General features: G+C 45.2%; 3 pseudogenes across 1 annotated transcript; all 3 read left to right on the top strand.

Moving 5' to 3' along the window:
• Window positions 1-5,550: 5,550 nt before the first annotated feature.
• LOC125518099 (aspartic proteinase nepenthesin-1-like) lies at window positions 5,551-6,961 on the top strand (annotated as a pseudogene).
• A 23,873-nt stretch (window positions 6,962-30,834) lies between these two features.
• On the top strand, window positions 30,835-35,300 carry LOC147957013 (disease resistance protein RGA5-like; annotated as a pseudogene).
• Window positions 35,301-38,514: 3,214 nt separating this feature from the next.
• Window positions 38,515-45,318, top strand: LOC147957012 (disease resistance protein RGA5-like; annotated as a pseudogene). The gene is made up of 9 exons (XR_015610821.1): window positions 38,515-38,747; window positions 39,034-39,228; window positions 39,352-39,609; window positions 40,181-40,403; window positions 40,513-40,636; window positions 41,020-41,232; window positions 41,320-41,476; window positions 41,727-42,488; window positions 43,242-45,318. The product of XR_015610821.1 is annotated as a disease resistance protein RGA5-like (transcript).
• Window positions 45,319-72,089: the final 26,771 nt, after the last annotated feature.

The following is a 72,089-nucleotide window of genomic DNA, read 5'->3' as shown; positions in this document are numbered from 1 at the left end:
GGCTGTGACCAAAGCCCTGTTTTCTACCAGTGTCCTTTAGTACCAGAAATCCATATGTATGCAAGAGTGAGTACAAAAATACTCAGCAAGCACAATATAGAACATCAGTAAATGAGGAACTCCATGATTTCAGATGGGAACACAAAAATATATCTGAAAGCACAATCTTAGAAAGGCTATAACCATCCCAACAAGAAACCATGCATTTGTAAGAACTTTCTCTTGTAGTGAGCATTCTAGAATGTCCACACAATGCTTTATACCATCGACACTTTCAGATTCAACACGTGTGGCGTCCTCGCCGACCTAGCTCAAGCCCACCAGATTATTCACACCATGCCTTATGCCACCGACACTTTGGCTTTGACATGTGTGACGTCCTCACCGTCCTGGCTTTCAGAAATAAATATGCAGTGGAACATCCGAGCATCCATACAAAAATCACATTGATCAACAGTAACTCCGCGTGAACCCGAATGGACGCAAGGATACGAAATCAGACAATAAAAAGTAACAATGAATGCACACACAATGGTCAACCATACAAAACGGGTGTTCGTCATGCACTTTTCTCAAATTAACTATTAGACCGTAGAATTGTCCTCGACTCCTGGAGCTCTCGAACTTATTCGTTAAAAATAATTAAGAAGGCTACTTCAAATACTAATCACTTACAACAGTGTTCATGCCTAACCGTATATTGGCATCTTTCATATACTTGTAAACATGGATCCATCAGTCTCTATCTCTTTATGTACATAAGAGGCCGAAATAATTTCCAACCTATAGATGCTTAATTATATTCTTATAGGCAGTTGGGCAGATTGATGCTTATCTAACAAGGACAATTATTCGGACCATTCGGGTAGATGTTTGTGCCATGGATATTGCGGATGTCCTTGTTGGACAAGCATCAATCTTCCAAACTGCCTATAAGAATAGAATTAGGCAGCTGTAGATTGGAAATTCTTTTGGCATGTTATGTACATAAACTAGACTCTGAGAAAAGGACTGATGGATCCATATTTACAAGTATATGAAAGATGCCAGTACATGGTTAGGCATACACACTATGTTAAGTGATTAGTATTTGAATTAGCCTTCTAAATCATTTTTTACAAATGGGTTTGAGAGTTTCAAGAGTCGAGACAATTCTACGGTCTAATAGTTGAGTCGAGGCAAGTGCGTGACGAACCCCTGTTTTGTAGGGTCGACCATTGTGTGTGCATTCATTGTTATTTGTTATTGTATGATTTTGTATCCTTGTGCCCATTCGGGTTCACTCGGAGTTACAGATGATCAATGTGATTTTTATTTCGATGCTCGGATGTTCCACGGGATATTTATTTCTGAAAGCCAGGACAGTGAGGACATCACACATGTCTAATACAAAGTGTCTGTGGTTTAAGGCATGGTGTGAATAGTCCGGTGGGCTTGAGCTAGGTCGTTGTGGACGCGACACTTGTTCAATCCAGAAGTGTAGGTGGTATAAAGCATTGTGTGGATATTCTGGAATGCTCAATACAAGAGAAAGTTCTTACAAATGCATGGTTTCTGTGCGTTGCAAACGTGAGCAACTATTTTCATTTCAATTCAATTTTGATTCTGACTCGTCATATTGATACCGTGCACCTACGACCACAAACATGCAACATCTGGGTGGTGCCATTCAACACCGAGGAGGCCAGATCTATAAATTATGTGTCACCGTCACATGCAGCAGATGGAACACAAATTAATATCATAGTTATTGGTTCCAATATTAACGTTTATGACTATCACAAGAGTTGTTTGGATATTTTCAAAATAAACATTCATTCAGTTCTGATGTTCATGAATATTGTAAGTGTATGCACATCCTGTTAAAAAATTGTTTGTGTATTCACTAAAAAACAAATGTTAAGTCCATTGGTAAGTACGCGCGTGGATTACACCAAGAAAAATTACATACATTGTGAGAATCCGGTGCGAATACAACAAGCCGATGGATTATACTAGACTCACTATACTCATTTACCTAGCTCACTCCTTGCCAAACATCACATAACATTGCGTGCCGTGTGTTAACTTGTAATACGGATCCGCGTCCAAAATGAAGACGAATTGTGCTGTATTGATTAAGGTTCCACCATAAATAGCATTTAAAAATAGTAAACATGCAAAATAACATCATATTCAGACTCTACACATTTTTCTAATCAAATTCCACATATAACATGTTAAAATTTGAGTTACGGTTTAAAAGATATGGACATTTACATTTGTGCCCCTAACTCGAATCTACTACTCAGATATGCCCCTAATTTCGATGCATACTCAAATTTCCCCTTCTGTCGTTAGTTCCCCTTATAGAAATGCCCATTTGTTTCGTTTCCGTCTGACCAAAGCTCGTTGAGCGTTGGCCCGAAAGTGCACCCCCTCTTTTGCATTCAAGGTGACCAACAAAACAGTTGAAGACCCAGTGGGTTGTACATCATATTTTCTGATTGGGGCAGCAGGCAGCTGAAGATGTCAAATACACCAGACATCTTAATATGGACAGAGATAACGAGTGTTGTGGAGATCATGGCATCTGCCGTTGATAGGTTGCTTGGAGGACTGAAACTGCATCCTTAACCCGGTTGAATGGGGGTCGTTTTCACAGACTGAAACTTCCCTTTTATAGTCCGCGTTGGATCACAGCAGTTTGTAACAAGTGACCAACATCTGCAACAGTTTTATATCCATAAAGAGCTGGCCATTCATTGTCTGTCTGAACATTTGCCACAGCGAGCAGAGGATTGAATTCCAGGTAGTACCATGTATTTCCGAATAGAGGGAGAGGGATCCATACTAAACATGCTTGATGGTAAAGGTATGGCTTATTTTTAATATATGTGCATCGGTTGATATAACCGACGAAAACAAAAGTATGCATTTCCATATCAACTATGCCCACTGAGATAGTATTATCTGATTCATAATTTCAACTTTTTTATGCCTCTCTTTAGTTTGGCCCGTCCAGTCTTTTGTTTCCAGCTCCGTCACTGAGGGAGAGAGAAAGTAACTAATTTTGTTGCCTTCCTCTCGGAGACGAAGAGGCCAAACATTGAACGTCATGCATGCATGCATGTGCATAGAGACACTTTCGTTGGTGCATGGACAGAGTAATGTCTTTCTCGAGAAAAGAAATGGATAGAGTAAAGTCAGAATAAAACCTCGTTCAGTACTCCTACGCACGTACAAGGCCATGGTACTCGTATGTACAGTCCTACGTACGCACGGAAGTTGCCTCGGTCGCTTTCCTCAGCGAACTTTTGTTTTCAAGCATGGTTAATAATGGGATCCTAAAAAAAAGCATGGTTAATAATGCGAACCAATCCAGCCCATCAGGGTTCAAATATCGCATTTATTTCTGGATTTATTTCAGAATTTCTGGTGATGTGCATTCAGTGGGAGGAGACGTTTCCGTTGATGACGAGGCGCCTACGGTGACCTCGTAAATCTCAAGATAATATGCCGGCTCAGTTTTTCGGAGGTGCTCATAGGGATAGGATGTGCATGTGTGCATTCATAGGGATGAGTATATGCGCGTGTATATGACCGCTTGTGTTTGCATTGATGTTCAAAAAAACCATGGTTAGTAATACAACCAGCATCTATATCTATACTAATATAAAAAGACGCGAAGGGGCAGATCCAATTAATCTCAGCCATCAAATCGTGTCAATCCAACGACGTAGACTGTTTCAATGTCGAGCGCTCAACACGTTTAACATGCCATTAATTTCATGCCAAATATAGTGCTAATCACATGATAACACATAAATAATATCCTACTTAATATCCGTATGCACTTAATATACTTTCAAATTAACGTGCAATACATTGACTAGTGACTATAAAGAGTTGTCATGTCATCTCTACTGCCTCTATACTACAATACTTGTCGTTGGTGGAAACTTGTAAAGCCTAATAATTGACACATACAATGGAAATTTTTAAAGGGACGTGCTATGCGTCAACCGGTGGATCTTTCTAAAGATCCGCCGGATTGGCGTAACCTTGTGGTTGAGCGTTGTCCTCACTTTTTGTAACAGAGATCGTGTTGCAAGTATCTTTTTCCAACATAAGTCTTGTTGCAAAAATATTTGCAACGAAGGCTGTCCTGTAGATATTTTTTTTTCAATATATGTCTTGTTGCATAATTTTGTTTGCAACAGAGATCTTGTTGTAGAATTTTTTTTTTGGTTCTCCCTTTTTTCTGCAATATAGGCGTTGTTGCGGAAAGAACTTTTGCAACACAGATGATATTGCAGAAAAATTATAACAAAGATGTAGATCAAATAGTGTGGTGCGTGAGCCACACATAGGATATGCATCACACGTTAGAGGCCACGGACACCCCGTGCCGGATGAGCCGGCTGTTCCCAAACTTTTCCCATTTCAAATATGTACTACTTTATTAACAATTTGTCCACCATACAATCTGACAAAGTGTCTTAAGACACGTACTGTAGCTAGCTACCTGTTTCTCTTCTTCCTCATCTTCTTTCTCCTCCACCTAAATAAAGATATAGGAGTACTATTTTAATCCTTATAGCCTGTTTGTGTTGCCTTATTGTATTTGCTCTTATATATTCTCGGTGTGCACATTTCAATCTCCACCAGGCGCATAGTTAATTTGGATACAGATGGATTATTTTATTATGTTGGCTGGCTGTCAAGCATGCTTCACCAGTGGCGGATCTAGCCCACTGGGCCAGGGTGGGCCATCAGTGGTATTGTACACGTACATTTATTAATTTCCTTTTTATTTTAGCCTTTCTTCTATGTTATTAGCTATTTTCAAATCTCAGGGTGGGCAATGGCCCACCCTGGCCACCCTCTACCTCCGCCACTGTGCGTCACCAATGTTGTCATTGCCCAATGACCTCGCTTCATTATCTGGTGTACACTCCCATGATAGAGAGTGTAGTCAAGATCAGGCCGGGTCGCAGAGTTTAAAATCAAATCACTGGTGTATCTCGTGGTTTGTACAAAATGCCCGCTTCCATTGAGAGGAGGACACCCAAAGCTAAACCTCGGACCTGATATCTGATATTGGGGTACAGTGTCGCTGCACCAGAGATTAAAATCTAAAATTTGCCATGTACGTGTTTTGTCAAGACAAATTATTATCCTTCATAGGAAATGTGTTTGTGTTTACTGATAGCTAGCATAGCAAGGAGTCAATTTTGAAGCTCCAAAGATCCGGTCTTGAGTGAGAGTAACACTTGTGTCTCACACAAAACACTTGCCATTGCCCTCCCAGCCTGCAATTCTTCAGAGGATACGTCAATATATAGTATATACGAAGAAAATATCAATTACACCCAACATCTTGATATACCAGTCATTCATAACAACGATATGAACAAGATGGTTTTTAAAACGGCCGGCATGAGCTAGCTAGCCCAGGCGACGTCCACTAGCTAGTTAGCCAGTATATTACATACTATAAATAGGTGTATCTAGTCAGTGTACACATACATACATACAGTGCAGAGATATACAGGTATGGTCGTCGGAGTGAGGGCAGCAATGGCTCCGACTCCACTTATTCTTCTTCTTCTCCTTCTTCCTCTGGCTCCCGCGCCTGTCTTGTCGGCCGCCATCGGACCGGCTACCAAGACCGGCAAAGTCATCACCAAAGAGCTCCGTAGGAGTACGACAATCAACAAATCCGTCAAGGATTACATGGGACTGAGGGCGCAGCAGGGCCAGCGCAAGGACGGCCAGCAGACGGGCAGCGCGGCGGCGGACAGCTACGTCCCCTTCATCCTCGACCTCTCCATCGGGACCTCGCCGCAGACCCTCCCTCTCATCATGGACATCACCAGCGACCTCGTCTGGGCGCACTGCGATCCCTGCCCCTTGTGCCACACCCTCTCGCCGCCACCGCCGACGCCCACGTTCCTGCCCGAACGCTCCAAATCCTTCGCCGACCACCCAGACTTGCCAGCGCATGAGAGACCACGACTGCGCCAGACACGACCTCTGCAGGTACAAAATGAGCCATATGTCCGGCTTTCTCGCCACCGATACGTTCAGCTTCGGGAACATCACGGGACCGGGGCGTACAGACGTCCCGGGCGTGGTGTTTGGCTGCAACGTCAACATCACGTTGCCGGAGATCGAGGGCGTCTCCGGCTCCGCCGGCTTCAGCAGGGGGCCTCTCTCCCTCGTGTCGCAGCTCAACATCTCCAGCTTCGCCTACTTCATCGCGCCCCACGAGCACGGCGCCGGCAAGAGCTTCGTCAGGTGGAGCTGGGGAGGCGCCACCGACGACAATGCCACGGCAGTGCAGACCACGACTACGGGAAGCAGCAGCAGCACGCCGCTGCTGGCGGCCACAAAAGCCCAAAACCCCTACTGGTACTACGTTAATCTCACCGGCGTGCAGGTGGACGGCAAGCTCCTGGCCGCCATCTCGGCTGAGACCTTTGACGTCCAGCGTTCCGGTGGGGTGTATCTCAGCACCAGGTTTGCCGTCACCTTCCTCGTCGAGGACGCGTACAGGGTGCTGAGGCAGGAGCTGGTGAGCAGGATCCAGTCCGAGGGCGTGGCTACGGCGAACGTCTCCTCAGGCGACTGGGACCTGTGCTTCCTGACGGAGCACTTTGCGAACGCCAAGGTTCCAACGCTCGCACTTGTGTTCGACGGCGCTGACGCGGCGATGGAGCTCAACGTGGACAACTACTTCCAAAATTTCGGCGACGGGAGCACGTGCCTCACCATATTGCCGTCGCCGCACGGCTGGCCGGGCTCGGTCCTGGGCAGCCTGCTGCAGGCAGGCAGGACCATGGCCTACGAGATAACCTGTGGTGGCGGCGGCGCGCTGACTTTCGAGACGTTCGAGACGGCAGCGGGTGCCCCGGCGCCGGCGAAGCTGCCGCTCATGATAATGGCCACTCTTCTTCTCTGGGCGCTCCTTTATTAGCTATATTATTACTGCTTTAGATAAATAAATTCTCTCTGTTGGGCTTCTGCATGTGTTCTACACTAGCCACAGCGGGAGAAAGCGGTCAATTATATGTGGCTAAAATATGTACTCTGTCTCTTGTTTGCTTAAGATATGGGTGTGTCTAGGAATCAGTCGACTTTGAAGTCTCAGTCGAATGATGTCACCTAGAGATGATTTGGCCCGTTTTGCCTCCCTGGCTAGTGGGTTCTAATTCCCCCATTATGGGCTTCAGTTCTAGGCTTTTCTTTGTCTTTTTATTGGTTTGGGCTGTTTGTTTGTTTGTCTGTTCTGTTAAAATGAAAAAAAAAACCTACAGCCGAGAAAGAGACAGCTAAAAACGCTATTCAGTACCTAAACGACGAGAATTCCTTCGGTTCCCTATTTGTTTGTTTGTCTTTTGCATGCACAAGTCAGCTTGGTCTGTGTTTGTGCGCACTTTGGTTAGAGTTGGGTTCAATTAGTGAAAACAATCAGCTCCATTCATCAGTTATAACAAAAACAGAGGTGCTCGGAACCTGACGGCGGCTACTTCAAAGAACGATCAGAAGCTACTTTGAAATTTTTCAGCCACTTCATTTCTTATTAGACACATTGAAAACTTCCCAAGAAAAAAGGGGAACCCTCCATTTCGGAGCATCCAAAATTTGGGCTCCGCTAGAGCAAAAACACAACACAAGCAGAACAAAAAAAAACGTTGGCACCTTAGTCGCTACTTTGACATTTGGGCTACTCTCTTGCGCTGGGGCATCTCTATGAATGGTAATTTTGGCACACATAGGTGAACCCTAGAGAGAAAATTGAGGTAGGGGTGCTGAATTTTGGCACGCAGACACAACGACGGGGATTGATTTACTTGGGCAGGTAGGTAGATTACATGCTCTGCAGGGCGCGAGTAGGCTGGAGTTGCACCGGTGTGCCCGTGGATCTCAACGCCGATGGCCTGCGTCGCAGACACCTGAGGTATGGGCCCCCATGTACGACATTCTCTCGTCCTCCCTCCCCACCCCCACCCCCCTTGTCTAAATTTAAACAGTGATGACTGGATATTTCTGGGAGAACGTTAGAAGATGAGGACTTGAGAGATCCAAGGCCACACCGGTGCGACTTCCCGCCGTCCCTTCCAACAAAAACAAAGTCTAGATACAGCGATGTTGAAAAGACATGCAGTTGTTGTTGGGGGTGACACTTGCAGTTGCATGCCTAGTGTACACATGCAACTGCCCCCTGAGCAAAACAAAGTACAGTTCATCGTATTGGAAAACATACAATTGCAGTAGGGGACGCCGCTTGTCCACCCCCTCTCCTGATGCCCTCCGACAAAACAGAAGTCCAGTTACAACCATGTTGGAAGAGCGTCACATGGCATCACATGTCCAGGAGGTGGACATGCAACTGTGGGACTAAACGAGTTAGAAAACCCACCCTCTAGTGATTTGTGAGATGGCTTGATCAGGGATCTACATGAATTGTAGTCAGGTACCGACACTCGCCGTTGCGGGTCTAGTGGCAGACATGCAATTGCATTCTACATGGCCCGCATGCAGTTGCAACTCAGGGAATGGGCATGCAATTGGCACCCAACAAAAATAAAAAATAAAAATACATCCTTATCGTCACTCCGGCAGCGGTGACACACAAGACAAGCTACAACCCATATGAAAATGCAACGTGGACATGAATTGCAATCAGGTGCCGACGCTCACAATTGCGAGTCTTATGGCAGACATGCAATTGCAGTCGACAAGGCCCGCATGCAGTTGCAACTCAGGGAATGGGCATGCAATTGACACCCAAAAAATTTAACAATAAAAATGCATCCTTGTCGTCACTCCGGCGGCGGCACACAAGACAAGCTATAACACATATGAAAATACAGCTCAGGGGTGGACATGAATTGCAAGTGGTTGCCAACACTTGTAGTTGCGAGTCTAGTGGCAGACATGCAATTGCAGTCGACATGGCCTGCATGCAGTTGCAACTCAGGGAATGGGCATGCACCTGGCACCCAAAAAAAATGCATCCTCACCATCACCCCGACGGCGGCGGCACACAAGACAAGCTATAACACATATGAAATGCAGCTCAGGGGCGGACATGAATTGCAGGTGGTTGCCAACACTTGCAGTTACGAGTCTAGTGGCAGACATGCAATTGCAGTCGACATGGCCCGCATGCAGTTGCAACTCGGGGAATGGGCATGCACCTAGCACCCCAAAAAATGCATCCTTATCATCACCCCGGCAGCGGCACACGAGATAAGCTATAACCCATATAAAAAATTAAGCTCAGGGGTGGACATGAATTACAGTCGGGTGTTGACAATTGCAGTTGCGAGTCTAGTGGCACATATGCAATTGCAATCCACAAGGCCCGCACGCCGTTGCAACTCATGGAATGGGCATACAACTGGCTCCCAAAAAAATAAAAAATAATCCTAGTCGTCACTCCGCCGGTGGCGGCACACAAGATAAGCTATAACCCATATGAAAATGCAGCCAGGGATGGACATGAATTGCAGTCAGGTGCCGACACTTGCAGTTGCGAGTCTAGTGACAAACATGCAATTGCAGTCGACATGGCCCGCATGCAGTTGCAACCAGGGAATGGGCATGCAATTGGCACCCAAGAAAATGCATCCTTATCATCACCCCGGTGGTGGCACACAAGATAAGCTATAACCCATATGAAAAATTAAGCTCGGGAGTGGAAATGAATTGCAGTCGGGTGTACACTTGTAGTTGCGAGTAGTGGCAGACATGCAATTGCAATCAACAAGGCCCGCATGCAGTTGCTACTTAGGGAATGAGCATACAACTGGCTCCCAAAAATATAGAAAATAAAAAGGAATCCTAGTCGTCACTCTGCCGGCGGCGACACACAAGACAAGCTATAACCCATATGAAAATGCAGCCAGGGGTGGACATGAATTGTAGTCGGGTGCCGACACTTGCAGTTGCGAGTCTAGTGACAAACATGCAATTACAGTCAGTGGCGAAACCACGTCTAGGCTGTGTAGTCACTTGAGTACACAGCTCTTTGGCAAAAACGTAATACATCAAGTATAAATCATGCAAAAAAAACATAAAATTATTATATTTGACTACACAACTTTAAAGTGACTACATATGATTTTATTCCTGGCACCTTCAGTGCAGTCGACATGGCCCTCATGCAATTGCAACTTAGGGAAAGGGCTTGCAACCGACACCCAAAAAATAAAAAAAATAAAAAGCATCCTTGTTGTCACTCCGGCGGCGGCACACAAGACGACTATAACCACAAATGAAAAATGCAGCTCAGGGGTGGACATTAATTGCAGTCAGGTGCCGACCCTTGCAGTTGCGAGTCTAGTGGTAGATATGCAATTGTAGTCGACATGGCCCGCATGCAGTTGCAACTCAGGGAATGGGAATGCAAACTGGCACCCAAAAAATAAAAAATAAACATGAATCCTTGTCATTACTCCGACGTCGGCGGCACACACAAGACAAGCTATAGCCCATATGAAAATGCAGCTCAAGGTGGACATGCAATTGGCGTTCTCTCTCTCTAGTTTTTAGACGTGTTACGACCCATTCAATTGCAGTCGCCATGATTACGTGCAAATGTTGTGCAACAAAAAAATCAATAAAAATGGTGAAAAATTAATATGCTCGTTTATAGACTACTACAACAACAAAAACACAGACTTTGTCTTCCACGTCTAGTTAAAAAAACTTGCATGTGTCCATGTGAGAGAGATGAACGAACTTGCATGTGACTATGTGAGAGAGATGAACGGCCAGCACGAGAAAATGGGATCATATTGCTCGCTCCTGTCCCCAGGCAAATACTAGCACCGGAAAAAAGCCCAGCCTAGAAGAAAGCCTAAAAAGAAGAAAAAGGCAAAAAAGAAGAAAAAAAAGGACGTCGATAACTACCACACGTGTGGCACAACGGACACCCGCCCACACGTCCCTGTGTGGCATATCCAGCAGACAGCCCACACGGTCCTATGTGGGCGGATATTAGAACAGTCCACACGTGTGGCAGGAGGAGCACCCTACCACACGACTCATTCAGTACGAGGGGATCGATTCCCTGCACGAATTCGTTCGTCAAGGTGAACCCAAAGCCCCACACGCCTCGATCACACCAGGCCCTTCTCCATGTGAAAAATAAGAACAAAAAGTCCACTAACAACGAATTAAATGAAAAGGCCCAGATTTTGGTTTTCTTTGTGACAAAAAAAGCCTAGATTTTGCTCAGCTACTGAGAAAAGCAGAAAAAATTGCCATTCAAGTTTGACCAAACTATTTGCCATTGTATTGTTTTTAACAATGGCAAAAGGTATATAAACACATATTTAATCCCCTCAAATGAAATATGGCAAATCTGCCATGACAAAAAAAATCAAATATTGCCATGTGAAAAAAAACACAAATAGTTAAAAATTCATGTGAAAAAAACACAAAAAATTGACAGGACAACAAAAAGATAAAAATACAATGGCAATTAAAATTGCATTGTTTTCAAGGAGATCTTTTTGCCGTGCGTGAGAAAAAACACAAAAGGTTGAAAAATCAAGTATGAAGAAAAAGAGATTTGCCATGGCGGATTGGTATCAACGAATTGCCATGTTTTGTATGATGAATTTATCGTTGGTGAAAAACATAAAAATTGGAGATTCAAGTATGAAACAAGAAACTTGACATGGCAAATTTTCGTATCAAGAATTGCCGTGTGTTTGTATGATGAATTTGCCATGCGTGAAAAAAATAAAAAATTGAAAATCAAGTATGAACAAGAAAAATGCCATGACAGATTCATAAACTCGCCACGAGAAATTCACGTAAGCTAAATTGGCCATGAACAAGAAAATTGGCATGGAAGATTCGTATTGAAACTTGTCACGCCAGAAAAAATCATGTAAACTAAATTGCCATGATTTGAAAACTAAATTTGCCATGATCAATAAACTAAATTTTCCATGAACCAACGAACTAAAATTTGCCATGATCAATAAACCAAATTTGTATCAAAACTTGGCATGGCAGATTTGTATCAAGAAATTGTTGTGTTCCTGTATGATGAATTTGCCGTGTGTGTAAAAAACAAACAAAAGTTGAAAATCAAAAAAATGAACAAGAAAATTGCCACGGCAGATTCGTACAAAAACTTGCCATGGCAAAATTCATATCAAGAATTGTCATGTGTTTGAATGATGAATTTGCCGTGTGTGAAAAAAACACAAAAAAGTTGAAAATCAAGTATGAACAAGAAAAAATGTCATGGCAGATTCGTATAAAAACTTGCCATGGCGAAATTTATATAAAAACTCGGCATGGAGGAGTGCAGCCCAGTTACCTATTGCTTCACTAAAACAAGCCAAAAAACAGCACCAAGAACATGTGTTTATAAAAATTAAAAACAATACAGTTGCCGTATAGTACATACGTGCCAACAAAAACAATTTGACTTGTGTCGGATTTTTTTTTGCCATGGCAACAAGTTTGCAAAGTGTATATGGAGAAGTATTGTACAAAATGATATATATACATATATATGTAATGCCATGGCACAACAAGTTTGATAGAGTTGTTGTATGCGAATGATTTCTATTAAAGTTGCTATTATTGATCTGATTATGAAAATTATGGTCTAAAAGTACTGGAAATACCATGGTCTAAGCAGTAAACAATGCCAATGCAAAAACTGCATATTGAATATACCCAAGGTAAAAAATTGGTTGAAAATTTGCCATGACATCTCTACTGCTATATGATGGCAAATTGTATGAATTTGCCATGGAAATTTTGTTGTTTCCCAAGCTAAAAACATGGCAAGTTTTGCAACGGGGGTGCATATCAACTTGCCATCACATAAAAATTCAAACAAATGCCATGTTTTCAAAAAACAAAACAAAAAAATCATGGTCGTCATCATGGAGGACGACCTCCTGGTCGGCATCTTAGTCGACGTCTAGGCCGAGGGAGGAGTTACATTGCCATGGTCAAATGAAAAGTAGATTTTGCCGTGTTGCTAAAGGAAAAGAACATTGCCATGACCCTTAAACTACATTTGCCATGCTTGAACTTGATTTTCCATGGGGCAAATAAATTTGCGATGGTATCTATTTTTGAAACATGAGTAAATCTAATGTTGCCATGGTCCCATTAAATTTGCCATGGTCCCTTCAAAGAAGAAGATTTGCCATGTTGCAAAAAAGGAAAGAAAATTTACCATGGTCCTTAAAATTGGAAATTGCCATGCTCCAAAAATTGCATTTGCCATGATACACACACTAAGTTTGCCATGGTCCTGTTCAAAAACAAAATTTGCAAGCTTGTAAAAGAAGGAAGAAAATCTGCCATGCTCCATAAACTACCGTTGCCATGAAAGATGCACTGAGATTGCCATGGTCCCATTGAAAAAGGAAAATTTGCCATGTTGCAATAAAGAAAGAAAATTTGCCATGGTTCATATAATTAAAAATTTGCCATGCCCCGTAAACTACATTTGCCATGATACATACACTAAGTTTGCCATGGTCCACGAACTACCATGAAAGAAAATTTGCCATGTTGCAAAGAAGGACGAAAATTTGCCATGCTCCACGAACTGCCATGAAAGAAAATTTGCCATGGTCCCGTTCAAAAATAGAAAATTTGTATGAGGCATAGACTAAAAAATGTCATGATCCATAAACTATAATTCCCATGATGCATTCACTAAATTTTCCATGGTCCCGTTCAAAAATAAAAATGCCATGCTGCAAAAAAAAGAGAAGACATTTGCCATGCTCCATATAATAAAATTGCCATGTTCCATAAACTATATTTGCCACAATCTATTAAAATAAAATCCGTGGTCCAAACAAAAGTGATTTTTGGACATGTTGCAAACAAATGAAATTGCCATGCTCCGTAAACTACAGTTGCCCATGCTCCATGAAAGTAAATTGCCATGGTCAAAAAATATGAAGCAATTTTTCCATGTTAAAAAGAAAGAGAAAATTGCCATGGCAAAAGCATGTTCAAATTTTCCATGGTATTTACCAAAACTTGCCATATTTTATGTGATTAAAATTGCCATGTATGAGAAAACAACACAAAAAAGGATCAAATTTGCCATGGCAAAACTGCATATTCAGATTTGACATGGCAAAAACTGCATACTTCACATTTGCCATGGCAAAATGCATATTCAAATTTGCCATGGCAGAAAAAATGAATATTTCAAATTTGCCACGGCAAAAAATGCATATTTTAAATTTGCCATGGCAAATGTATGATCAAACTTGCCATGGCAAAAATGCATGTTCAAATTTGCCATGGTATTTTACCAATATTTGCCATCTTTTAGTGTGATTAAATTGTTGTGTAGGTGAAACAACACAAAAAATGATCAAATTTGCCATGGAAAAAATGCATAACCAAAAATTGTAGTTGGATTTTGTTTTTCAAATTTACCATGGTTTCATAGAATAATTTGCCACGAATATGAAATGATAAGAAAAATGATGAAAAATTGCCATGGCAAATGCATGTTCAAAATTTGCCATGGGATTTTTTTATCAAAGCCATGGCAACTACTCGTAACATATTATGCCCATGGCAACAAATTTTTCATGGCAACTCCACTGCATAACTTCGTGATCCCCTTGGCTTCCTCTCATATGATGAAGTTGCTACAAAAAATGCAAAGCTAGGAAGAAGCCAGGGGGATCTCTACTGACCAATGCAAATCGTTCCATTCCCCCTATCATCTAGGGACTTAACTACTACCACACATCAGTCAGCAAGAACGCTACAGAACAGGGACCAAAAATTAGCAGTTAGTAGTAACAGTTAGCAAAAGCAACAGCGACACTGATGAAGCAGAGCATCCAGTGGCTAGCCCCCCGAATGTATCTAGCAGGGGATGGACTCACCATGGAGGGCAGTGGCGCCAGCTGGAGGAGTGGGAGGAGGTTGCTCTGGGGTTGCGATGAGCAGTACTAAGAGCGCGGCGGTAGCACTGGCAGCTCGGGCTCACGGCGGGAGGCGATAGTCGTCGGGGACACCGGCCGCTGCAGGGGATGGAGCCGAGCCCAAATCGCCGGCGTAGCAGAAGCGTCGTCTGACCGTGCAGGCGTGCAGCCCCATGCGCGGCGTCCTTCTTGTCCTCGCCGGAATCTAACCCACCGCCAAACTGCTAGCCACACCATCCTTCTGCTCTGCGCACGCGCACCTCCGCCGCCGCCGCCGCGCACAGAAACAAAGGGAGAGCGCCGCCGCCGTGCACAGAGACGAAGGGAGAGCGCCGCCGCCACACGTGGGGGCAGTGGAGCTCCCTCGTCCCGTGGCCGCACTCCTCCATGTCAGGCCGTCATGGGAGGCCGCAGCCGTCGAAGCAGGGGCCTCCGTCGATGCGGGGTGCGGGGAGGGGAGCTCCTCAGCGCAAGGCTTCCGCGGGAGCAGCGGAGCTCCTCGTCGCGTAGCTGCACTCCTCCATGCCCGCCGCTGTTGACGCGGAGGCCGCCGTCGATGCAGGGGGAAGGCGCCACAGCCGCTCTAGCGAGTGGAGTGGGGGTGGGGGGCCTGAGGCGAGAGGATAAGGTGCGCTGGTCCTCGGCAGATGCATGAAGATTCGACATCTAACGCGTTCGGGCTGAATTGTCAAGTGCCAGACGCGTTCGGGCGAGGAGTGTTTCGCCCACACAACACCGTTTGCTTACGTGGCTTTTGACCCCGATTGCAATTGCTATAAAATTCGTGTAGATGGATCGAACGGCATCGAGTGCGTGTGGGCTGGTTCCTAAATGCCACACGTGTGGGCGTTAGTATTTCCGAAAAATAGACAAAGAAGAAGCACACAACACCCGTCACGGTCAGCCCATGGCGTATCCCTGTCCAACACAGACGAAAAGGCAAAAAGGAAGGGAAAAAAGATAACGGGCCGGTCGCACCACTAGAACAGGCTGATACTTCAATACAAGACATACATCAGCGATCGTTTAAATCTGGAAACGATCAACGAGAAGGGGGGTTTTAGCGGTCCCCTTAAGACATCTATTCAATTCTACTTATCTATCAATCTATCGATCTATCTATTTCTCATTTTGGGTCAGTCAAATTGTTGGCCCTTCATTTTTTTTCCAAGATGTATACGTGATATGTTTTGTGGGTTGGTGCTGTTGTGTTGAATTTGGCTTCTCACTATGTCTGGTCAGTCAACTTTTTCCTTGCTTCTAAGGGGTTGTTGCCCCATGCCTTGCGTCTTGAAGTAGCACGCGTAGAAAACATACCATTGGCCCGATTCCTATGCAACGTGCACGCTGGAATGGAATAGACCGAGGCGTGTAACATTTGTCCTTCTGTGTTGTGTGTGCTCGCTCGCTTGTGCGCCCGTGCTTGCTCACACATGTTTATGCCCATGTGTGTGTTCATTTATGTGTCTCTCATATTTCTTTTTTTTTTTGCAGGGGAAAAAGAGTTTTATTCCAAAAAGATAGGGTTACAGTCAAGAGGCAAGAGTTCCTCTATACATGGGGGTCCTCTGTGTAGCCATACAGCAGTGCTACACTCAGTACGACTATATGTCGCCAATCGATCTACTACCCTATTTTGTTCCCTACTAAGCTTCTGAGGAATAAACTCCCAGCTTCCCAATAATGCTTGGATTTCTGCAACCAGATGACCATACGCTGAGCGAGCTAGGCCATCACCCTGTAAGCATGCTAAGGCCTCGGAAGAATCAGACTGCACAATAATTGGCATGTTTGAGTGTTGCAAAGCAAGAGCCATGCCCTGCATGAGACCGTGGATCTCCGCCTCAAGAGCATCATTACAATTAAACAAAAATCTGTATACAGCAAAGATCACGCTCCCATCCTGCTTTCTGAGAATCATTCCCGTTGCAGCCATTCCATCATCAGAGAGAAAAGATCCATCAACTGAGAGGGCTACAAAACCAGCCGGGGGTAGCGGCCATGGCAGGGTCGGCTTGGGGAGCTTTACTGTCCTAGGCTTAGAAACATCCATCGGCATCTTGCCCTTTAAAATTTTCTCTGTGGTGTACCGCTTGGCCTGGTCAATTGAGTTCATATAGCTCTCAAGATAATCACATGAAATTTCAGGGGGTGGAACCTCCTTGCTATGCACCTGATCTGAACGTAGCTGCCAAATACGCCATATTAACATAATAACTCTGTCTCGCACATCCTTTGAGCATACTGCCAACACGTTCAGAAGCCATTCTTTACCCGAGTCAATCAATACATTCTTTTCTGGAAGAAGCCAACGTTCCCTCATCAAATCCCATAAAATAACAGCATGATTGCATGCAATGAGAGCGTGGAAACTGCCCTCCTCCTCAACGCCACACAGAGGACATGTACTTCTTGTGGACAAGTGTCTGTACACTTTATTTTGGTTTGTTGCCAATGCACTTTCCAAGCCATGATTTTCATTTTCTGAGGAACAGACGCATTCCAAATATATCGCCAAATACTACATGAGAGAGATGTAACAGGCAATGATATTAATATAGAATGCATTTCATTTTTATATTCAAGAGGTGAATTTATTTTTAACATTGGGTTTTCGTATTTGTAACATCTCGAGGGAGAAATTTCCAGTCAATTTTTTTACCATGGTCAAGTTTTGTTTTTGTTCAGTCTTTTTCACCGCTCTTATTACGTGTTTGTTAAGTTTTGTCTCTGTGTGTTTAGATGCATGTGTGTGCTACCGTGAATTCATTTTCAACATGTCGAGAGATGATAAGTATCTCATGTTGTTGTTTTTTGTCTGTTTTGCTATTAGACAGTCACCTGGTTTCTTTTAACATTAGCTTTTTTTAGAAATACATGTAATTTTATTCATACTCATAACAATTACATTTACACTGATTTGGATCTAAGATCCAACAAAATACAAACACTACAAAATTAGCTCTATTTTGTGAAATTTCACTTGTATCAGGTATAACCTTTTTCATCAGGGAAAATGTACTAGCAATGTTTTCCTGCCGTCACCCGTACCGTCACCGAAGCGCCATCATAAAAATTAAATTCTTGACGATACCTCTTCCTCTGCCACGCAAGATCGCATCTTAAGTCATGAACTAAAAATCGTAGCCCTAACTATCTTCTGTGACAGCCATAAAATGTCACTAGAACTTTCACTACATACTAACAACCGACCCACCATGTTTGACCCGTTAACGATTCTGACATACGGGGCCATAATATGCTGATGTGGCACCTTACCGCTGGGCCCCACTAGTGGAAAAAGGCCCATTTGTCCCGGTTCCTTAACTGGAACTAAAGGGTCGGTACTAAAGTCCAGTACCTTTAGTCCCGGTTCTTATATGAACCGGGACAGATGGGGCTCCACGTGGCCGCTGCGGCTTGCCCAGGCAGGAGGGCCTTTTGTCCCGGTTGATAGCACCAACCGGGACTAAAAGGCATCCACATGTCATCAATTCAGTGGCTGAGGTTTTTGTTTGTTTTTTTTAAAGGGGGGTTGGGGGTTTTGCGGTTTTTGTAGGGTTAATTTAGGGGTTTCATATATTGTGTTAGCTAGCTAATAGAGAGAAGTGTCCTCTCTTATCTCCGTGCTTGGTCGACGCTACGTATTATACGTATAGAGAGGACTCGACACGCTAGCTAGTAAGCAAATGAAGGAAACCATTAAGTACACAAGATCATCATGAACATATACAAAGAGAAGTGATCGACCTCTCTTTCTCCGAGAGATTGGTCGAACAACAAGTTTTCGTATATCTATCCGACGCTACTCGCTACATATATACAATATAAAATCTCTTACAATCCCTAACATCTGATGTCAAGTTCCACATGGTATTCTCCGTCTTTATCTATGACGTGGTCAAGAAAAATCCCGCTAATTCCTCTTGAATTGCTTTTATGCGATCTTGTGGTAGGAGTTCATCCCGCAGCTGCCAAAGCTAATTTGAAGAAGGGGGTCAATACATATATATGAATGAAACTCAACACAAATGATGGTAATAAAATAAAATTGTGAATATTATTGCTTACGCAATTCATAATCATCTTTAGAGTAGCCCTGCTTAGAGGTTGTCGCGTTGTAAATGTACTCGCAAACGTAGTATCCACAAAAAATATTCCCGCCGTTCTGCCACAACCACTTTAAGAGAAATAGAGGTCAACCAAACTGATAATCAAGCATTATAAATGGTATTGATGAAACTAGCTAGAATCAATGGGAGATGTGCGGAACTAGCTAGTAGTACTTACTTTCGAGTGTGTAAATCGTAGCTCCCCCGGCAGTCCCGGAACATCTGCAGTGAACACTTTCCAAACCCTGCGAGACAAAGAAAATAATTAGTTGATATCAGGAAATGAACAAAGTTGCCGATATGGTGCGATAATGATCGACTGAACTTACTTCTGGAGTATTTCAGTCATGGCCGCATACTCCTTGGGATCTTTTCGTCTTGAGTCTAAGACGGTTACTAGTCCCTGCTCAAGCTTAATCTCTAGGAGAATAAAGTGGAAGCTGCCCACGCATGCATAACTCATCAATTACATTAGTATAAACCTCGAGTAATAAGGGAAACCGAATATGCACAAGACAGTAACACTCACTTGAAGTTGTAAGGAAAGAGTATTTTATGTTTGTTTTGATTTTGAAGCAACAATTTTAGCAAGTTGGCCTCGGCTTCTTTGGCATCAAATTTAACCGTCCATTCATCTATGATATTTGTGTTAATTAACCCAATATCATAGATTTGTGCTTTTCTGCATTCGACAATCTTCAATCTGCATAATATAGTGAGGATAATTATATATACATGCAATGAAAGAGCTGAGCTATATATAGAGACTTAATTACAGAAGTAGTACTTACAGATAGTAGCAAGTGACGATTATTTTATCGAGGGCCTTTTGATTAAAAAACTGGAAGAACTCCTCAAATGAAACATAACACAGATCAATTCCAACGAGGTCATGCTCCTCTTTAACTCTCAGGGTCGAAATATCCTTCCCAGACTTGCAGGTGTCAATGTACCACTTATGGAATCTACGCATCATCGTTGTTAGAGGAGGATGACCAGGTTTGACAAGAGGCTTCCCGTACCGGTATTTGTGTTCATCCACCCCCATTGATTCAAAATATGCATCGTCGAGCAGGTAATCACCAGCATTGGTACTGGGCAGCATCCCCGGCAGATTTACGACGATATCGCTAGACACCTTCAGCGGGGGGCACGATTGGTTCGGCGCCAGTTCGCCGAGCTGGGGAACTTTTCCCCCACTTCTTCGTTCTTGTAACCTTTTGTCACTTGAAGTAGTTCCTGACCGGCATGCTTCTTCCACTGCCTTTTTAAAAGCGCGGACATGGTTTTCATCCGGCGGAGGTGGTGGTCGCTTCAGGGCATCCAAAGTGTGCTAAACTTTCACCTTATCTATCTTCTCCTCCGGAGGTGGAGGTTTCTTTGCAAAAAATCCTTCACTTGGGCTTGACAGATCTCCGAGTTTTCATGTTCGGTCATCTCATATGGTAACTTCTCTAGAGGCTTGAGAGATGGACCGAATCTGTATTGCCTCCCGCCTCTGGTTGTACTGCTAGATGCCGGAGCAGCCGGAGCGTCTCCGGCTATCTTCTTTCGTTGCTTACGAGGCGGAGAAGAGGGAGGCGGAGTGCTACGATGCGCCGGAGCGGCGACGGCTCTCTTCCGCCCTTGCCGACGAGGCGGAGGAGGAGGAGGCGGGCTGCTCGGACGCGTCGGCGCAGGCAGAAAAGGAGGCGGAGTGCCGCCACGCGCCTGAGCAGCCGGAGAAGGAGGCGGAGTGCCCTGATCACTCGTTGGAGGACGAGGAGGAGGAGGAGGTGGAGTGCCCTGACTCGTCGGAAGAGGAGGAGGAGGAGGCGGAGGCATCCAGTTTGGAAGCTTGATGAGCTCCTTCCGCCATAGACATGGAGTCTTCAGAGCAAGACCTAGCTGAGTCTCCCCTTCACCGGTAGGGTGGTCAAGCTCGAGCTCCTCAAATCCCTCCGTTATTTCATGGACCATCACAACAGCATAGCCTTGTGGAATCGGAAGGCAGTGAAAAGTTGTGCCGGGTTCAGGAGGTGCAACAGAGCCGACAGCCGCCTAGACTTTGAGGTGCCCCATTGCGCCATAAGGTGGCAATCTTGAGCCTCTGTGATAGCATCCACGGGGTAGGTGGGAGCCGTGAAGTCTGGCTGCTGAAGGAGCTCGGTGGAAGCCATGCTGCTTCTCCACTGAGATGGCGGGGTAGCTTCTGGGGTAGCTCCGGCAGGTCACTGGCTCTGAACTAGTGCTTGTTGTTCCTCTAGCGCTCGTACCCTTGCATTCAGGTTCTGTAGTTCGGTCAGCTCCACTTTCCTCTTCCTCTCCCGGGTTTTGTAACCACCTGCGCTGGGAAACCCAACCTTCCACACAATGGAGCCTGTAGTGCCTCGTGTTCGTCCTGGGTGCTCAGGATTGCCAAGGGCCTGTGTGAGTTCGTCGTTCTCTCTGTCGGGAATGAACGTCCCTTGCTGCGCTGCGTCGATATATTGTTGAAGCTTCTTGACGGGTATGTCAAGTTGGTCGTTCGTCCAAACGCACTTCCCTGTTTCAGGGTCCAACGTTCCCCCAACCCCGAAGAACCAAGTCCTTGAACGGTCTGGCCAGTGCAATGTCTCTGGTTCGACCCCTTTATCAAGCAGGTCATTATCAGCCTAGTCCCACAACGGCCGGGCTTTGAGGTAGCCACCTGACCACGTGTGATGGTGATGCTCCTTCTTTGCATCATTTTTCTTGTTGGTCGCTGACATCTTCTTACTCTTCTCCGATGTCTTGTGGGCCACAAATGCGTCCTAGTGATCTCTTATCTTCTCAAATCGGCCGGTGAATTCTGGAGTCTTGTCTTTGTCAACAAGCGTTGTTTTCAACTCATTCTTCCACCTCCTGAATAGATCTGCCATCTTCTTAAGAGCATGAGCCTTGACCAATGGCTCTATAACTGGCTTCTCCGGATCCTCCTCTGGCGGTAGGGTGAAATTTGCCTTCAGCTCGGTCCAAAGATCATCTTTCTGCCTATCGTTGACATAAGACACCTAAGGGTCTTCGTTCTTAGGCTTATACCATTGGTGGATGCTGATCGGGATCATGTCCCTAACAAAAACCCCGCACTGAGCAGAAAATGCTTTCTTGGTCCGGATGGGTTCAATCGGCTGGCACTGGATGCACTTCGTGTACCCAAGATTTGTGTGTTGTGGCAAAAACTGGATGCACTTCATGTACAAAATGGACAATCTCTTTCGAAGTATCAGGGTTTTGGATGAAAACTCATCTGTTACAAAGGGATTTCATTTTTTTGAACTGATTTGAACTCCAGACTTTTTTTGTGTTCAAAATGCACCATTCCAAGTCTCCAGACTTTTTTGAACTGAGCAGAATATGAACTCCAGACGCCTCCCTGCCTCCTGGTCTCCTCGATTGTTTCTTGACGTCCACTCCAAGTCCTCTGGATCACGTTTGTTCCAAAAATCACGCTCCCGAAGGTTTCATTCCATTTGGATTCCGTTTGATATTCCTTTTCTGCGAAACACTGAAATAGGCAAAGAAACATCAATTTGCACTGGGCCTTGGGTTAGTTGGTTAGTCCCAATAATAATAATAAAGTGTATAATAAAGCCTATCCAAAACAGAATATATAATAGCATGGAACAATCAAAAATTATAGATACGTTGAAGACGTATCAATTAACAATGACCCGGTAGAGATCATCATTGGGCACATCGTCTGGTTCATCTTGATCTTCAGCAGCTTCCATATTCAGGGGGCACATAGTTGTCATCGTCCTCTTCTTCTTCGTTGTCTTCCATCATAACCCCTATTTCTCCGTGCTTGGTCCAAACATTATAGTGGGGCATGAAACCTTTATAAAACAGGTGGGTGTGAAGGGTTTTCGAGTCAGAGTAAGACTTCGTATTCCCACATATAGGGCATGGACAACACATAAAACACAGAAGGATTAATCCGTTTGTGATTTTGTTCCATCATGTAGCCATTACATCATCCGTTATATAAGGATAAATATTTTTTCACATGGCAAATGTGTTGAGGACTTCGATATTACATTATTCAGATGTCATATAAAGTGTCTTGAACTAAAATTTCGAAGCCTAACATACTTAAGATAGAAGTTCTTCTTCTTCTCCTTCTTCTCCTTCTTCTCCTTCTCCTTCTTTAGAGAAATTGAGTATGCACTAGAGAAATACACCGGCGGACTTGGCGGGAGGCCGCCGAGGTGGGCACAAGCCACCAGGGCCCAGGCGCGCCCTGGTGTCTTGTGCTCACCTCGGGCTCTCTCTTCGGTACTTCTTTGGCCCACTAGATGTCTTCTGGTCCAAAAAAATCCACAAAAAGTTTCGTTGCGTTTGGACTCCGTTTGGTATTGATTTCCTGAGATGTAATTGCAGAAAACAACAACTGGCACTGGGCACTATGTCAAATAGGTTAGTACAAAAAAATAATATAAAATGATTGTAAACATTCCAAAAATGATAATATAGCAGCATGTAACAATAAAAAATTATAGATACGTTGAAAACATATCAGTCCATTGCAGCGCCGGTGGCGAGCTGCTCCTTTGCTGCAAGGCCAGTGGCGAGCTGCGCGGCACCGAGTCGTCAACTGGTACTTCTGCGAAGTGATTGAAAAGCTCCTCCATGCACGGCTGCAAACGCGGCCGTCTGCACCATGGTGCCGGCAGCAAAACGCGTGGGTGCAGCAGCAGTGTGGGGCGCCGGTACAACATCGCAGTGCGGTGGTTAGAGGAGCTGGGCAGAGAGGTGATATACGGATAGAGGTAGGATAGTACGACGCCGAGAGAAAAGATAACGAACGAGTGGCTAGGAAAGAAAGATCAGTACGTCGTGCGTTATCCCACCACGACGCGTGGCGTCCAGCCGAAGGGGATGATTACTTGCAGAAATTATCCGGTTGTTTTTAAATGATTTCCTTTATTAGTACGTATAGATTGTTTTTGTACATTTCACTTATCAAAAAAATCTCAAGTGCGCTCCATGATCAAATATTTATACTAAATATTTTTATTTCTTTAGAACCAATTATCACAAATTCTAACTAATATTTAACTATAATAGACAATTTTTACCAGATGTTGCATTAATAAAACTAACATTACAAATGACACAATTTAATTAAAATATAACATTTTATCATAGAAATTATGTCATGTTTTCAAATTTTAAGTTTAGGGTATTTTATTGAATAAATTCCAGTAATTTTAAATCTAAACAAAGCACAAAAATACAAAATCACATGCTTCCATCTATGGAGTAATTTACTAAGTTTATTTGGGGATAAAAAAGCAAGCCATACATTGGATCTAGTTCCGATGGTCAAAACCCGCCTAGTTTGCCTATATACTAGTGGCTGGGGCGCCACCTGGTGGCGCCTCTTGAGGCGGAATTATACGCACTTATCTAGCTACCATATTAGTTAACGTGTTAGTATGACATTTGTTAACGTATGTATGATTGTAGGCTTAGTTACCAATTATGACATGCGCTTACAACGAACACCAACTTCAACAGCTCCATAAGTCATAGCTAAGAAATCATGACACCCAATTTATTGCTATTACCAAATTCCTTCTTTTTTTCTTGTGATGAAATTCACGCAATTCAAGAGATGGTGAACTAAACTCACATATCCCACGACTCCTACATACAAATTTTAGCAAGATGATAAGCAAGGGGGCAACAACAACAACTACCTTGTCGTCCACTTTAAACCTAGTGGATCAACATACAAGCCATTATTAGGAAAGTTGTGGAAAGTTGCACGACCTGATGAGATAGCTGCGAAGCAAGCAGCGGTTAGTGTACTGCTCTCCAAGTTTAGATGAGTTAAACTTGGATAGGCCTACATAAAACAGACAATAAATATCAACCATAAGCATTGGATCAGATCCACATCCCATTTGAATACAGATCGTAGACCCATAGAACAACAACAATGATCCTTGGATCATTCCAACACTCAAAATTAAAACACCAAATTCTAACCAGCAAAGAAGCAGGTTATGGTCATGTTTAGCTCTAAGATAAGAATAACCCAGATATGTAACTCTACAAGAAGACAATTACAGTTCCTTCAAATTTGTGAGATCTGCAAAAGAAAAATGCTTGTCAAATGTTCAGGATGGGATATGTGGTATAGATTCCTTAAATTTTAGCAGTCCAAAATTATAATAACTTCATTGCTTTTCAAAGAACGAGTCTAAGTCTGACAAACATCGTATGATATTCCAAAGCAGAGAATATCAAAGGAAACAAACAGATTGTTCCTATGGGAATCAGCAAGATTCTTAGCTTCTTCCGGTGCTTGTCCATTCGTTTATGCCAATGCAAGTGGACCTGAAATTAGATTGGCTGCATGTAGTGTTCGTTTATGCTAATGCGTGCAGCCAACTAAATTTTCAAATTACATTTGCTGCACTACTTGCATTAGCTGAGTAATCTGTGTTCGTTTGCACCGAATTAGCTAACTAAGTTTCAGAGTTTTGAGTTGTTCTTAGTTTGCAAACTGCTCTCTCTTTCCTTCAATCTCTGCTGAAAGGAAACTCGTTCAACTGGAAATAGTGTGTAGTTTCTATAAAACCATAAGATGGGTGAATTTTCAGCACATAAATTTCGTTATGAGTCAATGTACCTAAAACGAAGAGCAAGAGAACTGGGGATAATTATATGGATAATCTGCAACAGCAAACTGTAAACGGAATGGCTAGTTACTGATAGGTTTTTGAGAAATCTGACTATGCTCTCTTTACCTAGAAAAGAGCATAAGCAGCAAGACAGAGACACATGGGCGGAGGTCTCCGTGGCTGCCGCAGACGCAGCGAGGTCGGAGGCGGTGATGACGCCCTCATGCGCATCCATCCAGAGCTTCTTGGGCACGTTGACGACGGACTCCGCAGGGATGGCACTGTCCCTTAGCCAACATAGGATGTGCCTGAAATGCTTCCCATCACTGTCCACGAACACCGCCCCCTGCATGCACCACTTATCCTCTTAGCTTGCAGGCTACAGCTGCCGTAAAATGGCAATGAGAGGGATAGGGTGCGCCGTCAAGGGACCATACCGTAGTGGGGTGATGCGGGAGCGTGTGCCTAGGCGCGTCTCTTGAAATAGAATATGAACTTGCTATTATGAGGATATGTCCAGAATACTAACCCTCTGGTTAAAAGAACATACACTTCAAATAAAATCTAGCTTACGACCCTGCACCAAATCAATCAATACGCAATACGAGTAACCTGAAAAATAAGATAGATACAAACACTTGTTCTGAAATAATGCAACTGAATCGGCTATGCAACTATACGAGTAATCTGTAAAATAGAATATGACCTCATATATTTCAGACCAACTTTCTTATATAGCATAGACACTTCATAGGAAAACATTTTAACCAAACATATTTAGGGTTAGTAGGCATCCCTACATTAATAAACATAGCAAGAAAACATCTATGTAGGTGAGGTCATCTTGACCTTCCATGTAATTCAGCACAAAAGCATATACTACGTTAAATGACAAGAATAAAAAACAAACGGGAAGGAAAGACAATCTGCATCGAGTCTCCATCATTAATCTCATGGTCACCCAAAGATTGCTCTTTCTTTATTTTAGACCAGTTTGTATTCCCCACACCATACTTCATTTCCAAATTGGAGAAAACTGTACATTGCTCTTGGGCTCCTGAATCTGAAGAAAATGTACCAAGATATCTACCCATCCAATAGAATTTCCCAAGAAAAATATGCATTCTTATGCAAATTCATCATCATGGTAGGGATCACCCAAGCAAAAAAGCATAAACATGGCTAAATTATTTTGACGCTGAAAGCATGTACAAACTGAGATAGTCTGCAGCTCCTTAATCAATCAATTTTTTTTTGAAATAAAATGTGTGCGATATATCCGAAGGTATAAGTACATAATACTCAATAGAAGATCTCTCTGATTTTGAACTGACTTAGCTAGTCAGTTAAAGCTAAGGCACCGTGCACTATTACAGGCAGGCTGCAGGGGAGCATAAGCAGAGGCTGCCAAAAAAACAATACCATAGCAGAAATATTAATAACACCATACAAGAAATATTGTACAAGGACAGGCACAGAGGATGAACCACCATATCTAGACAGAATCTAAGGACCGGATCACCGGAAATAGAGACAAAGGCAATAGCGATGGAGAAACCAGCAACCACTGATCAGCGCTAGCGCATGCGTGAACCCAAAGCAACTTGTTTTTATATACAAGCAAGCAATCAAACCATTCACTCTGAACAACTTTTTCTTTCTTTTCTTTTAGCTTTAGCAGACTAATCAATCATCAAGAATTTCTCATTAACATGTCTGTGGAGATTTCCCGCAAAAAAATGTCTTTGCAGATGATTCTATTGATTATTGACTCACTTTGTCCCATTATTCATGGCTGCAAAAAGGCCCATCCACTTGAGCTATGCTTCTTAATAGAGGTAGGTACCACAAGCCCCGACTAAACATATGGCTGAGTGGAATCAACAACCTTGTACGATTTGTGACAATAGTGATATCAACATATGTTTCTTGCACAACCTATCCACTCAAACACTGTTGTGCTGCCACCACGGCTCTCTCGGTGTACAACAGAGAGACGGGTCACGGAAGAGAGAGAGGGGAAGGGAGAGGGCGTCGAGGGGAGCGGGGGAGTACCTGCGTGTGGAGGGAAGGCTGGCCTCACCAGCGTCTACCTATGGTGGCGAGGAGGAACTTTAGAGGAGCACGTGGACGATGAATACCTTGAGTGGAAGAACGGCGATGAGGACGGATCTGACGTCCTCTCGCTGCTGTGCAAGAGTATGGCTTGCGGAGAGGATCTTCACGTTGTCGCAGCCGACATCCGCTCGAGCCACATCTCGTCGGAATAGCCCACGCCGTATTCTTCCACCGCACCATCTCATCCCCCACCCCATCTTCTTCCTCCTCCGGCGTCTCGGCTGACCATCGGTAACATACCCACTGTCCCGCGTGGAGGTCGTCCGCCCCCGAGTGCTCCTCCTCATATAGCCGGCCACTGATCCCCTCCACCCGACGTCCTTGTGGCGGCTCACACGCAGCGACGTGCTCCTTCTCCAAAGGAGGAGAGAGGCGGTCAATGAGGGGATGGTGCAGGGCTAGAGATTGGCTAGGAGAAAGGAACGGGGAGAAGCAGGAGCGGGAGAAGTGGCGGAGGCGGCGACGGCGCCGAGACACGGGAGAGCGATGCGGATGCGGAGGCGGTGGAGGTTGCGTGCGAGAGAAGCGGATGAGGCGATGTGGGGTTTGCTTCATGACGAAGGAAAACCAGAGGGAGGTGTTATCTGGAGACGGTCGCGTACGTGTACGTTTTTGTCTACGTGAAACAGTACATCCATCCTCCGACAGTAAAATAATGGACGTGGCATAGGCCAGCGTGCGCCCTTCGCGCGACTCTTGTTGTGTATAAATATCTTGATAGATGATTCTAAAAGGCACGAGTATAAGAAATATATTGTAATGATTTCATCTCCAATTTAATTTGGCTATTAATTAGGTCGTCTTCTCTTATACTATTGATCCGAGATGTTTAGTGATGTCTGATGGCACTAGTAGAAAAATGAGCATTACTAGCATCTTTGTGCAAAACAGATCTTTTTAATAGCAAATGGTATTTATGGATCAAGAACTGGATCTTTTTTAGGAATTGCTGAATCTCAGTCCATGCTTGAGATATTACATGCATGGAGATCCGTATAAAAAAATAAAAAAAATTCTTTCTTCTTTTTTATATGTTTTGTGATTTGACAGAGACTTCGACTGAGATCTAGCCACACTTTTTTTAATTAAGTGTTGGTTAATGAATGGATGCTCCTGATCTCGTCGGGAAAAAGTAATCCTGTTATGTCGGTTTCAACTCCCCGCCAGTATCCCGCAGAAAAAAAGAACAACTTCCCGCCAGTACAGTGCCAGCTCTATGTCATGCCATTTGCAGCTCACCCGGCTCAAACTGCACCTACACCACCCTCGTCGCCTCATCACGCCATGACCTTGGGCATCGCCTCCTCTACCGCCACTGACACGTCGGAGCAGTGGTGGTCACCCGGTCATGGCATCGGCATCGCATGCACGTAGCACCGCCCCACGTTTGGCCAGCCCACTGTCATGACCATGCGCATAGACTCTGTACGATCGACATACCAATGGTCGGTCGTAGCAGCAGGAGCGCCCCTGTTCGCGGACGCTCATATCGTTGGTTGGAGGCGAGGCTGCGGTTTGCGTTGGGTGCGGGTGCCCGGCGGCCGATGATGTGCGAAGAGAGAGTAGATGAGAGACGGGCTAGGATGGGCATCATGGTGGTCCGCGGCAGACACAAGGTGAAAATTTGAGATGGAACGAAAGGATGCCATTTGTCGGGGAGGTTAACAAAAAGGAAAGGGAAGCGGTGGGCATGGGATCGTTTTCCTGGAAGTATCGGGTTTGCACCGTCTTAGGGAGATTTTTTTTTTTCTGCGTGGAGTCCTTAGGGATTTTTTTTTTGGATTAGAGTCCTTCGGGAGATTTGAGGAAGAAAAAGAGATATGTCCGGAGTTTGTTTTTTTGGGGTAACTCAACTATGCCAGAATCCTTTTATAAGAGCATCTCCAACAGCCACGCAAAGCGTCGCGCGCAAAAAACATGTTTGCCTCGCGCGCTTCGGCATGTTTAGCACGGCCGCCAGCGCTGGCTCCAGTAGCCACGCTATAATGCAGCGCGCGCGTCGCTCCAGCAGCGCGCAAAAATACAGCGCGCGCGACTCGCCGGGCATTTAATATATATGATATTTTAGACACAAAATGAGTTTGAAACATTCATCAAAATGCAATGAACATGTGAAATTTGACACAAACAAGTTGATGAATAAAAGTTCATGCCCACAAGTTCAAAATCAGGCCCACAAGTTCATCCAACCAAGTTCAAATGTAAACTAAAGTTCAAGACATGAAAGACACATCAATCATCTTCCTCGTCTTCGTCCTCATCTTCCGAAGACGATTCTTCCGCCTCCGAAGATGAATCTTCCTCCCTCTCCTCATCACGCACCGCATCACGTGAAGCTCCGACGGTGTTGGCAAGATCTTCAACGGCATCTTCATGGGAATGTGTGTGAGAAGGCACATCGAAAGACATTCCACCCATGGCGGCCGCAGGTGCACCCATGCCTCCCATGAGAGAAGCAAAATTCATGCCTCCCATGGCGGCCATAGCGTCGGAGGATGCTCCAAAGCCATCCATGCCTCCCATGGCGGCCGGAGATGCACCCATGCCTCCCATGGCGGCCGGAGGTGCACCCATGCCTCCCATGGCTCCGAAGCTACCCATGCCTCCCATGGCGCGAAGGCCACCGCCACCCATGGCGCCAAGGCGACCGCCACCCATGCCGCCGAAGCCACCGCCACCCATGCCGCCTCGCGCCTGCCTCCTCCGCTTGGCGCAGCTGCCCCGCGCAGCCCACCTCGCGAGCGGGAGTGGAAGAGCCCGCCGCCGCCGACACCACACGGGCTTAGCCCGGGCAGCGCTCGCCGGCGGCGGCGGGGGAGGAGGGGGGATGGGTGGCGGCGGTTCCCGGCGGCTAGGGTTAGCGCCCGGGCCGCTCGCGGGAAGCGACACGGGGCTCGGGGAGCCTCTCGTCACATGTTGTCCCACACCAATAGTCGAGCATGTAGTTGCGACTAGTCGATGACTAGTCGCTCAACTCAAAAAACAGGGGTCTCTAGTCCTAAATCAATACTGCTGCGTGTTTTTTCTATTCTAAATGCATGTCGTCCTTCTTCATAACTAACCATGGTTATCAAATTGCAGGTAGTTGAAAGCTGGACGGACATGTTTGGGACATCAAATAGTCACACATCACTAGAACAAGTAAAGGCATGTGCCGAGATAGGGATATAATGTACAAACTGTTACCCAGCGAACAGGCCGGCTACATGGTTTATCATCCGTGGAATACTGGTTGACGTGGAAATTTCGAACTGGCCTGTTACAAGTGACGTAGGTACATCAACAGAAGTGCAGGTACAATCACTCGATAGTAAATGTATATGATCTACCAGTAATTATTTAGTGACGTGTCATGCCATTTTTTTTTTCATTTTTGTTGCAGACAAGCATTCGCTCCAAGCTGGCGGATGAGTTGAAATTAATGGATGATTCTGCTGTTGTACCATCCAAACTGTCACCATCTACGTTGGATGTGGAGCAGAACGATGGCAAATTGAGCCAGGAGAGGAAGAGGAAGGCAACAAACGTGAGTGTGGCGACTAGGGTGATGAGCATCCTCCATGGCAAGCTTACCACGTTCATGGGCAACGAGTACAATACGCATTATTTAGTGATTTCTCCTAAACATGTTTTCATTTTTATTGCAGATAAGCTTCTCCAAGCTAGCGGATGAGCTGAAGTTGATAGGTAATTCAGTCGCTAGTGGCAAGCTGATGGATAATTCTAACACACCATCCCAACTGCAATCATCAGCATTGGAGGTGGAGAAGCAAGATGGCAAGGTGAGACAAGAGAACAAGAGAAATGCATCAACCATGAGTTTGCCTACTGTGGTGATGATCACCCTCAATGGCAAGCTTACCACATTCATGGGTGGCTAGTACAATAGGTGCTATTTTGTGATTTCTCCTAACCTTGTTTTCATTTTTTTTGTAGATAAGCTTCTCCAAGCTGGCAGACGAACTAAAGTTGATGGATGATTATGTTGCACCATTCCAACTTCAACCATCATCGCTGGAGGTGGAGCAGGAGGATGGCAAAGTGAGCCACCAGAAGAAGAGGAGGGCATCAACTGTGAGTGTGGCGACTGGGGTGATGAGCACCCTCAGTGGCAAGCTTACCACTTTCATCAATGATGAGTACAATAAGCGCAAAGTGGTGAGGAAGCAGGCGTCATTCCTCGAGAAGGAGTTGAGCGCCATAAATGCTGCTCTTGGGCTGCCGGAGCTCATGAATGAGCTTGCTCCAGGGGTAAAAAATTGGAGGGATAATCTCAGGGAGATTTCATATGACATGGAGAATTGCATTGATGACTTCATCCGCCAATTCGGAGGTGAGGATGTTGAGGTAGGCTTTTTTTGGGAGGCTGCTGAACTTCACGAGAGGTTATGCGAGCTTCGTCGAATTTCCAACCAGATGGAAGAGCTTAGGACTCTTGCGGTAGAAGCAAATGCTCGATGTGAGAGTTACAAGATTTATGATTACAAGCCTAGCTATGGTTTTGTAGTTGTCGACCCTCGCTTCCTGCGATCTACCAGGAGGCAATCGGCCTTGTGGGCATTGAAGGCCCAATGGAGGAGGTTTCCAATCGGTTGATGGATACTCAGAAAAAACTCAAGGTTGTTTCCGTTGTGGGTTTCGGTGGTCCGGGTAAAACTACACTTGCCAAACAGGTGTATGACAAGATCAGGGAAAATTTTGATTGTGTAGCATTTATTTCAGTTTCCCTGAGGCCGGATATGAGAGTACTTCTCAATCGCCTAAAACTGAAACTTGGGATAAATGAGTCTTCTAACGATCACGGATTTGACGATATCATTGAAGAGCTAAGGAAGTATCTTGCAAATAAAAGGTAATTACTATTTTTTGATAGTCACCTGCATTGGCTACTCATCTTAAATTTTAAGTAACAAGTAATTGGTCAGTGATATTCCAGATATGATTGTTTCCCGATATATGTTGGAAGTTTGATTATTTTCCTGTTTGTAAATTTGTGAGATTCAAAACTATAAAGAAAATATTAGAGCAGAAATATATCTTTGGAAATTTTGGTTTTAGTTTTGTACATTTTTTCATTCATTGTAATAAATTGCTAAGGAGGTGGGGAGGCGGGACTAAATACAACAGTGGCGGAGCTAGGCAGGTTCTTAGGGGGGGCCAAGCAGAAATACTAGATGTTTTTTTTGGGCGGGGGGGGGGGGGGGGGGGGGGGGGCAAAGGGTATATTTTTTGTACTCCAAACACCCCTTAAAAAATTTCTTCCTATTTTTTATTATGGCTAGGGGGGGCCATGGCCCCTGTAGGCTACAACGTAGCTCCACCGTTGGAATACAAGTCTTGTAGGAAAAGAAATGCTAGCTAGGTGGCTAGAAATTACATGCATAAAGTGACCAAAAGGCAATGCTGAATGTTCTTTTGCTTGAATATTATGTGATCATGCTAATTTAGCCATATGAGCAACAAATTTGCTTGCATCTAGTTCGTCTTAATTTTTGATGTTTCCGTCTTCAACTTACAGTCATATTCTGCAATAATATAACATGTGCACACATTTTAACAGGTACCTTATTGTAGTTGATGACTTGTGGGATCAATCAGCATGGAATACTATTAGTTGTTCTTTTCCAGATAATGGTAATGGGAGCAGAGTATTAGTAACCACACGAGTGGAAGATGTGGCTAGTGTGGCATGTCGCCGTGACCGTGAATGCATTTACACAATGAAGCCACTCAATGAAGAAAACTCAAGAATGTTATTCTCGAATAGAGTATTTGGGGTTGAAGTTGTTTGTCCACTCTATCTTAAAGATGTCGCGGCTGAAATTCTGAAGAAGTGTGGCGGATTGCCGCTTGCAATAATCACTATAGCTAGCCTATTAGCTACTGAGGTGAGATCAAGGAAACACTGGGAGAGCATAAGAAAATCTTTGCATGCCCAATCTGCCCCAAATCCTTCACTGAAAGACATAAAAAATATATTAAACCTTAGTTACACACATCTTCCTCTTCATCTCCGACCATGTTTTTTGTACCTTGGTATGTATCCTGAGGACCACATCATATGGCGAGATGATCTGATTAAACAATGGATAGCTGAAGGCTTCGTCAGCAGTTTGCATGGGTCAGATTTGGAGGCTGTTGGCAGGAGTTATTTCAATGAGCTTGTCAATAGAAGCATGATTCAGCCGGCAGAAACTGAGTATGGAGAGGTGTTGTCTTGCAGAGTGCACGACATGATGCTTGATTTGATCCTAAGCAAGTGTGTAGAAGATAATTTTGTAAGTGTGGCATACAATTCTGAGGACATGGCAAGACTGCTGCATCTCTGCAAATACAAGGTTCGCCGATTATCCCTGTGCTCCATGGCTGTTGGTGGAGCAACATATGACACGACTATTGCTGCTAGGCTGTCACAAGTTCGATCATTACTGTTTAATAAGCCTATACTCCCTCTTTTGTGGTTCAAGTACCTCAGGGTTCTAATCATTTTGAAGGGGCACTATGTGTCGGAGGAGATAGTTGACCTCACCGCTGTTAGACGATTGTTCCAGCTGAGGTGTCTGACGGTAAGTTTTTATGGGAATATAAAGCTCCCTACTAAACTTGGTGAGCTTGTTTACTTGGAGACACTGGACATAGAAAAGTGCACACTGATGGAGAGCATCCCCTCAGATATAGTTCCTTTGCCCCGCCTGTCCTACCTGCTTCTTCCAAATTGGACAAAGCTGCCTGAAGGTATCGGGAATATGAAATCACTGCGGACTCTGCGAGGGCTTGACATGGAAAAGAGCTCGCTGGAGTGTTTTATGGGTCTCAGCGAGCTGACCAATCTGAGGGAACTGCATATGTCACTAGGTTTTATTAGTTTGGGTTTGCCAAAAGTTGATGCTTTGGCTTGCTCCATTGGAAAGCTCTATAACCTTGAATCTCTGATAATCTCTGGCAGCCATCATGTTGAGCGTGAGGGTAGCCAGCAGCTGGTCTCATTATCCAATCCTTTTCAACATATTGAGCGTCTTGAATTGCCTCTTTGGCAGTTATGGAGAGTTCCAAAATGGTTGTGTGGTCTCCATTGCCTGCGCTTCCTTAAGCTGTATGTTCAAGAGACATCAACTCAGGATGTTCATCTGCTTGGAGAGCTTCCCTCCCTTGTCCTTCTCGAATTCACAGCATGTGAAATCCCCGAGGAAAGAGCTATGGTAGGCACGGGGCTATTCCCAGTTCTGGAGTTCCTAAATTTTCTGTCTAGGAAAGACACTACAGCGTACCTGGGCTTTGAGGCAGGTGCTATGCCCAGTTTACAAACACTCTGGTTCAGTGCGTCCAACTGGGGCGGCACTGTACCAGTCGGCATGGAGCACTTGTTACACCTCCAGGAGATCCAAGTGCATGCGCTCTGCATTAGTAAGGATTCTGTGGACAGGTTGCAAGAGGCCGAGGACGCATTCAAGGAGGCCTTGCTGATGCACCCGAACCGGCCTTCCGTCGTATGTAGTTCATAGCAGAGCATAATTCCTGCAAGAATTGTACTATGTCTATCTTTCATAGCCCTGCGGGAGAAGTAAAAGGGGCAGCTGATTAAGGCGCTCCCGATCTTTACGTGTGTCCGCTGGATCAAGGAACTTTTCCTGATGTGGTTGTACTGCCAATTGTGTCCTCTGAATCTTTGTTTTTGACAGCTAATGGGGATTATGGATCAAGATCTCTGTTTTTCTTGTAATCTGCCTCTCTGTAACGGCTGCAATCCTGATGATTAATGAATGCTCCTCCTAATCGCCCTGAAAAAGGTAATCCTAGGATTCAGGCTGCATTTGGTCTAGTTATACTTAACCTAAACCCCTCGGTGCGGTGCTAATTGCTAGGTTAAGTAGATAACACTGTACGCGCCTGTGTACATAAGTGGGATTGGACGGGAACTGTACATAAAACCTTCTAATTCTGAAAGTGAATCTTTATTCTCTCGTTTTTTCAATTGCATACAACCTTCTAATTCTGTACACTGTACGTATCGTGTTAATTGCTGGATTCAGGCTTCATTTTTGCTTACTTAACATAAACCCCTTGGTGTCGTGTTAATTGCTGGGTGGGGTAGTCAACACTTTTAAGCCTGTGTACATAAGTGGGATTTGATGGGAACTGTACAACCTTGTAATTCTCAAAGTGAATCTTTATTCTCTCGTGTTTTCAAGCTTTTAGACAGAATCTTGTCAAGTGAAAGATTGTCAGCTTGAAAAACGATCTTATATTGTGGGACGGAGGTTGTATTTTCTTCTGTATGTGAATATATACTTATATCTTTTTGAAGCGCTGGCAAAAGCTTTGCCTTATTCTGAAGTGTTTACAATAGGAAGATGGCAGTAACTGCAAGAAACTAACCGACTGTGTGCAAACTGTGTCTCTGAACCTTAACTGTCATTTGTTGGAACAACCAAGTCCATGGCAAAGGCTATCTCCTATGCAGGGGAGATGGCACCTCCTAGAGCAGAGCAGGTGGCACGGGAGCTAATCCCTTCCGTTGTAGGAGAAGCTCCTTTCAGAGAAGAATTGACATTCCCTTTTTGTTGGAGAGAGGAATTCTCATGTTAATTACCTGTAATCCAGTGCAAACGAATGTGCACAGCACAGAGCAGAATAGATCTTAGTAATCCCCTCAGAATTACAATAGAGAGGGGGGAAACGATGAGAGCGGAAACTATTTTCTTGATTTGCCCTGCATATTTAAGTTCATCCCTTTCTTTGTACTTTGCTGCCATCTCACAACCGGGTTGAAGCAGACATAGATAGATACCCAGTGCTGTGCCAAGCAGGTGAAGGAAGTCAATACACTAAAGTGCGTAGAGACAGTATGTTGTAGAGATCATGCCATCTGCTGTAGGTTGCTCGTAGAACACGCAACTTCATGAAACTGCACCGTTAACCCGGTTGAATGGGTTAGGGTTTTCGCAGGCTGAAACTTGGCTTGATGATCTATAACAAGTGGCCAGCATCGATCTACAGCAATCACTCTCGGTCAGATGCATGTAACAGTTCATAAAGAGATGGCCATATCCATTTGTCAGTCTGAACATTTGCCACAGTGAACAGAGTACTGAATCCCTGCTAGCATCAGGGCATGGAAGCATCAGTGCATGGAACTGAGACCACCATGCAGCTTCGCATCTATCCAACGCGCGTGTGGCCTTGTAACATTAGCCATTTTCCTTTTTCCCATTCTTTACATTTTCTATCTCTTCCCCTTGTGTTATCTCTTTCTTTCATTTTTCTTCTCTCTTGCTTTCTTTCCTGGAGAGACCGCCTCCTGCATAGGAGTCTCTGACACCTGCGGAGAACTCATCACAGTCACCACGGTGGCGTCCGAGCCTACCTGGCATGCATGCCACAAGGCTGGGGCGACGCACTGGCCATGCCCTCATATATAATCTCGGTCCAGTGGTATTGGCATTTTTCCTATATGTAGTTTTCACAGTTTGTTGGATCCAATGTGAACTCCTTTTTCGGCTCAAAAAATGAAGTGAACTCCTTTTGCGGATTTGCCCTGCATATTTATGTTCATCCAGCTACTAGGCGTCAGCCGGCTGATCTGATCTTAAAAGATCAGCCGCCTGGCCAGCCGTTGATTTGCCTCAATAGAATTTCATTAGGGCCACTTGATTCCCTTGTGGGATCACTGTTGGCCCAGTCCCGACGCCTGCTGCCGTCGTGGATCGCCGCGCCGACTAGGCGGCGATGCGCGTGAGGCGGAGTGCTCGGAGGAGGCGCCCGCGACCACCCCGATAAAAGAGCTACCCATACGGCAACTGAACTATATTTATTCTTAGTCCCGTACATAACTTGCCGGCACTTAAATGAAATAGTAGTACTACTAGACAGCAAGAACCAAGCGTAATAAGAGCAAGTATAATAAAGATGAGTCAGCGGGCTATAAGGAATAAACTAGTATATTTCTGCTTAGTTGGAGGAAAGAGAAGAGAAGAGAGAAGATAAGCGGGCTCTTCGTGAAGAGCCAGCTCTAGCACGTGCTTCTAGGCACTTTGTGAAAAAGAAAGGTTGGCCACATAATAAAAAATAATACACTTTTTTGATCTACTATTGTACATGTTGGCTATAAGATAACATGGCACTAGCTTATAGCCAGCAGCTAACTATACTATTAACCATGCTCTAAGTGGGAGAGGTGCTTGGGCTGACACACTGTTTACTTATACATATATATGCTTGGTGATGACTACCTAACACACTTTTTTGCTAGTTAGCACCATATTTCTACTCATGTTACTATAATTTCATCCATATTAATATACTCCCTCCGTTCCTAAATATAAGTCTTTCTAGATATTTCACTATGAATTACATACGGATGTATATAGACGTAGTTTAGAGTGTAGGTTCACTCATTTTACCCCGTATGTAGTCTATATTGAAATTTCTAGAAAGACTTATATTTAGGAACGGAGGGAGTAGAAGCGTGTACCTGCTACCATCTTGGGTTGAGCATTCGGCTGGTGGGTTGGTGGCTACTTTTGACACCTCATTGAAATAGTACATAACAAGAAAGATGCTTGAGCTAACAGTCTGATTTCTTTTTTCAGAAAAAGTTCATCTAGTGATCAAGCTGCATTATTATAGAAACATGTACTCCTACCTGCTACCCTTATCCCTAGAACGAATACATCACATGGTCCAATAGTAGAGTAAACTCGCAGCAGGCAGTGGGCACACGTCTCCGCGCACATACTCCTCGGTCAAGGCTGGTCTTCCTCCATTCTCCACGTCACGGCCTTCCCGTGAAGCTCAGATCTTCTCCGGCGAGGGCGCCGCCTCCTGTAACCGAGGCCATCCTCTTTTTCGTGCGAGCTCAAGCCCTTGTGCCTCCTGTAACTGAGAGCATCCCCTTCGTTGCGCGAGCTCAAGCCCTGGTGCCTCCTCTCTAGCGGAGAAAGAGAGAAAAGGTAATACGCGATGGTTATGGAGACTGATCCTCTGTTAGTTACAGCTCGATTCGCATTCCTCCATAGATCTAATCCGGGGTTCGTATCTTCCCCCGACCCCCTGTTCTTTTGATGCTTGCTGCTAATCCAGAAAAAAAGTATGTCTCATTTAGGCTTCTGATAGATAATTTTTTTTACTTCTATACTACTGTAATTAACAGTCAGCTGATTTCTAATCTAATTCCTCAACAGTTGTTTAAATACATGTATGGCTAATGAACAACATAATAACACCAAAGTTTCTTAGATCCAAAGTGGATCAGGGACCAAGATGACGGACGGCGACCACCGGGACAGTAAGGAACTTGCTGCCCTTGAGAAGGTGTTGCTCGATGAAACCGCGGATCCAGTCGATTTGCCTTTCTCGCTTCTCAAAGCCATCACAGGGAATTTTTCCCTAGCTCACGAAATCGGTAGGGGCGGGTTCGGGGCGGTCTACAAGGTAACGCAAGCAACCAGACCCTGTGCTGTGTGCGTATTAACCAGATACAATCAGATTTCAAATCAGCTAAGTGGGCCTCTGAATAATACTCTGTTAGTCTGACATGATTTATATGAGATGCAGGGACTGCTTCCAAGTGGTCTTACCGTTGCCGTGAAGAAGCTTTATGAGAAATTCGAGGTAATGGACAAGAATTTCGAAAGCGAGGTCGCATGTCTCGTGGGGGTCAGGCACAAGAACATGGTGCGATTCCTCGGTACTGCTCTGAGACGCAACACGTAATGATGCCGTACGACGGGAAGCTTATATGGGCTGATGTGCGACAGAGGCTGCTCTGCTTCGAGTACCTGCCCAAAGGGTGCCTTGCGGACCATCTCTCTGGTAAAATCGCATCAGCATTTTGAGCTTTGTTGATTCTTTTTGTAACTAAATACTACTTCCTCCGTAAACTAATATAAGAGCGTTTAGATCACTATTTTAGTATTTTAGACGCTCTTATATTAGTTTACGGAGGGAGTAGTAGTTTTGAGATCTGTTCTCATACCACTACAAAATATGCACTCTTCTGTTTGGGCATATTTTGATTTCTCATCCTCTTCAACTCATGGGATAAGAATGCACTAAGAAATATGTTACGGAAACATAATTAAGCGCCCTCTTCTGCTACGGAAAAGTAGTGGATAGAGCTTGTTCCAACGACCAAAAGAAAATTTTGAGTATCTTGATATGCCAAGCCAATATGTTGGCAATCCCGCATCTTGACATTCGAATTTTAAAAATAAGTGGTGGTTACTTTGTTGCCAATTGTCACACCCACATTTTTGTAATGAAATTGGTGTTCGGAGGGTTTTCAGATCGGGCAATCAATCAACTAGGCCATTTTCCCTTCATTGGACTGCTTATCCCACTGCATATAGTACTAACCATTTGTTGTTTTGTATACTCTCCACAGATGCATCTTGTCGACTTCCGTGGACCACACGTTATCAAATAATCAATGGGATCTGTGAGGGCGTACATTATCTTCACCGGCAGCGTATTATTCACATGGATCTCAAACCTCAGAATGTACTATTGGATGATAACATGGTGCCCAGAATTACGGATTTTGGTTTATCGCGGCGTTTAAGTGAAAGCCGGAGTTGGGCTATAACTGAAAACAAGCTTGGCACGATGTAGGCTAGCAATTCTATTTGAGAATTTGATGTTTTTGTCAGTTATCTACCAACTTTACTGCATACACTTTATTCACTAACTGTACAAACTGCAACATTTTTTATGCAGGGGATATATGGCACCAGAATTTATAAACAAGGGAGAAATCACCTTCAAGATAGACATATATAGTTTGGGAGTTATAATCATGGAGATCCTTATGGGACGTAAGGAATGCTCAAGTGTTAAGGAGGTAATTGTACCATATATGAGGTTCCAGGAAAAACATTGTAGACAACATGTTTAGCAGAAACCACAATGTTGATGAACAGAAATGCAACCCATATTCAATCAGTCTATGTAATTAACAGTAGAATATGCAAATCAAAATATTTGAATGTAGTCTTTGTGCTGATCTTCCAAAAACCGATGTGAAAATATAGTTCCGATTTCTGAAGTCATTTTGTGCATGGAAAGATTAATTACACTAATAGTTGATTAAGTGAGAAAGTCAAAATTGTTTGTGGTAGGTATATTTCCATTTGGCCTCTAGTCTTAAATCAATATGTCTTCGTGTTTTTGGTTTTCAGTTTGAAAATGCATGTTTTTGGTTGATGAACATTGTCAAATTGGCAGGTAGTTGAAAGTTGGACGGACAAGTTTGGGACATCAAAGAGCCAGACAACACTGGAACATGTAAAAGCATGTGCTGAGATAGGGATAGAATGCATGAACTATGACCCAAGGAACAGGCCTGCTACATGGTTTATCATTAATGGAATATTGGGTGAAGCGGAAATTCCAAATTGGCCTGTTACAAGTGATGTAGTTTCCTCAACAGGATGGCCGGTATATTGCTCAATACTAGTAAACATATATGATCCACCGGTAAAGGTTTAGTTATTTCTCCTGACCTTCTTTTCATTTTTGTTGCAGATAATATTTGTATCGAAGCCGGCGGACGAGCTGAACTTGATGGATGATTCTGCTACATCATCCCTACATCAATCATTGGAGCTGGAGGTGGAGCAGGAGGATGGAAAAGTGAGCCAAGAGAAGAAGAGGAAGGCATCAACCGTGAGTGTGGTGACTGAGTTGATGAGGGCCCTGAGTGGCAATCTTACCACGTTCATGGGCGAAAAGTAAAATAAGTGTTATTTCTTTTGACCTTGTTTTCATTTTTATTGCAGATAAGGTTCTCCAAGATGGCATATCATTTGAAGTTGATGGATGATTTTGCTGCATCATCTGAACTGCAACCATCACCGCTAGAGGTGGTGCAGGAGGATGGCATAGTGGGTGCAGATAGGAAGGTGAAGGCAACAACCGCGATTGTGGCGACTGGGCGATGAGCAGCCTCAGTGGAAAGCTTGCCACTTTTATGAGCGACGAGTCTAAGAAGCGCAAAGAGGTGAGGAAGCATGTGTCCTTCCTCGAGAAGGAGTTGAGCACCATAAATGCGGCTCTGGAGCAGCTAGAGCTCATGGATGAGCTCACTCCATGGGTAAAAACATGGAGGGATGATGTCAGAGAGATTTCCTATGGCATGGAGAATTGCATTGATGACTTCATGCGCCAATTTGGAGGTGAAGATGTTGAGGCAGGCTTCGTCTGCGAGACTGCTGAACCTGACAATAGGTTGTGTGAGCTTCATCGGATTTCCAACCAAATGGAAGGGCTTAGGGCTCTTGTGCTAGAAGCAAATGTTCGACGTGAGAGTTACAAGATTGATGATTGCAAGCCTAGTTTCGGCTTTGTGGCCATCGACCCCCGGCTGCCTGCGGTCTACCAGGAGGCAACCAACCTTGTGGGCATTGATGGCCCAAGGGAGGAGGTTGCCAATTGGTTGATGGATACTCGGAAAAAACTTAAGGTTGTGTCTGTTGTGGGTTTTGGAGGTTTGGGAAAAACTACACTTGCCAAACAAGTGTTTGACAGGATCAGGGGGCAATTCGATTGTGTGGCTTTCTTTTCAGTTTCACAGAGGCTGATATGCGAGTTCTTCTCAATCGCCTACAATTGAAATTTGGGATAAATGTGTCTTCTCAAGATCGCGGGCTTGACGACATTATTGAAGGGCTAAGAAAGTATCTCGCGAAGAAAAGGTGGTTACTTACTTCCTATAGTCACTTGCATTGCCTATTAATCCTAAATTAGAAGTAGCAAGTAATTGGTCAGCGCATATTTCGGTTATGATTGCTTGCCCATGCATGTGGAAGTTTGATAATTTTTCATTCATACGTTAGTGATAGAGATTCAAAAGTACAGATAAAATATCAGAGTAGAAACACATCTTTTGCAAAAAAAAATGATTGAAGTTCTCTACAATTTTTCATTCAGTGTAAAAAATTGCTAAGATGCTCATTAAAAGAGACTCGTAAGTAGATAGGTAGATAGGTACATAAGTAGGTAGGTAGATAGGTACATAAGTAAGTACGTACAGAAGGAGGAAGAGAGTGTGCGAATAAAATGCTAGGTGACTAAAACCGCAAGGCATAAGCTTTCCAAATGTTCAGTCAGGAACATGGTTTTAAATAGCCCTCTATAGCATGCTATAGCGTTTAGAAGAGGTCATGCGCTAAGGCTCTTTTGTCCAAACATATGAGCAAATATTTTAAATAGCTTGCTATAGCACCACTATAGCATTTAGAAGAGGTCCGCCGCTAAAAGGCTTAGCGCGATATTTAAAACTTCGGTAAGGAATTATTATTCAGGCTTGAATATTATATGATCATGCTAATTCAGCCATATGAGCAACAGATTTGCCTAACATGTAGTTTGTTATCATTTTTTATGTTTCTGTCTTCAAGTTATTGTCAAATTCTGCTACAATATAACTTGTGCAAACATTTCAATAGGTACCTTATTGTAGTTGATGACTTGTGGGATCAATCAGCATGGAAGATTATTAGTTCTGCTTTTCCAGAAAATGAAAATGGGAGTAGAATAATAGTGACGACACGATTGGAAGATGTGGCCAGTGTGGCATGTCATAATGACTGTGAGAGCATTTACACAATGAAGCCCCTCAATGAACAAAACTCAAGAATGCTATTCTGCAATAGAGTATTCGGGTCCAAAGTTGTTTGTCCACCCCATCTTCAAGACGTCGTGGCTGAAATTCTGAAGAAGTGTGGCGGATTGCCACTTGCAATTATCACAATAGCTAGCCTATTAGCTACTCAAGTGAGATCAGCGAAACACTGGGAGAGCATAAGAAAATCTTTGGGTGCCCAGTCTTCCACAATTCCTTCACTGAAAGAGATTAATAGTATATTAAACCTTAGCTACAAGCATCTTCCTCTTCATCTCAGGGCATGTTTTTTGTACCTTGGTATGTATCCTGAGGACTATATCATAGGACGGGATGATTTGGTTAAACAATGGATAGCTGAAGGCTTTGTCAGCAGTTTGCACGGGTCAGATTTGGAGAATGTTGGCAGGAGTTATTTCAATGAGCTTCTCAATAGAAGCATGATTCAGCCATCAGATACTGAGTGTGGACAGGTGTTGTCCTGCACAGTACACGACATGATGCTTAATTTGATTCTAAGCAAGTGCGTAGAAGATAATTTTATTAGTGTGGCATACAACTCTGAGGACATGGCAAGATTGCTGCATGGTTGCAAGTACAAGGTTCGACGATTATCCCTGAGTTCCATGGCTGTTGGTGGAGCAACACATGGCACGGCTGTTGCTGCTAGCCTGTCACAAGTTCGATCATTTATGCTGTTCGCGAACCCCACAGTCATGCCCCCTCTTAAGTGGTTCAAGTATCTTAGGGTGCTCATGAGAATATAGTTGACCTCACCTCTGTTAGCCAATTGTTTCAATTGAGGTATCTGATGGTTACAGTTACTGTGAAGATAGAGCTACCTACTAAACTTGGTGAGCTTCTTTACTTGGAGACGCTGGACATGGGGAATTGCAGACAAATAGAGCGCATCCCCTCAGATATAGTTCATTTGCCTCGCCTATCCTATCTAGTTCTTCCAAATTGGACAAAGCTGCCTGAAGGTATCAAGAATATGAAATCACTACACACTCTGCAAGGGATTGACCTGCTAAAGAGCTCAGTGGAGTGTATTATGGGTCTCAGCGAGCTGACCAATCTGAGGGAATTGGGTATGAGAATAGATACGACTTCGAAGACACTAAGAGTTGATGCTTTGGCCTGCTGTATTGGAAAGCTCTGTGACCTCAAATCTTTATCCATCTCTGGCCATCATTATGAGCATGGGAATGTCCAGCTGTTGGGCTCATTATCCAATCCTTTTCAACATATTGAGCGTCTTGACTTGGAAGGTTGGCGGTTCTGCACAGTTCCAAAATGGATGGGTGGTCTCCATTGCTTGTGTTTCCTCAAGATGCAGGTTATGAAGCCTTCAACTGAGGATGTTCATCTTCTTGGAGGGCTTCCCTCCCTTGTCCACCTTGAGTTTGGAGGGAGAGTGGCCCCTGATGAAAGGGTCATATTAGGTGCAGGACTATTCCTGGTTCTGGACTACTTCGATTTATGTGCTCGGGAGGATAGTATGGCGTTCCTGTGGTTTGAGGCAGGGGCTATGCCCAACTTACAAACACTCTGTCTCCAAGTGATGCATTGGCGCGGCAGTATGCCAGTCGGCTTGGAGCACCTGTTACACCTCCAGGAGATCCTAGTGTATGGGCCGGGGGCCTTTGATGATGTCACTTCCTCGTTCAGGGAGGCCTCGCTGGTGCATCCAAACCGCCCTTCCATTAATGGGAATGGTATGTGAGTTATTCAGATTGTCTCTTTTATCAACAATTATTAGTTGCTCAGCAGACAATTTAATTAATGTTTTGCGGGCTTTGAAATTAATTTGGTATGCAATCTTAGCCATCTATCTAGATATAATTCCCACATGCATCTTACCTTTCGTAGCCCTGCAAGAGAAGTGGAAAGGGGCAGCAGAGTTGTGGATCGTAGACAGGTCTCTGCGACTCAGCAGCTGCAATAGCTACTGTCTGGAGTTCCGTTCTTTGATGAACTTGTTAGTCAGCTGATTAACGTGCTATATGTTGGGGAACGTAGTAATTTCAAAAAATTTCCTACGCACACGCAAGATCATGGTGATGACATAGCAACGAGAGGGGAGAGTGTTGTCCACGTACCCTTGTAGACCATAAGCGGAAGCGTTATGACAACGCGGTTGATGTAGTCGTACGTCTTCACGATCCGACCGATCCAAGCACCGAACGTACGGCACCTCCGAGTTCAGCACACGTTCAGCTCGATGACGATCCCCGGGCTCCAATCTAGCAATGCTTCGGGGATGAGTTCCGTCAGCACGACGGCGTGGTGACGATGATGATGTTCTACCGGCGCAAGGCTTCGCCTAAACTCCGCGACGATATGACGGAGGTGGAATATGGTGGAGGGGGGCACCGCACACGGCTAAGGAACGATCCGTAGATCAACTTGTGTGTCCTAGGGTGCCCCCCTGCCCCCGTATATAAAGGAGCAAGGGGGGAGGCCGGCCGGCCCTAGAGGGCGCGCCAGGAGGAGGAGTCGTCCTCCTAGTAGGAGTAGGACCCCCCCTTTCCTACTCCTACTAGGAGGGGAAAGGAAGGGGGAGAGGGAGAAGGAAAGAGGGGGGGGGGGGCGCCGCCCCCCCTCCTAGTCCAATTCGGACCAGAGGGGGAGGGGGTGCGCGGCCCATGCTGGCCGCCCCTCTCTCTTCTCCACTAAGGCCCATAAGGCCCATTACTCTCCCGGGGGGGTTCCGGTAACCCTCCGGCACTCCGGTTTTCTCCGAAAACGCCCGGAACACTTCCGGTGTCCGAATATAGCCGTCCAATATATCAATCTTTATGTCTCGACCATTCCGAGACTCCTCGTCATGTCCGTGATCACATCCGGGACTCCGAACAAACTTTGGTACATCAAAACTTATAAACTCATAATAAAAATGTCATCGTAACGTTAAGCGTGCGGACCCTACGGGTTCGAGAACTATGTAGACATGACCTAGCATCATTCTCGGTCAATAACCAATAGCGGAACCTGGATGCCCATATTGGTTCCTACATATTCTACGAAGATCTTTATCGGTCAAACCGCATAACAACATACGTTGTTCCCTTTGTCATCGGTATGTTACTTGCTCAAGATTCGATCGTCGGTATCTCAATACCTAGTTCAATCTCGTTACCGGCAAGTCTCTTTACTCGTTACGTAATGCATCATTCCGTAACTAACTCATTAGCTACATTGCTGGCAAGGCTTATAGTGATGTGCATTACCGAGAGGGCCCAGAGATACCTCTCCGACAATCGGAGTGACAAATCGTAATCTCGAAATACGCCAACCGAACATGTACCTTCGGAGACACCTGTAGAGCTCCTTTATAATCACCCAGTTACGTTGTGACGTTTGGTAGCACACAAAGTGTTCCTCCGGTAAACGGAAGTTGCATAATCTCATAGTCATAGGAACATGTATAAGTCATGAAGAAAGCAATAGCAACATACTAAAATGATCGAGTGCTAAACTAACGGAATGGGTCAAGTCAATCACATCATTCTCCTAATGATGTGATCCCGTTAATCAAATGACAACTCATGTCTATGGCTAGGAAACATAACCATCTTTGATCAACGAGCTAGTCAAGTAGAGGCATACTAGTGACACTCTGTTTGTCTATGTATTCACACATGTATCATGTTTCCAGTTAATACAATTCTAGCATGAATAATAAACATTTATCATGAAATAAGGAAATAAATAATAACTTTATTATTGCCTCTAGGGCATATTTCCTTCACTATATATAGCTAGTGGTTACTTGAGTGTAACTGTGTTGAGTTTTCATGTTGTGGTTGCCGATGTGGCTGCTGATCTTTGTGTCAAATATGTTGGTTTTCTATAGCTAATGGTGTTTATGGATCAAGAAGTATTAGATTTTCCTTATAAACTGCCTGTCTGTAATGCCTGTAATCCTGAGTGATAATTGATGACTGAATGCTCCTACTGATCGCCCCGAAGAAAAAACCAATCCTGCATGTCGATGCTTCATGTGTAATATGTTCTGATTATGTTGTGATTGGAGGTCAGGAATTTTAGGATTTAGCCTGCGTTTGTTCCAGTACGTCTACCATGTTTGCTTCCTTAACTTTATTATCAAACCCCTTGGTGTTCATCCCTCTGTCTGAACTGCTGTGATCTCTTGGTCTTCTTTTGTCATCTCACGGCTGGCTTCAGTTGTCAGTACACGTCTTACAAGTCTTCTACATCCATTTTATATTTATGCAAACAAGTCTTCTACATCCAGTGTTGTACTTGTACGCCATAGTTTTCTTATTGGGGCAGTATGCAGAGAAGAAGTGAATACACGAGAGTTGTTAATATGGACAGACATAACCCAGAAACTGAAACTGCATCGAACCCAGTTGTAGGTTGCTTGGAGGACATGCAGTTTCCTGCATAGTTAACCCAGTTGATGAATGGACACCTTTTTTCAGGTGCCCCATGGCATGCTCCAGGTACCACCTGGCCGCTTTGAGAAATGTTTCGGCAGAAGAGGATCGCCTGTTCTCTGAAAAAATAAAATCATAAGGAAATAGCATAACTGATGATTCCTTTTTTGTACTATGCAGCAGCATTTTAGATACTTTGGCATCGTTGGCCTCAGGAGATGCCTTTAGAAGGTGCAAGGAATAAAGAGTCTATTCTTCTTCCTGTTCCTCTGTTGTATATACATTTTCCTTTGGAGAATCCGCACTAATAATATATCTCCAAGTGAAGGGGCAGTTGACAATGTGTACGATGGCATCCTCAAGTCAGTCTATGGCCTAAAAGTCGGCAACAAACATGCCACGTCCAAAAAGAAAGTGTGAATAAGAACATCTGGTTTTAATTGTGTCAGTCCAAATGAAAAATCTAAAGCACCTACTAAGTGCAAGTCTTTTATGTGGCTAGTGGTTCATCAGCACTATCTAGTAACAACTGACAATCTTGTACGCCGTGGTTGGACTCTTAATGAAGGCACCTTCACCTTGTGTCCCGCCTCACCAGAAAGCTGCATCCATCCTTTTGCTCACCGCCAATTCACTCAGAGTGTATTATGGAATCGCGCATGTGTAGGCGTGGACCGCTGCCGACTTCCCTGTTCCAGCTGCTGAGCATCAGGCTTCTCCAGAATGGTGGCTACAGACTAGAAAGAGAGCTCCACAAAACCTGTGGCGTGACTTTGACACTATTGCAATCCTTGTTCATTGGTTAGTTTGGACAATCTTTAATGGGCTCCATTGCAGCTTCCTCCAGAAAGATGTGAGATATAGGAGGGCAACCGGCTGTAATTTTGAAATTTGAATTTTCTTATGTGTTTTCGAGCTCCTACATAGTGTAGGGAGCCATGCAGTTTTGCAGCTGGAGTTGCTCTATACCTCAGCTCGCTCTGTTGAGTTTCTTCTCGTAACCTCTGCTTCCACCGTCTTAATAAAGATCGGTCTATGGCCTTCCGGATATTATCATTGTATATGTTAAACCAGTTGAATATCCACAAAAATAAGATTGTGCAGTTCTTACAGTTGAATAACTATCTGCAACAAGCCAACAATCACTCTCAGTCTCAAATTGGTCGCGAGTCAACATAATGTGTAGTATAAATACATATAAATTTCAAGCTTAAACCTTTTAAGTAATAAAGCGCCCTTTATCGAAAAATATGTTAAATTTCAAATGTTGGCTGCTGCATAAATTTCAAATTAGTGTAGTGTACTACTAATATGAACTATGAAGTCATATCTCGTTCTCTTGTTCTTAAATCATGAATTGGATGATATGTGTTTCATCAATATGAACAACTAGCTACCATTGCCGGCTAAGCTTGGAGTATATTATGAATGTATGCTCAACTCGAACAGAACAACTAATAATTAACTTATGTTTTCATCTTGACCAACAGCAACTCGATCGAGGTCATCGCCCTTAATTAATTCAGACCTCGATCCAGGGACGGAGCTCACGTGTATGCATGTAGACGAAGCCGCCGAACAGGACGAGGGTGGTCCATGTCACCACGAGGAAACCCAGTCCCCTCACCACCAGAGGTACTCCGTGAAGACGGCGTAGTTGTTGATGATCTCCACCTTGGGCAGCACCTCTTCTGGCCGAAGCCAGAAGCCAAGGAACTCATCAGACACGTGTTTGGCTCAATCTCCATACCCTCGCTAGTACTTCTCGCTACTCTTTCCACTCTGCCTATCTTCATCAGATGAGTTGGAGGAGCCTGACATTCTTTTTTTTTCAGAAAAGGAGGATTATCGTTGGCTACTGCACCGCATATAGCCATCTATAATTAACCAAAAGATCCAACAAGTGTGTAGTACGTATACAGAAACTCATCAAGAGATAAATAAAAGGAGAACTCAAAGGGGAAGTGTCGGTCCGAACCAAGCGGCATCTGATCCTGCCCCGTCACTAGAAAGTGTCGGTCTGAACCAAGCGGCGTGGAGGACTTTATGATTCCAATCACTAGAAAGACTAGTTAGAGTATAGATATTTTCTGAATTTTACTCTGTGTTAATTGACGTGTATAGTTGCATGGGCCCAACCTGCACTGGTTGGACCTGACGAAGAGTCTCTGGTACAACACAGTCAACCGTTCACACGGGAACCTGCACTGTTGTAACTTTTATTTGTTTTTACCGGCTCTATTCAAGAGACCCCATGTCATCCAATCATACACACACATTCGTACCATCCACCTCAATGTGGCAAGAAATAAGATAATCTACTTTTTGCTGTCACCCCTAGTGTCTCAGAGTAGCAGTCACAATCATAAGTACTAGTAATCCCTAGTGATTTTTTTTTTGAAAAGGGGTGATACCCCGGGCTCTGCATCAGAGAGATGCATACGGCCATCTTATTAACCAAATAAAGTAATGTCAACATGGTTTCAAAGGTCTCCATAAATAAAAAAGCACCGACAGCTCACCCAGAGCCAATAGGGGCTAGAAACACCAACTAGCCAAGAAAAGACGCCACAACCGGCTGGCTAAAAAAGGATAGGAAATCTAAATGCCTATCCTATTACATGACCGCCATCCAAACCGGTTGAAGATATCCCGAACTACCATCTCCCAGCGGAAAGACCCAGTAACCAAATGCTCCCTGGCCTCCATCTGGGTGAGTAGCGACCATGAACGGATCAGTGCCGTAGTTCGGAATATGACCTGCAAAAAATGTATACATGATATTCTGTTAAAAACTAAATCATTTCTGCAAGTCCAGATAGTCCACAGCAAAGCACAAACTCCAACCCGAATATGTCTCGCTAAGTTAGGCTCAATCCCATTAAGCCAAGTCCCAAATAACGCAGAAACAGAATTCGGTGGATTAATACTAAAAGCAATGTGGACCGTCTGCCAAAGTACCTTGGCTAACGGGCAATCAAAAAAGAGATGTTTGATAGTCTCATCCCGGTCACAGAAACTACACCTAGTAGGTCCTGTCCAATTACGCTTTATGAGGTTATCCTTAGTTAAAATAACCTGTTTATGGACAAACCACATAAACACTTTTATTTTCAAAGAAACTTTTACATCCCAAACATGCTTGGATGTAGGAATGGAGTTTGAATTGATAACATCAATATACATTGATTTAACCGTAAATACTCCAGACTTAGTCAATTTCCAGCGTAATTCATCGGGTTGTTGTGAAAGCTGGACGTCCATCAGTCTCCTAACTAGATGGAGCCATTCTTCCCAACGATTGCCCGCTAGCGTTCGTCGGAACTGAATATTAAGGGGGATAGATTGAAAGACCGATGCAACGAACACCTCACGTCGTTGAGCAATGCGGTATAAAGACGGATATTGGATGGCCAAGGGAGTCTCGCCAAGCCAAGTATCCTCCCAGAAACGTGTATTCGTGCCGTTTCCAATAACAAACTTCGTCCTATTAAACAACGATTGTTTGACTTTCATCAAGCCTTTTCAGAAAGGTGAATCGGTCGGCCTGACGATAACCTGGGACAAAGTTTTTGTCTGGAGGTACTTACTGCGAAGGATTTGAGCCCACATAGCATCAGTCTCGAAAGAGAGCTTCCACAGCCACTTGCTAAGGAGGCATTTATTCTTAACTTCTAGATTCTCAATACCTAAACCCCCTTGATCTTTCGGTCTACATATGATGTCCCATCTAGCAAGCCGATATTTTCTTTTGAGCTCATCCCCCTGCCAAAAGAAACGCGATCGATAGAAGTCCAGTCTCTTCCTAACACCAACTGGGACCTCAAAAAACGATTGGAGAAACATTGGCATACTCGTGAGCACCGAGTTAATCAGGATTAATCGGCCTCCGTATGACATGAGCTTACCCTTCCAGCAACTCATTTTTTTCTCAAACCGATACTCGATGCACTTCCACTCTCTGTTAGTCAGCCTACGATGGTGGATTGGAATCCCCAGGTAAGAGAAGGGTAACTCTCCCAACTCACACCCAAACAATTGCCTATAAGCCTCCTGTTCATCTTTGGCCCTACCAAAGCAAAACAGCTCGCTCTTATGAAAGTTAATCTTTAACCCGGCCAATTGTTCAAATAGGCATAACACCAGCTTCATATTTCTCGCCTTGGCCAAGTCATGCTCCATAAAGATGATTGTATCATCAGCGTACTGAAGGATGGATACACCTCCATCAATAAGATGAGGTACCAATCCGCCTACTTGACCATTTTCTTTAGCCCTTCCTATCAAAATTGCTAACATATCCGTCACAATGTTAAACAAGATAGGGGACATCGGATCTCCTTGTCTTAGGCCTTTATGTGTCTGGAAGTAATGACCTATGTCATCATTAACTTTAATTCCCACACTACCTTTTTGCGTAAATGATTCAACCTGTCGGCGCCAGGCTTCATCAAAACCTTTCATACGCAATGACTGTTGGAGGAATGACCATTTGACCTTATCGTACGCTTTCTCGAAATCCACCTTAAAAATTACTCCATCTAATTTTTTGGAATGGATTTCATGGAGTGTTTCATGTAGGACGACCACCCCTTCAAGGATATTTCTGTCTGGCATGAACGCAGTTTGAGACTGAAGCACCACAGAATGCGCAATCTGTGTGAGTCTGTTTGGCCCGGCCTTGGTGAAAATTTTGAAACTAACATTGAGGAGACAGATCGGCCTGAATTGCTCAATTATTACCGCCTCCGTCTTCTTGGGAAGCAGTGTGATAGTCCCAAAATTCAAGTGAAATAATTGAAGCTGGCCAGAGAACAGATCATGGAACATAGGTAGTAAATCCCCCTTAATAATGTGCCAGCACTTTTTATAAAACTCTGCCGGGAATCCATCCGGTCCGGGAGCCTTATTGTTTTTCATCTGTGCAATAGCATCAAACACCTCCTTCTCCGAGAACGGGGCAACCAGAATATAATTATCGGCAGCTGATAGCTGAGGCACATCCTCAGTCCTGGACTCATCGAGGGACACACAATTATCCTCCGGAGGTCCAAACAACTGCTTATAATATTCTGTAATATATGTTTTTAGGTTATCCTGGCCTAAAATAGTACCCTCGTCTTGCTCCAGCTGAAAGATACGCTTCTTTCTGTGTTTGCCATTGGCTATCAAATGGAAGAACTGAGTATTCGCGTCACCTTGGACCACTTTGTGGACTTTAGCACGCAAAGCCCACTTCAATTCTTCTTCGCGGAGCAGTTCTTTCAACCTCTTCTCCGCCTCATTTTTAGCCTGAAGCCCAGTTGACGTTAAGATAGTGGATTCGGCCTGTATGTCCAGGGCCTGTATAAGATCAAGGAGTCTATCCTTTTCCATCTTATACACACCACTGAGGTGCTTAACCCAGCCCCGTAAGAAACTCCTCAAATGCCTAATCTTGTTCTGCGAACGCTCTAACGCAGGCTTGCCTCCAACACCTCTATCCCATTCCCTGGCAATCAGATCCAAAAACCCCTCACGTTCAAACCATGACATTTCGAAGGAGAAGGTGTTCTTGTTACCCACATGGTTCGGCTCCCCTGAGTCCACGAACAATGGGGTATGATCAGATATTCCCCTTGAAAGAGCTTGCACCGTCACCAGAGGAAACTTTTGTTCCCACTCCACGCTCGCAAGAACTCGATCAAGTTTTTGATAGGTTGGGTGTGGCAGAGCATTAGCCCAGGTGTACTTTCTACCAGAAAGCTCTATCTCTCTCAGATCCAAGCTTTCAATAATGGTATTGAACATAAACGACCATCTACCGTCAAAGTTATCAGTGTTCTTTTCCTCTCTCCTCCTGATGATATTGAAATCACCTCCAACTAACATTGGAAGCTGTTCTGACCCACAGATACGAACAAGGTCCGCCAGAAACTCCGGTTTAAGCTCGGGCTGTGCGGCACCATACACCGCCACCAAAGCCCAGTTAAAACCATCTATCCTAGACCTAACTCGAAACTTCACCGCGAAGTCGCCCATCACTACACTTCGGACTTCAAGCGAATCGCATCTCACACCCAGTAAGATACCACCCGACCTTCCTCGCGGAGGTAGGCAGTGCCAATCAAAATCAATACCACCCACCAGAGAAGAGAGAAACTGGGGTGCAAAGTTATCTCTACCCGTCTCCGATAGAGCAACAAAATCTAACCTCTGCTCTAAAGCTGCCTCAGCAAGGAATCTTCTTTTAGCCAAGTCCTTCAGACCTCTGCTATTCCAAAATATTCCTCTCATAATTCATCATGGAATTTTTTAGTGGTTCGAATCCTAGCACTCCTACGAACTGCGGAATCGGGATATATCTTCTGTTTCCACTTACGCTTAGGTTTACTAGGCTCTGTCGCCCGGTCCTCATAACCGGGTTCACAAATATTACTATCATCATTCTCTAGGGGTACATCATCTTCCTCAAAGTCATGATTGGGAGGTGCTAAATCCGCACACAGAGTATCTAGCACTCTGACCCCTAACGCTTCAATCTCATCATCCTGCATTGGTTTAACGGCTGCAAGATTATGAATAGTCTCTAAGGCACGTTCCGCCTCCAAGTCTAATAAATCATTCACCGAATTAGTAATCTCACTGTCCGTAGCCCCTAGTGAAACTCCTAATTGGTTTGCATTATTTATAATCTCCTCATTAGAAAAATGCAATAGGGAATTAGATAGGTTGACGGACATACCGGAAGACAAAGCAGCCTCCTGAAGCTTGGCCACCCTCATAGTGCACCGCTGCTGCATATCATCCACCTCAGGGATGTCGAGGATGCCAGCACTCATCCGTCTCCCCTCGGCGATAGGGTCCGGGATCCCGCCAAACGCAACAACCTCCTCCCTAGTAACACCTGGCCCAGAGTCCCTCAAAGGCTCTACCAGGGTTACCAGAGAAGGTGTCTGCGGGCTCCCGATCCCCTTAGACAGGGGTCCGACACTAGGGACCCTATCCATGGGTAGGAGTGAAGAGGATATGACAGGGGCCGCCTGCCCGCGCCCTCCTCCGACCTCATCCGCCGGCTCAGACGTATGAGCCATCGGCGAGGGAGAGACGGTCCTCCTGATCGTCGAAGGCGGAGGAGGAGCCAAGGCCTCCTGCCCCAGCACCCCCCCAACGCAGCTGCCGCCGCGGTGGTTACCGCCACCGTTGGGGAAGTAGGAGCCAAGGCCGCCTGCCTCGGGCTCCAGCTCCCCGCACTGGCCGACCCACACGGGGCCGGCGTCACCGACGCCACCGATATCGGGATGGGGTTGGGAGAAAGCAAGGCCATCTGCCCCGAAGCTCCTCCCCCACGACCCATCTCGTCTGTAGACGCCGACACCGGAGTCGTGTCCACGTGAGGCGCCAGGACAAGAGAAGCACCCATCGGACTCCTCTCCGAAGCTCCGACCAAAGACCTTGCCGGCCGTCCAGCAAACAATCCAGCATCCCCCTCGAACTCCAACGGGGGGAGCGAGTGCTCAAGAGAATTATCAGAATCTACCCGGTCACTCCATAGTCTAGGAGGTGCCGATGCTGGCTCAAAGGACCCAAAACGCAGAGTAGTCATGGGCACCGCTGGGGAAGCTGCATGCTCAGCCCCGTTCTCATCCCCAGGCTGAGAAGTTGGGTGAGAACCATTAGACCCCTCGCGCGTGGGCTCATCTGACGGTGCCCCCTTGGCCCCAGCATTGCCATCACTGTCGTGCATGTCAACATCGTTACCATTAACCGCATCATCAAATAAATCAGTGTCCTCAAAGTCGATGTCTAGCGGAAACACCACTCCCCGGTAGGTCCAGTTGACCTTATCGGGCACGAACTCAATATCCAGAACACTCACTAATATCCGGGCCACCCCATGGGCACGTGTGAAAGCCATATCCACTTTTTCTGTCTTCCCCACCATGATGCCCATACTAGCCACCACTCGAGCGTCCTATAGAGGCTTAGATGGAGCCCCTGTAAACCGCAACCAGACCTGCGTAAGCGGCTTCCCTTTAGGCTCAACCTGCTTCCACTCATGGAACTCCAGGATACACGTAGTACCGGGAACTTGACACAAGTCAAAGCTCAACAATCTCTGCAAATCATCCACAGTTGGGAACTCAACCTTAAAGGACCTGTCCTCGATAAGCACCAATTCCCATCGAAAATCCCCGGGAGCCAGCTCCTGAAGCCTCCTCACAATCTGTGCCTCAGACACCTCGCCCTGGGTTGCTTTCACAATCCCGGTAGTCAAGCTCAGGGTATCCTCCGGGACCTCTCTTGCCGCCGGGGACTCAAAAAACATGAGCTCAGTGTTGGGTTTCGTAGTAATTTCAAAAAATTTCCTACGCACACGCAAGATCATGTGATGCATAGCAACGAGGGGGAGAGTGTTGTCTACGTACCCAACGCAGACCGACTGCGGAAGCGATGACACGACGTAGAGGAAGTAGTCGTACGTCTTCAGATCCAACCGATCAAGCACCGAAACTACGACACCTCCGAGTTCGAGCACACGTTCAGCTCGATGACGATCCCCGGACTCCGATCCAGCAAAGTGTCGGGGAAGAGTTCCGTCAGCACGACGGCGTGGTGACGATCTTGATGTACTACAGCAGCAGGGCTTCGCCTAAACTCCGCTACAGTATTATCGAGGAATATGGTGGCAGGGGGCACCGCACACGGCTAAGGAATAGATCACGTGGATCAACTTGTGTGTCTAGAGGTGCCCCCTGCCTCCGTATATAAAGGAGTAGAGGGGGGAGGCTGGCCGGTCAAGCTTGGTGCGCCAGGAGAGTCCTACTCCCTCTGGGAGTAGGATTCCCCCCCCCCCCCAATCCTAGTTGGAATAGGATTCGCGGAGGGGGAAAAGAGGAGGAGGGGGCCGGCCACCTCTCCTAGTCCTAATAGGACTAGGGGAAGGGGGGAGGCGCGCAGCCCATCTAGGGCAGCCCCTTCTCTTTTCCACTAAAGCCCACTATGGCCCATATAGCTCCCGGGGGGTTCCGGTAACCCTCCCGGTACTCCGGTAAAATCCCGATTTCACCTGGAACACTTCCGATATCCAAATATAGGCTTCCAATATATCAATCTTTACGTCTCGACCATTTCAAGACTCCTCGTCATGTCCGTGATCACATCCGGGACTCCGAACAACCTTCGGTACATCAAAATGCATAAACTCATAACATAACTGTCATCGTAAGCTTAAGCGTGCGGACCCTACGGGTTCGAGAACAATGTAGACATGACCGAGACATGTCTCCGGTCAATAACCAATAGCGGGACCGGGATGTCCATATTGGCTCCTACATATTCTACGAAGATCTTTATCGGTCAGACCGCATAACAACATACGTTGTTCCCTTTGTCATCGGTATGTTACTTGCCCGAGATTTGATCGTCGGTATCCAATACCTAGTTCAATCTCGTTACCGGCAAGTCTCTTTACTCGTTCTGTAATACATCATCTCACAACTAACATATTAGTTGTAATGCTTGCAAGGCTTATGTGATGTGTATTACCGAGAGGGCCCGGAGATACCTCTCCGACAATCGGAGTGACAAATCCTAATCTCGAAATACACCAACCCAACATCTACCTTTGGAGACACCTGTAATGCTCCTTTATAATCACCCAGTTACGTTGTGACGTTTGGTAGCACCCAAAGTGTTCCTCCGGTAAACGGGAGTTGCATAATCTCATAGTCATAGGAACATGTATAAGTCATGAAGAAAGCAATAGCAACATACTAAACGATCGGGTGCTAAGCTAATGGAATGGGTCATGTCAATCAGATCATTCAACTAATGATGTGACCTCGTTAATCAAATAACAACTCATTGTTCATGGTCAGGAAACATAACCATCTTTGATTAACGAGCTAGTCAAGTAGAGGCATACTAGTGACACTTCGTTTGTCTATGTATTCACACATGTATTATGTTTCCGGTTAATACAATTCTAGCATGAATAATAAACATTTATCATGAAATAAGGAAATAAATAATAACTTTATTATTGCCTCTAGGGCATATTTCCTTCAGTCTCCCACTTGCACTAGAGTCAATAATCTAGATCACATCACCATGTGATTAACATCAATAGTTCACATCATCATGTGATTAACACCCATAGTTCACATCGCCATGTGACCAACACCCAAAGGGTTTACTAGATTCAGTAATCTAGTTCACATCGCTATGTGATTAACACCCATGGAGTACTAAGGTGTGATCATGTTTTGCTTGTGAGAGAATCTTAGTCAACGGGTCTGCCACATTCAGATCCGCATGTATTTTGCAAATTTCTATGTCAACAATGCTCTGCATGGAGCTACTCTAGCTAATTGCTCCCACTTTCAATATGTATCTAGACCGAGACTTAGAGTTATCTAGATTAGTGTCAAAACTTGCATCGGCGTAACCCTTTACGACGAACCTTTTTTTCACTTCCATAATCGAGAAACATATCCTTATTCCACTAAGGATAATTTTGACCGCTGTCCAGTGATCTACTCCTAGATCACTATCGTACTCCCTTGCCAAACTCAGTGGTAGGGCATACAATAGATCTGGTATACAGCATGGCATACTTTATAGAACCTATGACTGAGGCATAGGGAATGACTTTCATTCTCTTTCTATCTTCTGCCGTGGTCGGGCTTTGAGTCTTACTCAACTTCACACCTTGTAACACAGGCAAGAAACCTTTTCTTTGACTGTTCCATTTTGAACTACTTCAAAATCTTGTCAAGGTATGTACTCATTGAAAAAACTTATCAAGTGTGTTGATCTATCTCTATAGATCTTGATACTCAATATGTAAACAGCTTCACCGAGGTCTTTCTTTGAAAAACTCCTTTCAAACACTCATTTATGCTTTGCAGAATAATTCTACATTATTTCCGATCAACAATATGTCATTCACATATACTTATCAGAAATGTTGTAGTGCTCCCACTCACTTTCTTGTAAATACAGGCTTCACCGCAAGTCTGTATAAAACTATATGCTTTGATCAACTTATCAAAGCGTATATTCTAACTCCGAGATTCTTGCACCAGTCCATAGATGGATCGCTGGAGCTTGCATATTTAGTTAACACCTTTAGGATCGACAAAACCTTCTAGTTGCATCGTATACAACTCTTCTTTAGTAAATCCATTAAGGAATGCAGTTTTGTTTATCCATTTGCCAGATTTCATAAAATGCGGCAATTGCTAACATGATTCGGACAGACTTAAGCATAGATACGAGTGAGAACATCTCATCGTAGTCAACACCTTGAACTTGTCGAAAAACCTTTTGCGACAATTCTAGCTTTGTAGATAGTAACACTACTATCAGCGTCCGTCTTCCTCTTGAAGATCCATTTATTTTCTATGGCTTGCCGATCATCGGGCAAGTCAACCAAAGTCCATACTTTGTTCTCATACATGGATCATATCTCAGATTTCATGGCTTCAAGCCACTTTGCGGAATCTGGGCTCACCATCGCTTCTTCATAGTTCGTAGGTTCATCATGATCTAGTAGTATGACTTCCAGAACAGGATTACTGTACCACTCTGGCGCGGATCTTACTCTGGTTGATCTACGAGGTTCAGTAGTATCTTGTTCTGAAGTTTCATGATCATCATCATTAGCTTCCTCACTAACTGGTGTAGGTGTCACAGAAACAGTTTTCTGTGATGTACTACTTTCCAATAAGGGAGCAGGTACAGTTACCTCGTCAAGTTCTACTTTCCTCCCACTCACTTCTTTCGAGAGAAACTCCTTCTCCAGAAAGTTTCCGAATTTAGCAACAAAAGTCTTGCCTTCGGATCTGTGATAGAAGGTGTATCCAATAGTTTCCTTTGGATATCCTATGAAGACGCACTTCTCCGATTTGAGTTTGAGCTTATCAGGATGAAAACTTTTTCATATAAGCATCGCAACCCCAAACTTTAAGAAACGACAGCTTAGGTTTCTTGCCAAACCATAGTTCACATGGTGTCGTCTCAACGGATTTAGATGGTTCCCTATTTAACGTGAATGTAGCTGTCTCTAATGCATAACCCCAAAACGATAGTGGTAGATCGGTAAGAGACATCATAGATTGCACTATATCCAATAAAGTACGGTTATGACGTTCGGACACACCATTATGCTGTGGTGTTCCATGTGGCATAAGTTTGTGAAACTATTCCACATTGTTTTAATTGAAGACCAAACTCGTAACTCAAATATTTTACCTCTGCAATCATATCGTAGAAACTTTTATTTTCTTGTCACGATGATTTTCCACTTCACTCTGAAATTTTTTGAACTTTTCAAATGTCTCAGACTTATGTTTCATCTGCTCAAATCATCTGTGAAGGTCGGAAAATAATGATACCTGCTGCAAGCCTTAATATTCATCAGACCACATACATCAGTATGTATGATTTCCAACAAATCTGTTGCTTGCTTCATTGTTCCGGAGAACGGCGTTTTAGTCATCTTGCCCAAGAGGCATGGTTCACAAGCATCAAGTGATTCATAATCAAGTGATTCCAAAATCCCATCAGCATGGAGTTTCTTCATGCGCTTTACACCAATATGACCTAAACAGCAGTGCTACAAATAAGTTGCACTATCATTATTAACTTTGCATCTTTTGGTTTCAATATTATGATTATGTGTATCACTACGATCGAGATCCAATGAACTATTTTCATTGGGTGTGTAACCATATAAGGTTTTATTCATGTAAACAGAACAATAATTTATTCTCTTACTTACATGAATAACTGTATCACAATAAACATGATCAAATCATATTCATGCTTAACGCAAACACCAAATAACACTTATTCAGGTTCAACACTAATCCCGAAAGTATAGGGAGTGTGCGATGATGATCATATCAATCTTGGAACCACTTCCAACACACATCGTCACTTCACCCTTAACTAGTCTCTGTTTATTCTGCAACTCCCGTTTCGAGTTACTAATCTTAGCAACTGAACTAGTATCAAACACTGAGGGGTTGCTATAAACACTAGTAAAGTACACATCAATAACATGTATATCAAATATACTTATGTTCACTTTGCCATCCTTCTTATCTGCCAATCACTTGAGGTAGTTCCGCTTCCAGTGACCAGTCCCTTTGCAGTAGAAACACTTAGTCTCAGGCTTAGGACCAGACTTGGGCTTCTTCACTTGAGCAGCAACTTGCTTGCTATTCTTCTTGAAGTTCCCCTTCTTCCCTCTACCCTTTTTTTGAAACTAGTGATCTTGTCAACCATCAACACTTGATGTTTTTCTTGATTTCTACCTTCGTTGATTTCAGCATCACGAAGAGCTTGGGAGTTGTTTCCGTTATCCCTTGCATATTATAGTTCATCACGAAGTTCTACTAACTTGGTGATGGTGACTAGAGAATTCTGTCAATCACTATCTTATCTGGAAGATTAACTCCCACTTGATTCAAGCGATTGTAGTACCCAGACAATCTGAGCACATGCTCACTAGTTGAGCGATTCTCCTCCATCTTTTAGCTATAGAACTTGTTGGAGATCTCATATCTCTCAACTCGGGTATTTTCTTGAAATATTAACTTCAACTCCTGGAACATCTTATATGGTCCATGACGTTCAAAACGTCTTTGAAGTCCCGATTCTAAGCCGTTAAGCATGGTGCACTTAAACTATCAAGTAGTCATCATATTGAGCTAGCTAAACGTTCATAACGTCTGCATCTGCTCCTGCAATAGGTTTGTCACCTAGCGGTGCATCAAGGACATAATTCTTCTGTGCAGCAATGAGGATAAACCTCGGATCACGGATCCAATCCGCATCTTTGCTACTAACATCTTTCAACACAATTTTCTCTAGGAACATATCAAAATAAGCATATGAAAGCAACAACGCGAGCTATTGATCTACAACATAGATATGCTAATACTACCAGGACTAAGTTCATGATAAATTAAAGTTTAATTAATCATATTACTTAAGAACTCCCACTTAGATAGACATCCCTCTAATCCTCTAAGTGATCACGTGATCCAAATCAACTAATCCATGTCCGATCATCACGTGAGATGGAGTAGTTTCATTGGTGAACATCACTATGTTGATCATATCTACTATATGATTCACGCTCGACCTTTCGGTCTCCGTGTTCCGAGGCCATATCTGCATATGCTAGGCTCGTCAAGTTTAACCTGAGTATTCCGCGTGTGCAAAACTGGCTTGCACCCGTTGTAGATGGACGTAGAGCTTATCACACCCGATCATCACGTGGTGTCTGGGCACGACGAACTTTGGCAACGGTGCATACTCAGGGAGAACACTTCTTGATAATTAGTGAGAGATCATCTTAAAATGCTACCGTCAAACTAAGCAAAATAAGATGTATAAAAGATAAACATCATATGCAATCAAAATATGTGACATGATATGGCCATCATCATCTTGCGCCTTTGATCTCCATCTCCAAAGTACTGTCATGATCTCTATCGTCACCGGCATGACACCATGATCTTCCATCATCTTGATCTATATCAATGTGTGGTCACACGGTCGTCTCGCCAACTATTGCTCTTACAACTATTGTTATCGCATAGCGATAAAGTAAAGCAATTATTTGGCGCTTGCATCTTATGCAATATAGAGACAACCATAAGGCTTTTGCCAGTTGCTGATAACAAAACATGATCATCTCATACAACAACTTATATCTCATCATGTTTTGACCATATCACATCACAACATGCCCTGCAAAAACAAGTTAGACGTCCTCTACTTTGTTGTTGCATGTTTTACGTGGCTGCTACGAGCTTAAGTAAGAACCAATCTCACCTACGCATCAAAACCACAACGATAGTTTGTCAAATAGACTCCGTTTTAACCTTCTCAAGGACCGGGCGTAGCCATACTTGGTTCAACTAAAGTTGGAGAGACAGTCGCCCGCAAGCCATCTATGTGCAAAGCACGTCGAGGGAACCGGTCTCGCGTAAGCGTTCGCGTAAGGTTGGTCCGGGTCGTCTCGTCCAACAATACCGCCGAACTAAAGTATGACATGCTGGTAGGCAGTATGACTTGTATCGTCCACAACTCACTTGTGTTCTACTCGTGCATATAACATCAACATAAATAACCTAGGCTCTGATACCACTGTTGGGTTTCGTAGTAATTTCAAAAAATTTCCTACGCACACGCAAGATCATGTGATGCATAGCAACGAGGGGGAGAGTGTTGTCTACGTACCCAACGCAGACCGACTGCGGAAGCGATGACACGACGTAGAGGAAGTAGTCGTACGTCTTCACGATCCAACCGATCAAGCACCGAAACTACGGCACCTCCGAGTTCGAGCACACGTTCAGCTCGATGACAATCCCCGGACTCCGATCCAGCAAAGTGTCGGGGAAGAGTTCCGTCAGCACGACGGCGTGGTGACGATCTTGATGTACTACAGCAGCAGGGCTTCGCCTAAACTCCGCTACAGTATTATCGAGGAATATGGTGGCAGGGGGCACCGCACACGGCTAAGGAATAGATCACGTGGATCAACTTGTGTGTCTAGAGGTGCCCCCTGCCTCCGTATATAAAGGAGTAGAGGGGGGAGGCTGGCCGGCCAAGCTTGGGAGTAGGATCCCCCCCCAATCCTAGTTGGAATAGGATTCGCGGAGGGGGAAAAGAGGAGGAGGGGGCCGGCCACCTCTCCTAGTCCTAATAGGACTAGGGGAAGGGGGGAGGCGCGCAGCCCATCTAGGGCAGCCCCTTCTCTTTTCCACTAAGGCTCACTATGGCCCATATAGCTCCCGGGGGGTGCTGGTAACCCTCCCGGTACTCCGGTAAAATCCCGATTTCACCTGGAACACTTCCGATATCCAAATATAGGCTTCCAATATATCAATCTTTACGTCTCGACCATTTCGAGACTCCTCGTCATGTCCGTGATCACATCCGGGACTCCGAAAAACCTTCGGTACATCAAAATGCATAAACTCATAACATAACTATCATCGTAACCTTAAGCGTGCGGACCCTACGGGTTCGAGAACAATGTAGACATGACCGAGACATGTCTCCGGTCAATAACCAATAGCGGGACCTGGATGTCCATATTGGCTCCTACATATTCTACGAAGATCTTTATCGGTCAGACCGCATAACAACATACGTTGTTCCCTTTGTCATCGGTATGTTACTTGCCCGAGATTTGATCATCGGTATCCAATACCTAGTTCAATCTCGTTACCGGCAAGTCTCTTTACTCGTTCTGTAATACATCATCTCACAACTAACATATTAGTTGTAATGCTTGCAAGGCTTATGTGATGTGTATTACCGAGAGGGCCCAGAGATACCTCTCCGACAATCGGAGTGACAAATCCTAATCTCGAAATACGCCAACCCAACATCTACCTTTGGAGACACCTGTAATGCTCCTTTATAATCACCCGGTTACGTTGTGACGTTTGGTAGCACCCAAAGTGTTCCTCCGGTAAACGGGAGTTGCATAATCTCATAGTCATAGGAACATGTATAAGTCATGAAGAAAGCAATAGCAACATACTAAACGATCGGGTGCTAAGCTAATGGAATGGGTCATGTCAATCAGATCATTCAACTAATGATGTGACCTCGTTAATCAAATAACAACTCATTGTTCATGGTCAGGAAACATAACCATCTTTGATTAACGAGCTAGTCAAGTAGAGGCATACTAGTGACACTTTGTTTGTCTATGTATTCACACATGTATTATGTTTCTGGTTAATACAATTCTAGCATGAATAATAAACATTTATCATGAAATAAGGAAATAAATAATAACTTTATTATTGCCTCCAGGGCATATTTCCTTCACTCAGCACAATAGACTCCATAAATATTCAGCATCGGAGGCAGGTCACGCAACAACGGGCACTCCCCCGAGTCATGTACAGGTTTGCCACACGTCTCGCACAGCTGGGCCACACACTCAGCAATGAAGTGGCCCTTCTCACCACAACGGTAACAAAGCATCCTCTCCTTCTTACGTGCATATTTGGACGCCCTGTCAGTAGCCTCATCCACCGTCCCAGCCTCAGGAACCTCGACACTAGCCACGGCGTTCATCCCCTCCATCGCCTGGGAAGGAAGCTCGGTGGGAGTATGGTCAGCCTCCGCTGTAGACGCCGCAGGATCAACTGCCCTGGGCGGGGGCGGTCTGCGAAATCTCCCACGGCCCCCACCCCGACCACCACGACGGCCACGAAAGCCTCCTCTCTGACGGTGATCCGGGCCGGAAGCCCCCTCGACGAAACCACCTGCCGGGCCGAGGAACGGTCTCTGAGCAGACCCGTCACTCCGCAGGCATAGCCACGGCCGCCTCCCGTGGATGAAGACCCACGATGTTGTCTATCTCCATACGCATTAGAACCATCGTCCCCCCACTGACCTAGGGGCGGATCATAGGACTCTGTAGTGGTCGAACTCTGTCTCGTCTGACGATCCTGAGCGGGCCGCACGACGTAGTGCGGCGGAGGCGCGGCACGAGGCTGGCTGCCGATAGGCGCTGGCATAGCCCCTGTGGCCGCACCACCCTGACCCGGCGCCGCCGCGCCCGGCGCCGAGGGATGAGTCCCGCCCCGACCTGCAACCGGCTGCACTACGGGCGCCACGCCCGGCGCCGGGGGCCGAGTCCCGCCCCGACCCACAGCCGGCTGCACGGCAACCACGCCTGGTGCCGGAGGCCGCGGACCGCCCCGACCGGCCGTAGTCAGCAGCGGCATCTGCCCTGGCCGCTGGGTACCCAGGTTGCCAGCGCCGCGACCAAGGACGCCATGCGCCACGCCATCATCCGTCGGTTGCCTCTGGCCTGTTGGCACCGATGCCCCACGTCCGGCTCCCGCAGCCGGCGGCGGCGCAGGCCCACCCCGACCCGAGGGAACCGCCGCGGTGGTTTTTTTGGCAGGCGGTGCTGCTGCCCCGCGGCCAGCCATAGCCTTGAGAGGTGATATCCTCTTCGCCCGACCCAAACCGCACACCGGGAAGCCAGGAGTCCCGCACCTAGGAACCCTAGCAACAGCAGCCGACGGCGCGGTAACGGAAGAAGGAGCGATCGCTGCGTACGTGCATGGGGGCTCGCTACGTGAGGGACTCAGGTCCGGTCTAGCCTGGGCCACATACCCAGCCATCCCAGGCCCATCTCCTCGCGGCCCCGACCGACACAAAGTCGGCCCATCGCAGCCCATCAGGTGATTCAAACGAATCGATCGCATCTCAGCGATCTGGGAGGTCACCGCGGACGCCATGGCCGCCGCCGGCGCCGGATGAACGCCCCTCCGCTTCCTGTTCTAGTGATGTGTCATTACTAGGCTTTAGATTGACATGCATGCCGGTAAAGATTGTGGGAACTAGATACATGTGTAAATACATAGACAAACTTATTGTCACTAGTATGCTTCTACTTGACTAGCTCGTTGAATCAAAGATGGTTAAGTTTCCTAGCCATAGACATGAGTTGTCATTTGATTAACGGGATCATATCATTAGAGAATGATGTGATTGACTTGACCCATTCCGTTAGCTTAGCACTTGATCGTTTAGTATGTTGCTATTGCTTTCTTTATGACTTATACATCTTCCTATGACTGAGATTATGCAACTCCCGAATACCGGAGGAACACTTTGTGTGCTACCAAACGTCACAATGTAACTGAGTGATTATAAAGGTGCTCTACAGGTGTCTCCGATGGTGTTTGTTGGGTTGGCATAGATCGAGATTAGGATTTGTCACTCCGATTGTCGGAGAGGTATCTCCGGCCCTCTCGGTAATGCACATCACTATAAGCCTTGCAAGCAATGTGACTAATGAGTTAGTTGCGGGATGATGCATTACGGAACGAGTAAAGAGACTTTCCAGTAACGAGATTGAGCTAGGTATTGAGATACCGACGATCTAATCTCGGGCAAGTAACATACCGATGACAAAGGGAACAACGTATGTTGTGATGCGGTTTGACCGATAATGATCTTCGTAGAATATGTAGGAGCCAATATGAGCATCCAGGTTCTGCTATTGGTTACTGACCAGAGACGTGTCTCGGTCATGTGTACATAGTTCTCGAACCCGTAGGGTCCGCACGCTTAACGTTCGGTGAAGATTTGTATTATGAGTTTATGTGTTTTGATGTACCGTAGAGGAAGTAGTCGTACGTCTTCACGATCCAACCGATCAAGCACCGAAACTACGGCACCTCCGAGTTCGAGCACACGTTCAGCTCGATGACAATCCCCGGACTCCGATCCAGCAAAGTGTCGGGGAAGAGTTCCGTCAGCACGACGGCGTGGTGACGATCTTGATGTACTACAGTAGCAGGGCTTCGCCTAAACTCCGCTACAGTATTATCGAGGAATATGGTGGCAGGGGGCACCGCACACGGCTAAGGAATAGATCACGTGGATCAACTTGTGTGTCTAGAGGTGCCCCCTGCCTCCGTATATAAAGGAGTAGAGGGGGGAGGCTGGCCGGCCAAGCTTGGGAGTAGGATCCCCCCCCCAATCCTAGTTGGAATAGGATTCGCGGAGGGGGAAAAGAGGAGGAGGGGGCCGGCCACCTCTCCTAGTCCTAATAGGACTAGGGGAAGGGGGGAGGCGCGCAGCCCATCTAGGGCAGTCCCTTCTCTTTTCCACTAAGGCCCACTATGGCCCATATAGCTCCCGGGGGTGCTGGTAACCCTCCCGGTACTCCGGTAAAATCCCGATTTCACCTGGAACACTTCCGATATCCAAATATAGGCTTCCAATATATCAATCTTTACGTCTCGACCATTTCGAGACTCCTCGTCATGTCCGTGATCACATCCGGGACTCCGAAAAACCTTCGGTACATCAAAATGCATAAACTCATAACATAACTGTCATCGTAACCTTAAGCGTGCGGACCCTACGGGTTCGAGAACAATGTAGACATGACCGAGACATGTCTCCGGTCAATAACCAATAGCGGGACCTGGATGTCCATATTGGCTCCTACATATTCTACGAAGATCTTTATCGGTCAGACCGCATAACAACATACGTTGTTCCCTTTGTCATCGGTATGTTACTTGCCCGAGATTTGATCATCGGTATCCAATACCTAGTTCAATCTCGTTACCGGCAAGTCTCTTTACTCGTTCTGTAATACATCATCTCACAACTAACATATTAGTTGTAATGCTTGCAAGGCTTATGTGATGTGTATTACCGAGAGGGCCCAGAGATACCTCTCCGACAATCGGAGTGACAAATCCTAATCTCGAAATACGCCAACCCAACATCTACCTTTGGAGACACCTGTAATGCTCCTTTATAATCACCCGGTTACGTTGTGACGTTTGGTAGCACCCAAAGTGTTCCTCCGGTAAACGGGAGTTGCATAATCTCATAGTCATAGGAACATGTATAAGTCATGAAGAAAGCAATAGCAACATACTAAACGATCGGGTGCTAAGCTAATGGAATGGGTCATGTCAATCAGATCATTCAACTAATGATGTGACCTCGTTAATCAAATAACAACTCATTGTTCATGGTCAGGAAACATAACCATCTTTGATTAACGAGCTAGTCAAGTAGAGGCATACTAGTGACACTTTGTTTGTCTATGTATTCACACATGTATTATGTTTCTGGTTAATACAATTCTAGCATGAATAATAAACATTTATCATGAAATAAGGAAATAAATAATAACTTTATTATTGCCTCCAGGGCATATTTCCTTCACTCAGCACAATAGACTCCATAAATATTCAGCATCGGAGGCAGGTCACGCAACAACGGGCACTCCCCCGAGTCATGTACAGGTTTGCCACACGTCTCGCACAGCTGGGCCACACACTCAGCAATGAAGTGGCCCTTCTCACCACAACGGTAACAAAGCATCCTCTCCTTCTTACGTGCATATTTGGACGCCCTGTCAGTAGCCTCATCCACCGTCCCAGCCTCAGGAACCTCGACACTAGCCACGGCGTTCATCCCCTCCATCGCCTGGGAAGGAAGCTCGGTGGGAGTATGGTCAGCCTCCGCTGTAGACGCCGCAGGATCAACTGCCCTGGGCGGGGGCGGTCTGCGAAATCTCCCACGGCCCCCACCCCGACCACCACGACGGCCACGAAAGCCTCCTCTCTGACGGTGATCCGGGCCGGAAGCCCCCTCGACGAAACCACCTGCCGGGCCGAGGAACGGTCTCTGAGCAGACCCGTCACTCCGCAGGCATAGCCACGGCCGCCTCCCGTGGATGAAGACCCACGATGTTGTCTATCTCCATACGCATTAGAACCATCGTCCCCCCACTGACCTAGGGGCGGATCATAGGACTCTGTAGTGGTCGAACTCTGTCTCGTCTGACGATCCTGAGCGGGCCGCGCGACGTAGTGCGGCGGAGGCGCGGCACGAGGCTGGCTGCCGATAGGCGCTGGCATAGCCCCTGTGGCCGCACCACCCTGACCCGGCGCCGCCGCGCCCGGCGCCGAGGGATGAGTCCCGCCCCGACCTGCAACCGGCTGCACTACGGGCGCCACGCCCGGCGCCGGGGGCCGAGTCCCGCCCCGACCCACAGCCGGCTGCACGGCAACCACGCCTGGTGCCGGAGGCCGCGGACCGCCCCGACCGGCCGTAGTCAGCAGCGGCATCTGCCCTGGCCGCTGGGTACCCAGGTTGCCAGCGCCGCGACCAAGGACGCCATGCGCCACGCCATCATCCGTCGGTTGCCTCTGGCCTGTTGGCACCGATGCCCCACGTCCGGCTCCCGCAGCCGGCGGCAGCGCAGGCCCACCCCGACCCGAGGGAACCGCCGCGGTGGTTTTTTTGGCAGGCGGTGCTGCTGCCCCGCGGCCAGCCATAGCCTTGAGAGGTGATATCCTCTTCGCCCGACCCAAACCGCACACCGGGAAGCCAGGAGTCCCGCACCTAGGAACCCTAGCAACAGCAGCCGACGGCGCGGTAACGGAAGAAGGAGCGATCGCTGCGTACGTGCATGGGGGCTCGCTACGTGAGGGACTCAGGTCCGGTCTAGCCTGGGCCACATACCCAGCCATCCCAGGCCCATCTCCTCGCGGCCCCAACCGACACAAAGTCGGCCCATCGCAGCCCATCAGGTGATTCAAACGAATCGATCGCATCTCAGCGATCTGGGAGGTCACCGCGGACGCCATGGCCGGCGCCGGCGCCGGATGAACGCCCCTCCGCTTCCTGTTCTAGTGATGTGTCATTACTAGGCTTTAGATTGACATGCATGCCGGTAAAGATTGTGAGAATGCCAGTTTTTTGTGCCATGAATGAGTAATTAATACGACTTTAATCTTTTTGTTGGAGCCTTATTTCTTTTCTTTTTTACCAAAGAGCTTCACTCACCCCGTCTTTCACATTCTCATGGCGCTCGCAAGAAGATCCATTATGGGCATATTATTCTTTGGTTTGGCAGCAGTTTTCTGTCTAACTCGGTGTGGGACACGGGATCAAGGCTGACACACAAGGATGTGGCCAAGTTAAACCAAAAAGCGGTGCAGTAAAGAACACGCCTGCCCAAAAGTCTTCACTGTCCTCCGGACCCATGACATGTCAGTGGCGGCAGGGAAAATCATACAGCTGTATTCACATGTACTACTGTTTCAGCAAATATTAATGCACGCATCCCCATGAAAACAACAAGCGGCCGGATAACTGGGTTCAGTTGCTGCTGCGTGCAGGATGTGCCCTCTCGAACTCAAAGCAACAACCAGCAAAATCTAGGACTAGATGCTTGGACTGGCATCCAAATCGGTTGTACGTAACGCGTGCGACTGTCTTCCATCAGTTGCAGCCATAAGTTATATGTTCATTGGCTTCCGCACAGCTAAGCACGGCGTACGGATCCGGCCAGTTGCCCTGTGATGTGTTGTGCCTTGTGCATTAAAAATTGCATCATTCCGGTAGCTCCAAATGGCCCAAAGTAATGCACACATTCCGACTCGAATATGCGTCATTAACTTAGGCTCTACCCCATTTAGCCAAGTCTTAAAAATAGTATATATGGTATAAGGTGCACTCACGTTAAATGCCACATTCACGGTGTGCCACAGTAGCTTGGCAAGTGGATAGTCCAGAAACAAGTGTTGAATTGATTCATCCCTATCACAGAAACAACTTCGTTTACTACCCACCCCATTATGTTTGCAGATTATCTTTAGCTAGGGCCACTTCTTTGTGAATGAACCACATAAATTTTTTGATTTTTAAGGGCACCTTAATTTTCCAAATGTGTAGTGATTTTGGAATTGGACTAGTGTTTATCAAGTCTGTGTACGTATACTTCATTGATAATACGCCTGACACTGATAGTCTCCGGTGTAGTGTATCTAGCTCATCGGAAGGCTGACCTGCATCAACCCGCGCACAACATGTATCCATCTATCACATCGTTTCCCTACAAGTGACTTTCTTAACTATATGTTTAAGAGAACTGATTCCAAAATTATACTAACAAAAAATATGTTTTCGTTGTACAAGAGCATGATAAATCACTAGGCACAGCGGAGCCGTAAGGAAGAGGAGTAATATCGATATTGTAAAGGGTTGGATACTGCATGCCAGTGGCGTGTCCCCTAGCCAAGTATCTTCCTAAAACCTAGTTGAATTGCCATTCCCAGCAGTGAATTTGATCCTATTGAAAAGGGCCACCTCTGTCCGCATAAGCCCCTTCCAAAAAGGAGAATCATTCGGTTGTGCCGTAACTTGTGCGAGGGTTCTGGAGTGTAGATATTTGTTACGCAATAACTATATCCATATTCCCTCATCATCAACAGAAAATGTGTACAACCATTTACAGAGTAAGCATTTGTTCTTTATCTCAAGGTTTTCTATACCTAAACCCCCTTGATCTTTAGGCCTCCATATTATATCCCACTTTGTCAGCCTGTATTTAGATTTAGTCTCCTCGCTTTGCCAAACGAAGAGTGATCGATAAAAGTCCAATCTTTTCCGTATCCCCATAGGTACCGCAAAGAAGGACAAAAGAAACATCTGCATACTTGTAAGCATGGAGTTTATCAGGATTAGCCGACCCCCATAAGACATAAGCTTTCATTTCCAACAACTAAGCTTGTTCTAAAATTGATCCTCTATGCACTTCCACTCTTTGCTGGCGAGCTTTCGATGATGAATTCATTTTTGCAAATATCTAAACGGGAGTGATCCCAACTCAAAGCAAAACAACTGTCTATAATTATTCTGCTCTTCCTAGGCGCGTCCAAAGTAGAACAGTTCATTTTTGTTGA

The sequence above is a fragment of the Triticum urartu genome, chromosome 7A (assembly GCF_056163025.1).
Source record: "Triticum urartu cultivar PI428250 chromosome 7A, HENAU_Tu73, whole genome shotgun sequence".
NCBI classification, from domain to species: domain Eukaryota; kingdom Viridiplantae; phylum Streptophyta; class Magnoliopsida; order Poales; family Poaceae; genus Triticum; species Triticum urartu.
The sequence above is the reverse complement of the archived record's forward strand: the minus strand, read 5'-3'. Positions and strand labels throughout refer to the sequence as shown.